The sequence below is a fragment of the Mus musculus genome, chromosome 19, assembly GCF_000001635.26.
Source record: "Mus musculus strain C57BL/6J chromosome 19, GRCm38.p6 C57BL/6J".
NCBI lineage: Eukaryota > Metazoa > Chordata > Mammalia > Rodentia > Muridae > Mus > Mus musculus.
In genome coordinates this window covers 38766363-38837358 of record NC_000085.6, presented here as the reverse complement: position 1 = coordinate 38837358, position 70996 = coordinate 38766363, and the positions used below count along the sequence as shown (strand labels likewise).

The window sequence follows — 70996 nt, the reverse complement described above, 5'->3', positions numbered from 1 at the left end:
ACGGCCCCGCTGAGGGCAGGAGGTCGCCGGCGCTCTGACGGCGGCTCACCTCGAACGTGTTCCGAGAGCCGAAGCGGGCGTCGGGGAGGCCGAGGCTGGGCTCCGCGCTCTCGACGGCCCTCCCGGCAGGGGTGGCGGCTGCGGGGTCCGGGTCGTCCGTGTCCCCGGCCGCCAGGCAGCAGCTCCGCAGCGGGTCCTCGAGCGGCGCGGCCCAGTCGTCCAGGCCACCCGCACCGTCCACGCCCTCGTCCGCGGGCTCCAGCAGGCAGGGACGGCCGCAGGTTCGGCGGCGACGTGCCTCCTCTGGGCCGCGACGGTCCTGGCGCAGCAAAAAGCCCGAGTCTCCGTTGGTCATGCCTGAGCCGCGCGCCGCGGGGACTGCTGCCGCCGCCGCCTCCTCCGCCTCCGCCTCCGCCCCGCCGAGCCCGGGCTTCAGCGGGCCCGCGGCCGCCGCGAGGTACCGCTGCAGGAGCTGCCGCGGCGGCGGCGCCTCCTCCTCTCCAGCCTCCTCCGGCGGCTCCGCGGCGACAGCGCCTCCGCTAAAGCCGCTGGTGGCCGGGACGGTCTTCCCGTCCTGACCCATGGGCCCCGGGACTGGGAGCAGCTCGGCGTTCCTTCCCGAGCAGGCTCCGGCATCCTCGGGACCCATCATCTGAGGCGGCGGAGGAGGACTGCCCTGCGTGCAGGGTTCGCGGCCACGGCCGCCGCGACGTCCCCGGACCCACCCCTCCCACCCGGCGGCCGGGGCAGTTGCCGGAGGCCGGGCACGCGCTGGGATCGCGCACGCGCACCAGCGGGGCCGGGCCTGCCCGCGACCCGGCGCGTCCCCGAACCATAGAGACGGCAGCTAGAGCGACCCGGGAGGACAATCTGAGATCCTCCACCCGGGTGACAGTGCTTAGCCTAAGGGAGGGCAAGGCTCACTTCGCATAAACCATATCACTTGACGGCGATTTGTTTGTGAGAGGAAACTAAGGAAGTTAGTTTAAGTGCTCCTGTCTTGACAGTTTTTACCTTCTCTAACAGCAGTGAAGAACTCCTGGAACCGTTCAGGGCTTCGTTGTCCACATGACAGCCCCTTACCTATCTTTTCCACTTAGTCTTCCATGTTTACCAAAGTCTGATCTCCTAACACTTTTTAACACGTTGGTTGTTGGTTGTCGTGTCACCTGGGTACGGAAATGAAATGGAGCCAGGGCGAGAAGGACTGTTTGGCTCAGTGGTTAAGATTGCCGACTGCTCTTTCAAAGGTCCTGAGTTCAAATCCCAGCAACCACATGCTGGCTCACAACCATCTGTAACGAAATCTGATGCTCTCTTCTAGAGTGTCTGAAGACAGCTACAGTGTACTTACATATAATAAATAAATATTAAAAAAAATAACTGCAGCAACCTGTGGTAATGGATTAAGATATAATGACCGTTTAGTGGAAATAAAATGTATTTAATGTGTGAATCGCAAGACATAATAACTAGCCACAGGAGTGATAGGAGAGCAGCCAGGAATAACAAGGCTATGAGATTGCTGTGGTGTGAAGAAACAGGAAACTGGATTGGGGAAAGACATTGGAATTAACTAACATAGTGAGAGTTATAAACTTGGGTTAAAGTTCTGGTTTGGTCGAAGGGGCCATTTATGTAAGCCACAAAGGGGGTCGGGGGATATCAAGTGACTCTACCTCCATAGAAGAATGAGCATAGGGCAGAGACCCAATAGTGTTGGTATTTCAGAAGAGATGAAGTTGTTGTAAAAGGCCCAAATAGACATTGTTGTAGTAGGATAATGCAGTAACTAGAGACCATTCATTCTACAAATGCCTCTGAAAGCAAGTATAGAAATAGAATGGAATACTTAGCAAAACAAAGCAGTAAAAGCGTTTATTATCAAGATCTTTTGAAAGGTGGAAGATAGCTCAGTTGGTCACGTTGTCATGCAAGCATGAGGACCTTTCCTGTATCGCAGCACTCACATAAAAAGCCACTTTGTAGAATGCCCTTGTACAGCTAACATTGGAGAGGCAGTCCCTGGGATGCTCTGGTAACCGGCCTGGCTAAGGCAGCTGGCCTTAGATCTTATTAAGAGGTCATGTCTCAGACAATAAGATGGGCAGTCCCAAAGGAGTAACAGCTGAGTTGAACTCTCTCCTCCCTAAATATGAGTGTATACTTACCTCATACATAGGAACACACACACCTGAACATACATACACAAAACATCTTTCAAAAGGAAAAACCAAAGAATGTGTATAAACCAGAAAGAGAGAGAGAGAGAGAGAGAGAGAGAGAGTAGATAGATCCTGTATTAGTTACAGGGACAGTACCCAGAATACATACAGAAATAAGCCAGTGTGGTAGAAAGCATCTGTAATTACAGAACTCTCTAGGGTGAAGCAAAAGAGAATCTCAAGTTCAAGACCAGCCTGGGCTACATAGCAAATCTGAGGATAGCATGAGCTACACAGCAAACTTTTATCTCAAGAAAAAAATTGTAATTCAATATTTTAAAAGACAACTTGACTAGGTGGTGGTAGTGCACGACTTTAATGTCAGCACTCAGGTGATATAGGCAGGTTTCTGATTTCAAGGCCAGCCTCATTTACACAATGAGTTCCAGGACAGCCAGGGCTACACAGAGAGACCCTGTCTCAAAAAACTAAAAACATCAGTTAATCAATCAATCAATCAAAAGACAAGGAGGCCAAGATAGGAGGCTTGGTTTTAACACATAGTGACTTCCAGTGAGTCATTCTGCTCAAAAACAGGGAAGGGAGAGTGTAAAAATTTCAATATATGTGTTTTTCTCGAGATGATATGTTAAATGGAATATCAATAAGCATATAAGTTATTTGGGAGTAACAAATCAAAACTATGAGATAGCACTTTTCACTCACTAATAAAAAAAAGAGAAAGGAAGGGAGGGAGATAGGAAGGGGGTGACAAATGTGTCAATTCCAGCACTCTGGAGGCTTCTGCAAAAGAATCAGAATTCCAGGCTGCTCTGGGCTACACAGCAAAACTCTGACTCAAAATAACTAAACTTAAAAAAACAAACAAACAAAAAAAAAAAAACAAAAAAACTTTCTGCCTTATCTGGTAAGTAACATTTTATAGAGTTTAACAAAGAAATGTCTCCTTATAAGATACATTATATCCTTTGTGCCTTTGTGTGGTCCCTCTTAACTGGATTATTTTGCTGTGCCTGCAGTCAAGAAGAGTATAAAGGCCTCAAAATCTTTACACCCTTCTTTAAAATGCATTGTTCTTGGTAGTGTTGTTAATTACTATTGTTTTGATGGTCTGTAATGAAGCTTGGACAGGTGGTGCTTTCTTTTACCTACTGGACCATTTTATGGACCCTTCATACATTTTCTTGATAGTTCTGGAGCTATACTGGATTTCAAAAGAGCATCTTAACTATGAGCATCTACAGGCCCTTAGAGCAATGTTTCTTAAACATTTAGGATTAAACACACACACACACACATACAGAGGGGGGGGAGGGGAGAGAGAGGCGGTGGCAGGGCAGGTCAACTAACTATGTAACTATCTTCGATGATGAATAAAACGAACGTGTCAGCATGTCTCTTTGGAAACTGATTGATAGCATGAACAATAAATTTAATATCAAAATTTAAAAGTAAGCTCTGTAATGTAGTAGAAATATATGATCTTGCAAAGCTATGCAATTGGACTTGCTACTAAAATCATCTTCAACTTCTGCAAATGATTTAAATTCCATACATTCCTGGTAAAACCCAATCTGGTATAAAGGGTGACTGGGATCAAGGCTGTGAATTATAACAAAACAATAACGATTTCAAAGATGTATATAGCAAATTGACTTAGCAGGGTGAGATATGAGTGGGAAATAAATAGTATAAAGATCATAGAGCAGCTGCCATTTGGTAAGCCACAATGGGACAAACCACAAACCAAGAGATAAAGGAAATGCTTTAAAAATACACAATGATCCTTTGATGGAGCAGTGCATGCCACATATTAGGAAGTATTGTAATCCTACCCCTGGGGGAATCTGTCATAAGGAAACCATTCCAAAGAAAAGATAACAGCTGTGCAGAGATGTTTACAGCTAAATGCTTTACAGCCAAAAATTCTAATTTACCTAAGAGAAATATGGAAAGTGCAGGCAAAGCTAGTTATATCAAAGACAAGTGGCAGAAATAAAAAAAAAAAAAAAAAACAGAGAAATCTAACAAACATATGCTAAATAAAAATAAGGAAATGTGCCAAGCATAGTGGTGCATGTCTTTAGTCCCAGAAATTGGGAGCAGAGGTGGGTAGATCTCTTGAGTTTGAGGCATACCTGGTGTACAAAGCAAGTTCCAGGACAGCTAGCACTACACAGAGAAACCGTGATTTAGAAAGATAATAATAATAAAGATGTGTAAATGCTACAATTACAATGATGTGTAAAATTATATATCTATAAAGATCAAGAAGGTTTTCCATGAAAAGAGAAAGGGTGGAAACTGATTTTATACTTTTTGTCACAGTATTTGGGGTTTTGTTTGTTTTTTGAGACAGAGTCTCCTGCAGCCCTGGCTGGCTTCAAACTCAATATAGCTGAGGGTGGCCATGAGGGTGGCCTTGAGGGTGGCCTCTTGTCTTCATCTTCCAAGGGTTGAGAATATAGATTCTAGGTATGCACTTCTATGCCCAGCTTATACTTCTTTCATAACATTTTTAAAGTATATTTTATTTCATATATATGTATGCCTGTGTGTATATATAAACACTATCTGCTTTCAAGATCCCTCTGTGGTCAGAAGAGGCTCAGTTTCCGAGAACTGGAGTTACAGATGGTTGTGAGCTGACATTTAAATGTTGGGAACCAAACCTGGATCCTCTATAAAACCAGTAAATGCTCCTAACCACTGAGCTATCTTTCCAGCCCCTAAATAATTTTACATTGATTAAATGTTAACTCTTTAATCCTGAAGTATGTTTCTAAATGTATGTTATAGCTACAGATTGTAAAGTAATTCAAATAAATTTTGTGTTGCAACAGGACATTAAGCTGCATTTGAAAAGAAAAGCAACTGTAAGGCTAAGTTTAAAAGCTATAGAGGGCTAGCACAATGGCTCAGCTGGTAAAGGGCTGATTGTTAGGCCAACCCTAACAATCAGAGCTTGTGGAAGAAGGGTACCAACTCCTGCAAATTGTTCTCTGACCTTCATATACAGGTACACACATAAGTAAATGTAATTTTCAAGTTACTCTGTGAATTTGAGGCCAGCCTGTTTCTACAAGGTAAAGCCCTGTCATAAATTCTTTTTAAAGTTTCTAAAAACAATGATAGGGGCTGGGTTTGTAACTCAGATTATAGAGTGCTAGGCTGGCTTATACAAAGTCCTAGGTTTGGTTCCCAGCACCATATAAACTAAGCATGGTGGTATAAGCATGTAATCCAAAGGTACAGGAGGTGATGCAAAGTTCAGGGTTACCTTCCATCATCTACTAGCAAGCTATTGCTAGCCTGGGCTACATGAGACTTATGGCTAGCCTGGGCTACATGAGACTTATGGCTAACCTGGGCTACATGAGACTTTTCTCCCAAATAAGCAAAACAAAATAAAATAAAATAGAATAAAATATAACAAATGAAAGTAGGAGATAGTTACCACTATCCAATGAAATTTTTTACATAAAAGTGTAAGAAGACTGGTTAAGTGTTTCTATTTTCAGTAACAGCTGGAGTCAGTTCCAGATTTCAGTCATTTTTTTTCAACGACACCTTTTAAAATCTACAGTTTAAAGCCAGGCGAGGTGGCCCATGTCTTACTCCTTGAACTCTGGGAGCATAAGTAGGCAGATCTCTTTTGAGTTCCAGGCCAGAAATATGGCTACACAGCAAGTCCCGGGCTCTTTTTAAAAAATTAATTACTGCAAAAGTCAGGATGTCCTCATTCTTAATAGCTGAGTAGTATTCCATTATGTAAATGAACCACATTTTCTGTATCCATTCTTCTGTCGTGGGACATCTAGGTTATTTCGAGCTTCTGTCTATAACAAATAAGGCCACTATGAACATAGTGGAACAGGTGCCCCTGTGGCATGGTGGGGCATCTTTTGGGTATATTTCCAAGAGTGGTAAATCTGGGTCTTCAGGTAGATCTATTTCCAATTTTCTGAGGAACCTCCAGACTGATTTCCAGAGTGGTTGTACCAGTTTGCAATCCCATCAGCAATGGAGGAGTGTTCCTCTTTCTCAACATCCTCTCCAACATGCGTTGTCACCTAAGGTTTTGATCTTAGCCATTCTGACTGGTGTAAGGTGGAATCTCAGGGTCGTTTTGATTTGTATTTCTCTGATCACTAAGAACTTTGAACATTTCTTTGGGTGTTTTCAGCCATTCAAGATTCCTCAGTTGTGAATTCTCGGTTTAGTTCTATACCCCATTTTTGATTGGGTTTTTTGGTGATTAGCTTCTTGAGTTCTTTATATATTTTGGGTGTTAGCCCTCTATCGGATGTGGGGTTAGTGAGGGTTCTTTACCAATCAGTAGGTTGCTGAGTTGTCTTAGCGGCTATGTCCTTTGCCTTGCAGACAGAAGCTTTCCATTTTTTCAGGTCCCATTTACCAATTCTTGATCTTAGAGCATAAGCCATTGGAGTGCTGTTTAGGAAATTTCTCTCCTGTGCCAATGAGTTCAAGGCTCTTTCCCACTTTTGCAGGCAAATGGATGGAACTAGAAAATATCATCCTGAGTGAGGTAACTCAAACCCAAAAGAACATGCGTGGTATGTACTCACTAATAAGTGGATATTAGCCAAAAGAAAAAAGAAAAAAAAAGAAAAGGAAAGGAAAGGAAAGGAAAGGAAAGGAAAGGAAAGGAAAGGAAAGGAAAGGAAAGGAAAGGAAAGGGAAAAAACCCATACAGAATACACAGGATACAGTCCACAAAATTCAAAAGACTCAACAAGCTGAAGTGCCTAAGTGAGGATGCCTCAGTCCCACTTGGGAGAGAGAAGAAAGCAATCACAAGTGGGGAGGGAGGGACTTGGGAGGGAATGTGGGGGAGGGTGGGCAGTGGGAGGTAGAGGGGAACCTGATCTGATATGGGGTGAGGGAAAAGGACTGAAGCCCTGAGGGCCAGCAGAAAGAATGTAAACAGGCAACCTCAGGAAATAGGAGGTTGGGGGACCCCCCAGAATGCACCAGAGACCTGGGAAGTGAGAGACTCCCAGGACTCATAGGGAGGGAGGGACCTTTGATGAAATGCCCAACAGTAGGGAGAGGGAACTTATAGAGCCCACCTCCAGCAGGAAGACAGGACATCAAGTGAGGGATAGAGTTGCCATCCCACAGTCACACCCCTGACCCATAATTGTTTCTGTCTGAAAAAAATTACAGGGATGGAAATGGAGAGGAGCCTGAGGAAAAGAAGGTCCAGTGACAGGTCCAAAGTGGGATCCAGCTCCAGGGGAGGTCCCAAGGCCTGACACTATTACTGAGGCTATGGAATGCTCACAAAAAGAGATGTATCATGACTGCCCTCTGAAAGACCCTACAAGCAGCAGAAAGAGTCACATGCAGTTATTTGCACCCAACCAATGGACAGAAGCAGCTGACCCCTGCTGTTAAATTAGGGAAGGCTGAAAGAAGCTGAGGAGAAGGGGATTCTGTAAGAGGACCAGCAGTCTTTATTAATCTGGACCCTGGAGATCTTTAAAAACACTGGACCACCAAACAGACAGCATACACCAGCTGATATGAGGCCCCTAACACACATACAATAGAGGACTTCCAGATCTGTGTTCATTCAGAGATGAAACTCCCAATGCTCAAGAGACTGGAGGGCCCAGGGAGTTTAGAGGTCAGGGGGGATGTGGGGGGTGGAGGTGTGGGACGTGGAGCAATCAGAGAGTGGATGGGGAGGGGCGGGGAATGGAATATGGAGTGTAAAAATGAATTACAATTAAAATTAAATTTAAAAATATTAATTACTTAAAGTAAAAATAAATAAATAAAACACATTTTTAATACAATAGAATGCTAAACAAAACAACCCACCAAGCCTCAAAACACAAATATAACTATAGTGCATTACTCAAAAATAGTTAATATTAATTATTAAGGTGAAATTATAGCTCATTGGTATGGCATATGCTTAGCAATTACAAGGCCCTGGTTTCAATCAACTTCTAGTCTCTCATAGTGACAGATCACGCTATGAAGTATTTGGAAATGTATAGGTTGAATGGGGAGATTGAGAAAGCATACAAAGTGTGGACTAAAAAGTAATTGTCTTAGTTAGGGTTGCTATTGCTGTGATAAAATCACCTTGGGTTTATTTCATCTTATAACTCAAACCACAGTCTACCACTGAGGGAAATCATGCCAGGGACCTGGAAGCAGGAACTGAAGCTGAGACCAAAGCAGTGCCCTCAGTGAGTCAGGATCCTCCCACATCCATTATCAAGAACATATTCTACAGGCTTGTCCAAAGCCAGTCTAGTGGAGGCATTTTCTTAACTGAGGTTTTTTCTTTTCAAATGACTCCAGCCTATGCTAAGTTGACACCGAACTAGCTAGCATTTGTATGTAGTGTTTTAAATGCTTAGGGGGAAGACTAACAAAACCTCCACTATAAAATGGTGATTATCTTTTTTTTTTTTTTAAAGATTTATTTATTATATGTAAGTACACTGTAGCTGTCTTCAGACACTCCAGAAGAGGGCGTCAGATCTCGTTACGGATGGTTGTGAGCCACCATGTGGTTGCTGGGATTTGAACTCCGGACCTTCGGAAGAGCAGTCGGGTGCTCTTACCCACTGAGCCATCTCACCAGCCCCGGTGATTATCTTTAAAATATAATTTTATAGTATCAATTCCTACAGGGGTTTGATCTACTGAGCCTCTTACACTGGTGGCTCTGTTTTGTTTTTTGTTTGTTTCATAAACAATGGAGAATGTAGGGACTGAGGATAAAAAGAGGGTAGCAGGCCAGAGGACAGTGGCTAAACTGAAAAAGAATATTAAATAGTACTTTGAACATAAAACACATAGTACATCTGTAGGAAATAGCTCTCCTTGGGATGAAAGTGGGCTAGACTAATATTCAGTAGTATAATTTTGAGATTCAAAACCTCACACTCAAAGGTCATTAAAGATGATAAAGCTGAGATGTTTCTGGAAAGAAGTATTTTCTAATTATTTACTTATTTTATGTATATGAGTACACTATCACTGTCTTCAGACATAGCAGAAGAGGGCTCTGGATCCCATTACAGAGGGTTGTGAGCCACCATGTGGTTGCTGGGAATTGAACTCAGGACCTCTGGAGGAGCATTAACCACTGAGCCATGGAATCATATTCTAAGACAGAAGAACCTGAACAAATACAGTCATATTCATAAGTGAGAAAGCCCAGTGTCATGAAGATGTGACTTCTTCACATAGTTATGTACAAGGAGAAAATTGTAAATGAAGTTCATTTAAACTCTTCATGGATTTTTATAAAGACATTTCAAAATGAATATTGAAGTATATATATCTAAGAATAGTTAAGTTAGTTTGTTTTTATTCTCACTATTTTAGTTATTCAAATCTATAAAGTGCAATTTGGTACATTTACACAGCATAAATTGATCAAAGAGATTAAGTGTTGTATAGATACATATGTGTTATTTTGTGTGTTTGTTTGTGTCTGTGTATAAAATAAACTATCATTCAACTGTGGAAAAAAAAGATGATAAACCTGGTGGATCGTAGACAACAGGAAATAGCACGGCTCATGAGGAAGTATAGAGTATAGTATATAACCCAATTAAAAACATTAAAAATCAGTTTCAAATGTTACAGGCATAAAAAAAAATTCTGCTGGCATAGTTTGACCCATGGTCCCCCAGTCTGTATCCCTGGGTCCTTTAAATTCTAGGGGAAAGAGCTGATCATGTAAAAAAAAAAAAGGGGGGGGGACACCTAGCAGGGCATGGCAGCATAGGCCTTCAATCCCAGCACTCCAGACACAGAGGCATGAGGATCTCTGTGAGTGTGTGGCCAGCCTGATCTACATCTGAGCACTAGGACAGCAGGCTGCAAAGACATCCAGCCCCAAAAGGGGAGGGGCAAAACAAAACTACTCGGAGCAGCCATAGTACTTGAAACCGACAAGAAATATTTATTAATTCTTTCTAGGTACTAAAGTCTGACCTATCTGTTGGGGATAATAAGTTACTATCTCTATACAGGTCCTATTAAACCTTATGAATGCACAGTCACATTGCGGTACAAAATAACTTGTTTCTCCTGCTGGGCTGAAAACCACTTTCTAACTTAGCCCATGATTTAAATTCCAGCCTCTTGTCCTTTTATTTTTAAAACTACGATAGCCCTATAATATCTTTATTCTAACACTGGAGCGAGAAGCCGTGGCAGGAAGGATCATCACAAGTTTAAGCCAGCCTGGTCTACAAAGCAAGGTACACTACATAACAAGAAACTGTTTTAAATGCACAAACATAAAAAGGCAGCTAGATGGATCAGCACTGCTGCCGAGCCTGATGTGTTTAGTCCCAGGAGCCCACATGGCAGAAAGAAAAAACCAACTCTCCCAAGTTGGTATCTGACCACCTCCATGTGCTAAAAAAATTAAAAAGTGATGTTTTTCCAATTTAAAAATTAAATTCACTCGTCTTCCTACACAAAACCTCTGTTTCTCGAGTGGGGTGTGGTGGTGTTCACCAGTATTTCTATCAGTTGGTCTGAGGTAGGAGTAATGTAAGCGCAAATCCTCCCCCATCTCCCCACAGAGTAGTCTGCAGTAAGGGACTCACTTCTGGCACTGAGAATGGCAAAACAATGACACCCACAGCAGGGTCTAAAAACTTGAATGCCTCCTCCTCCACCTCCTCCACCTCCTCCTCCTCCTCCTCCTCCTCTTCCTCTTCCTCCTCCTCTTCCCCTCCTGGACAAAGACAGCAGGAGAAGTCAGCTGCTCTGTCATGAAGACATTCAAAAGAGATTTCACTACAGCCATAAAAGTCAGAATGGTAGCTAATCTTTGTGCCCCGCTCACTAAAGTCTTCAAGTGACCACAGCTTTGAGAGTGATCTAGATTGTAATCTCTGTAACCAGAACAAGCCTGCTAAGCCACTCTTAAAGTTGGAACCTACAGAAACAGTGTGAAATACAAACATCTGCTAGTATTTTAAAGTGATGATTTAACACATAATTTACTTACCAGAACTGACACACTAAATCATTATGTGAATTTTAAGATGTAATTGTTTTGTGGGCTCTTATTTGTCTCTTTCCCTTCCTCCACTTCACAGATAAATAAAGCTTAAAGCTTTATTTATAGTTTATGTTTGTATGCATGTTTTGCCTGCATGTATGTATGTGTGCCACATGCATGCCTAGTGCCCATGGAAAACAGAAGAGACCAGATCCCCTGGAACAGGAGTTGGCTGTTTGTGGGTGCTGGAAACTGAACCTGGGTCCCCTGGAGAGTAACAAGTGCTCTTAGCCACTGAATCATCTCTCCAGCCTCCCACCTCTCATATTTTGCCTCTTCTCAAGACTGCCAAATCCCGTTTATTTCGATAGTTATGAAGTCTTAAATAGGTTCAAGATGGCTCAGTGGGAAAAAATGTGCTTGCTTCCAAGTCCAACAACCTGAGTTCAAATCTCTGGGAACCACATGGTAGAAGACTGATGACCACAAGTTGTGGTCTGAACTCCTCTACACACAGGTAACACACACACACACACACACACACACACACACACACACTTCTTCCTCCTCTTCCTCTTCTCCTATGGGTTAAAGGAACTCTCCAGCTGTATCTTCTCTTTCTGTTTGACATATTATAGAGATGTCTGTTTTATTTATGTGTCTATTTATTTGCTAGAGTGAATTTTAAATGCAATTAATAGCATAAGCTTAGAAAATGAAGGAAAACATTAAAACTGTGAATTCCAGCAAAGCTGATCTTCAGAATACCCTCTGCTAAGCGTGTGAGCAGACCAGTTTCCTAACTTGTAACCAGGGCAAGGACTTCTCTTTGATGATAGGTTTAGGAAAGAATGCATTAGAAGGAGCAGGGGTGGACTGTGGGATTTGTGAGAAAGATGCTGACACCTTAGATGTTAGTTTTACTCTATAGTGTCTTCCTGGATCAACTATACTTACCAGCAACATGAGAGTGAAGACTTGCTGACAATACATCCTTGTTTGAAAGACATTCTTTCACAGACAGTAACTACCAGAGTCTGGTGCAAAAGGGAGGGTAAAGAAGTTGTGACGTTGTGTTGCCCCAGGGTTGTTCAGAAACAGCTCATAACTTTGTGCGTGGAACAACCTTCTCTTCCCTAGGGATTTTGAAAACCAATGAAGAGAGAGCGGCTCTTAACTGCCCATGCAAGTATGTGATGAGGAAAGTCGAGGTTTAGTTTATCAACACAAATCTTAAATGAGAAGGAACAAATATCATGACCCTAGGAAAATCTCAACTTAATTTTTCCCTTGCCTACATTACTGCAGATTGAGAAAGATATCTGACCCCCTTTTGCTGAAAAAAACTACTCTCTCCAATGTGACTGGCACATTTCCCAGTGAATCTGTAATTCAGAATAATACCGAATGTCCCAAATCTTAACTAAAAATTAATTAGTGTGCTATGGTGACTCCTACCTAGAATTCCAGCACTCAAGAGACTAAGGAAGGAAAATTGTCACAGATTCAAGGCTAACCAGGGGGTACATAGAAAGATATCAATTCAGTGGAACTAATGTTTATCTCATAAGATTATTGACAATAAGAGAAAATAAATTACAGTTAGTTTGGAAACATTAAGTGCTTAAATAATTAAGTGGAAGTATGCAAGCTGTCTTAGGTTTGACTCTGAATTCAAATCTCACAGCTTGATATTCATTAACTCCTATTAGTTGTAGGTACCTACCCCATGACCAGCCCTATCAAGGAAAGGAGCGGGCTCACAGGGCCCTACCTTTTACTTCTACTTCAGAGCACATGGCTCTCAAAGATTCTGGAAGAGGTTAGATCATTGTTTTTCGTTGGCTACCCTTTGCTGAGCCCACCAGGTTCCAGCAGAGAGCTACAAACTTTTTTTTTTTCTTGAGACAGGGTTTCTCTGTGTAGCCCTGGCTGTCCTGGCACTCACTTTGTAGACCAGGCTGGCCTCGAACTTAGAAATCCGCCTGCCTCTGCCTCCCAAGTGCTGGTATTAAAGGCGTGCGCCACCACCGCTGGGCAAGCTACAAACTTTTGAGCACACAGATGGCCCAGGTTAATCTTGGTAGATCACAAAAGGAACAGACATGAATGTGAGAGACAGATCTGTGGGGAAAGTGAAGGGTTCAGGGATGGTGGGAAGGTCAGTATGCAAGGCAGATATATGAGAAATCATAAAAATGGTTTTAGTTATAGCATGAAATGTCCTCCCTCTCGCAGAGAGGACACAGCAGTTTACCGTCATCTGTAGTTTTTCCTCCCACTTCAGAGATGATATTCATATAATTTTTATGACAGCACATTGTTATACTTGTTCTAATATGTTATTAGTTATTCTGTTATTTTCCTTGTGTGCACAGCTAATAATCCTTATGTCTTCATAGGGAAAACCTACTTAGGGCTCAATAATATCTTTGATTTCTGGTTTTGAAATACATCCTCTGCAGATAAGGGGAGAATAACACTAGATGTTAACAATTCTAAATGGACGTACCTAAGAATGTAACCTTTCTTAGAAATAGGGCTTTGGCAGAGATAACCTATTTAATTTCAGGTCATTAGGTTGTGCCCTTAATCCAATTAAGTGTTATAAGGGAAGACAGCCATCTGAAGGCACAGAGACAAAGGGAAAATGTTAAATAAAGATGGAGGCAGAGCCTGGAGTATCCACAAGCCAAAAGCTGTCAAGGGTTGCTAACTGTTACAGAATGTCCGAAGTGTCAGAAATGAGAGAACAGAGGTCCTTAAGAAGGAACCGACTATGTCAATGCCTTGATTTTAGACTTGTAACCTAAGTAATGCTGGAAAGAATACAGCATTTGAGTGTAAATAATTTTTTTGAAGGTAAGTCCAGGAGCCACTAATTATTACAGGATATAAAAGTGAGACCAGAAAGAGAAGGACCCTGATAGTGTGATTGTGAGTGGGCTGCTTGTAGATTGAGCTCAATCGTTTCATGAACCTTCGTGCGATGAAGTATTGTCCTATCTCCAAGGGCATTGGCAGAAATATTAGCGTTATTAGTCTTCCTTGGCTGCTCTAACAAATTACCTCAAACTTGGTGACTTAAAGCAATAGAAAGTAATTCTCTCATAGTTTCAGAGACCAGAACTTTGTAACCAGCATCACTGAGGGGAGTTTTGGTTTCTGATTTCTGACCCCCTTGGTGGATGCTGGAATCTCTACCTTATTTTTACTAAGGTTCATGATTTGTACAAAATGATCAGCTTCATTCCGACATTTCACACATGGATACAGCACACTTTACACTACTTGCTCCTTTAGCCTTTCCATCCCTCCCAACTCATCTTAATTCTACTTTAATGCCTTAAAACTCAAGATTCTAAATATGTGAAAAAAAATGATATTTTTCTGAGCACACCCAATTTTAATATGATGATCTCCAGTTCCAACCATTTTACTGCAAATAATATAATTTCATTCCTTCAATTTTAAAAAATATTTCTTTTTATTTTATGTGTATGTGTCTTAGATCCCCTAAAACACGAGTTAGAGACAGACGGGAGCTCCCATGTAGGTGCTGAAAATTGAGCCCAGGTTCTCTGGAAGAACAGTCTGGGCTCTTATCTATTGAGCCATCTCTTCAGGCCCATAATTTCATTCCTCATACCTGAACATTGTTCCATATACATTTTGTTTTTTCCTTTTCTCTTTCTCTTTCTTTCTTCCTTCCTTCCTTTCTTCCTTCCTTTCTTTCTTTCTTTCTTTCTTTCTTTCTTTCTTTCTTTCTTTCTGTGGTGTGTGTGTATGTGTGTGTATGTATGTATGTATGTGTGATATTGAGTATTAAGCCTAGGGCCTTACATCTTACATGTGCTAGGAAAGGACTGTTCCACTAAGTTATATATCCAATACTCTTTTTACTTTAAGATTTTTTTTGAGACATGAGACTGGAGGATGGCTTTAGGGGTAAGAGTGCTTGTTGTTCTTCCATAGGGGCAGAATTCATTTCTCAGTACTCATGTCTGGTGACTCAAAATCAGCTGTAACTCCATCTCCAGGGAAATCTGACTCCTTCTTCTGGACCCCAGGGGCACCAACAGACATCAGGCATATACACATATGTACATACATTTAATAAACAAACCTTAAACAGAAATTTTGGAGAAGTTTCATAAAGTTATCAAGGCTGTCCTTGAACTTGTGACAATCTTGCCTGATCTTCTTGAGTAGGTGGGATAATAGATCTGTGCCACTAGTCTCAGTTACATCTTCTTTATCCATTCATTCAATGATCAGCTGGGCTGATTTCATAATTTGGCTATAATGAATAGTGCTGCAAAGAATACCTCCTACATTGAAGAAGCTTGAGAGAGAATAGAAGATCCTGAGGAAGAAATGGCTGGGAGAGCCAAGGGCATCCACATTCTAATGCAGAGAGGGGGTGTGGGGGGAGGGGAGAAAGAGAAGACAGAAGAAAAAGCAGCATCAAATGTAGCCAAGTAACACAGAGAGGCTAAAGATGGGAAACACTGGATACACTTAGGAGAAAACTACAATTTGGTTATCTTCCTATGACCAGCTTCAATGGACGATCACAGGAAGATTCAGATGGGTGAACCTATCTCCCCAAAGGACTCACTGGAATCTCTCAGTACAACTCTTTCAGTACTGTTTGGCATAGCCCATTGATCCCTGCTAACCTGTATTCAGAAAAGTTTAGAGTAAGCCAAGAAGACAAGCAAGCATAAATTAGGCTTAAGAGCTGGTTAGCTAAATTGATGATAAACTGCAGTGCACAGGATCAAGAAGCCAATTGCACTAAGTCAGCAGGGATCATGAAAGCTTCCACTTTCAAACTTGCTTTCAAACAAAAAGCTGTTGGATTTCAAGACAGGAGACTGTGTGTGGCAACAAGCTGTTTTAACATGACCCAAAGATTTGACTTGATTATAAATTTAAGTATAAAATGGGCAAAGAATAAGATGAAGTTCCTTTTTATTAAAAACAACAAAAACCTAGCATAGGGGGCTGGAGAAATAGCTCAGTGGTCTAGAGCAGAGACATAGGGTTCAATTCCCAGAAGCCATTTGGTTGCTCACGACCATCCCTAACTCCAGTTCTAAGGGATTTGACACCCTCTCCTGACCTGTACCAGGCGAACGTGGTGCACATGCATACAAGTAGGCAAACACTCATACATAAAAGGCTAGCGCAGGGTTGGTTATGACAGAGGAGAGGAAGTGGAAACACAATGATGATTTTTCCTTGGAAAGAGAAAGTCACAACAAGAATTAAAAGGAGAAAACATCACTAGAAAAAAATAGTGAAAAGCTCTACGGGGATAGGCTAACTGGGAAGGAAATGTTAGGGAAAGGCAGAGGGCAAGATGATTGACCAAAGAGCAAGAAACATGGGGTTAGTTTTGAATAGAAATGGGGATACCTCATCCTTGGAACAACCAGATGCAAGCTGAAGAAGTGGGAGTAACTGTTGATATGTTTGGGAAGGAATTCAGCCACAGGCTTGGTAAGAAAGAGCACAGGCTGATGTTTCCAATTAGTGTGATGAAGTAATCTAACAGTGAGACAGGCTCTGCTGTTTCCAAGACAGGGTGTGGAAGGAGAGAGAACAGGGAGAAAGTTAGAAGGGAGGTGGAAAGACGATGCCAGATAGAAGGCATTTTTCTCTGAGGTGAAAAGCAGAAAGGACTAGTCTTTGTAAGATTACCACTGTTCATGATCTCAGTGGCCCCTGGGTTTCTTCTGGCTTATCTCACCAGCTCAGAACTGTGAGGCCAACAATGTCAGGGCTGTGCTCAAGAACGATATACTTAACCCTGGGCATGGTGACTCTATAATTAGTACTTGGGAAACTGAGACAGGAGCATATTGAGTTGAGGGTCAGTCAAATAACAACGGCGTCTCTTTTTCTTTTTCTTTCTTCCTTTCTTTCTTTCTTTCTTTCTTTTTTTTTTTAAAAAACCTTTAATAGCCTCAAGTTCATCTTTGTGATTAACTTTTTATTTTTATTGTTTTTTATAATTTATTATTTTGTTTGTATATATGTGTGGGTGAGTGCCTGCCTGAGGAGGTCAGAAGAGGTCCTCAGAGATGGATGTGCTGGGAATAGAATCCGGGACTTTCTGGAGGAGCAGCAAGCACTCTTAAACACTGAACCACTTCTCCTGCCCAGTGTTTTATTCTGTTTTTTAATTTAGGAAAAGGTCTTTGGGAGACAAGTACTTAAAATACACATTCTTGCGATGCTTAAATCTTCCTGGAAGAGTTAACGATTCAGTCAGATAGTATCTTTACCAAAAAGGTAACAGAATCCTAATTCTGCAAGTCTCACCAATATAGTACTTTATCATATAATGGTTAAACCCAAAGAAAAAACGATTCCACAGTAAAACCATAGACTTTTTCTCTAGACAGGGACTACACTGGGTAGACTAGGCTCTGTAGACCGGGCCTCGAACTCACAGTGATCCACCTGCCTCTACCTCCCAGTGCTGGGATTAAAGACGTGCTCCACCACGCCTAAACTTAAGTGTGGACTTTCGGTTGGTGGAAGGTGGTGAGAGATCTTTCATCATTCGGTTCAAAGCCCCAGTGCCTGTGGAGGGATGGCTTCCAATAAAGAAGCTGCGGTTGCCCTCTAGAAGATCCAGAAGACGAAGTACCCGCAACAGGCGGAGCCACAAGACGCCGGCGATCAAAACCGCCAAGCCCTCGTCTTTTGTCTTCTCCAGGACTGAAAAGGAATCCGGGCGGGAACCTGCTTGAGTCCTTCAGCTGGGACGCCCACTCGCCCACTCTTCAGCCTCAGCGATTCTCACAAGGGTCAGTCCGTGAGAGACTGAGCCCGGGACCAGAGCCACCAGGGGGCGCACGCACCGCCGCCCGAAGAGGAAGTCCCGCCTCCCGTTTCCGGCGGCAGAAAGGGGGAGAGGCTGAAAGCGTCTTCCGGTTTGGGAAAGGTTGCGCTCAGTGCACGTGTGTCTTTTCCACCCGGCTCCTGCGTGTTCCTCTGTCCGAGTGATCTTGTCTGTGGTACTCCTCGCAGGCCTAAGGATGAAGGCGGTAAGTGCTGTCCGAACCCCGGCCCCCGGGAGTTGTGGCTGCTTGGGTTGACAGGGTCTCCCTCTGCCTGGCTTATCTTTCCCTTAGGTTTTGAGTCTGGTATAGGGGGCGGTGGCCTAACTTGGTGCTCCCTAGCCGATCTATGCTCCATCCACTTTGGGTCATTACTGGGGCTTTTGCTTCCTCGCCCACTACGCCCAAGCACGACCTCAGGCTGCAGATGCGAGGCCAGCACCGGGCCCTGCCACCGAATGGTGTCAGACTGAAGGGTTTTCCAAACTGTCTCTCGAATCTTATACACACGAGAAGCAAGTCTAAAGTTCCTTGAACCTGTTTTGTGAGACACTGAACCCGAAGAGAGCCTGTTTCCTCCTTAAAGTGTAAGGTGATAGGAAGGCTGGTGATTTTTCCCAGATGGAGAGGGAATTTAGAAGTAGCCTTGGGATTTGGATTACAAAGCACTTACCAGCGAGAGCGCTGGAATAACTTCTGTAACCTTCGCTTCTTTATGAATGACGTGAGGATTATTATTATTTAGGGTGTTGGGAAGTGTGAGTGCTTTGTAAATAATAAACCGACAAATGAATGTCAGTTGCTAAAGGCATCCATTATTTTGCTCTGAATGTGTTGCCGTACCAGTGTTAGACTAGCCTTGAATGACCGTTTGCCACAGAGAAGAGATTCATAATGTTTTGCTTTCAGATTGCACACGTGAGAGACTAGATTCAGATCACAGGGAAATCCCGTGTGGAGCAACTGATGCTCTAGTGCCATTCTGTAGGATTGCTTACTGCCGTGCATTGGTTTTTAGTTCTTACACAGGACCCGTGGTTGTGAGACAGTTTTGAAATTTGCTTTATTTAATCTATAAAGAGTTTTCCTTCACCTGATTTTAAAAATAATCAGAATTTCTTAGTTGTAGTGTCTCTTCTGTTGTTGTTTTCTAGAGAAGAAATAAAAAGCAGGTCCCAAGCTTTCGCAAGTTGATAAAAACTAGTAAAGTGAAACTTGAAAACAAATTGAAAAATAAGCAATTTAAACAACAAAGTACCATCAAGAAGTACCGAAAAGAGCAGAGGAAACTAAGGCAAGCTGTAAAAGATGCTGTGTCTAAAAAACCCATTCCGCTGGAGGACCCAAAGAGCAAACGGCCAGGTAACGAAAGTGTTCACTTACGCTGGAATGTTCTCCATGGAAGTGACTTGTTTTCTAGTGTCCACTTGTCCTGTGTTCAGATCCTTGTAGGTCTAGGTAAGGTCTTTTATGCTTTACCACAGTAAGTATGAGAAAACAATGCAAGACCATATGCCCTGTGAGAAAACTAGCTTCTCCTTTTCGTTGGCATAGACAGCAGATCTGAAAATGTACTTGGGGGATGCTCAGAGCAGCTGTGTAAATTTCGGGACACGCATCAGGGCTGCCGGCTTCCCATCCACTGAGAGTTAGCCGTGGTTAGCCTGCTTGGTTTTGCTCCATTCTTCACCATGCTGCCAGTAGGTATTTCCTTTTCTAAACTTGTGGTTTTCTTTCTCCTTGTACACTTGGGGTGAAGTTCAGCTGTAATAGTCTCGGTTGTTTTGTAGAACCATCTAAGGACCCCAGCTCCTCAAAACAGAAAAATATGATCATTTTAAAGTCAGGACAGTTCTCTAGCTGATGTAACTGTTCATTGTTCTATAGCCATCTCTCCTTCTCTTAACCTCCATGCAGTCTGACCCAAATGCAGCATTATCGTGATGGGTAGTGATCATTTGATTGGGAATCAGGAATAAAAAAATCTTCTCTTGGTTTTTGTTGCTAGCTATGTAGTCTTGGTTGGTCACTCAATCTCCAATCAAGGAACAATGAGTTAGCTGGTTAGATACTTTCAGAGATCTCTTCTAAGTTTTACAATCTGAAAGGTGTAATATGCTAATAGCTCCTTAATAAAAGAAAAGCAAAAGATTTCTTTATTTTTGCAACTTAGAATCTAAGTGAAGTTGCCAGAGAGGGAGGAATATAAGAAAAAGGCAGGTGCAAACGCTGTTGAATTTGATATGAAAATATTGAAGGACTTTTTTCTACTAAAGTGGGAGGCCAGGTCCTTGGATGACGGAGAAACGAGGCAGGTGAGGGAGTTAGAAGTGTGACGACAGAGAAAAAGGGGATTCAGTGGAAGAGGAAAAGCTGATCAACAAACACACCAAGTTTCTGGTTTGAGGAGTGGATTATTAGTTTAGATTAGGGGTTTTCTTCTATGCAGTGTTTATCAGTCTTAGTGCTACGAGGAAGGTGAGCTTTGTTAGGGAAGACAGTAAGAGTGTTTTGTTCACAGTTGACTCTTCTGCACTCAAAAGGGGTTGGGACACTTAGTTGTTACTGTTTTTTAATATATAATTATGTGTATTTATGTAAAAATAAAGAGTCGAGTTAAGAGGAACAGGAACAATGAGCGGATAGAGTTCGAATGACTCGAGTGAGGCTGGGGTTTTGATAGACATGAGTAACTTAAATGTAGAAGGAAAAGTTGCTGAGTGTGTTAGCAGGAGGGTGGGTGAGGTGTTACCATGCAGTCTGAGTGTGTTAGCAGGAGGGTGGGTGAGGTGTCACCATGCAGTCTGAGTGTGTTAGCAGGAGGCTGGGTGAGGTGTTACCATGCAGTCTGAGTGTGTTAGCAGGAGGGTGGGTGAGGTGTTACCATGCAGTGTAAGTGTGTTAGCAGGAGGCTGGGTGAGGTGTCACCCATGCAGTGTAAGTGTGTTAGCAGGAGGCTGGGTGAGGTGTTACCATGCAGTGTAAGTGTGCTAGCAGGAGGCTGGGCGAGGTGTTACCATACAGTGTAAGTGTGTTAGCAGGAGGCTGGGTGAGGTGTTACTGTGCAGTCTCAGTGTGTTAGCAGGAGGCTGGGTGAGGTGTTACCATGCAGTGTAAGTGTGTTAGCAGGAGGCTGGGTGAGGTGTTACCGTGCAGTCTAAGCAAGGGAGTAAAAGGAGAGCACTGGTGTATAGGACAGCAAGTGGTTGAAGGAATAAAGCTCTCTATCCGTAGTCAGTAAGACAGTGCCCTGGAATTAACTGAATGACACTGTGAGGACAGACGCTTGCAGTCAGAGTGAGCATCCAGGCTTGGACCTGGCCTTTGGAGATGACAGATGAAATGGAGCAAAAGTCACTGGAGGTGAGAAGGTGCCAGTGGACTCAGCCATTGGCTCTCAGATGCCCAGAGACAGTTCAGAATGCATGGAAACATTTACTTTTAGATTTCAGGAATCAGAGATACGAAGATGCTAGGTGCTTGTCACCCAGCCTTCATTGGGAGTACTGCGGGGAGAGCAGGTAATAGATAGAGTAGGAAAATGCACAGTTCTAATACTTGTGTTTTTCTTTTTGGTGGAGCAGTTAAAAGGATGGAGAGGGAGGAGGACGAGGAGGAAGAAGCCCTGCCTTTGGATATGATGGACGAGGATGACCTACAGCTGATGAAGGATTTAGGACAAAAGGCATCTTTTCTCACAAGAGATCTCTCTTCTAGGTAATAGTTCATCTGAGTTATGACTGAATTACAAAGTTGTAAGTGTGGTTCTGTTTTTGTTTTTGTTTTTTTCCTCGTGGTTTCTGAACATCACCCAGGCCCTAATACATACGAGACTCCTGTTCTCACTCTGGAGCCCAGTGTGTGTACTATGACTGATGGTCCTCCTGCCTCAGCCTTCAGCGTGCTGGGATTATATGCCTGGTTTACAGCAGACTTTCTAAATGATAGTTAAAGTAATCTGAAAGGAGAGAAGAGAAAATGTTTCATCAGATTGACTTACAGCAGTGATTCTTAGCCTTCCTCATGCGGCCCTGTAACACAGTTCCTCGTGCTGTGGTGTGGCCCCCATCCATAAAATCACGTCTGTTGTTACTTCACAACTAACTTTGCTACTGTTATAAATCATAATGTAAATACTTTTGGAGATTGAGGTTTGTCAAGAGGGCGAGCCTGTGGGACATTTTCTTGATTGAAATTTGATGTGGAAGAACCCAGCCCACGGTAGGCAGTGCCATCCCTTGGTCCGTGATCCCGGGCATTGTTAGAAAAACTGAGCAAGCTGGTAAGCACTGCTCTGCCATAGCTTCTGCTTCAGTTCCTTCCTTGAGTCCCTGCCCTTCGTGATGGACAATTGTAAGATGAAATAAACCCTCGGTTTCCGATGCTTATTACCGCAGTAGAGACCCAACTAGGACAGTACCCTTCAAAACTGAAACTGGGCTTTTTTTTTCTGCAGTGAACCAGTCCATATCAAGAAACGAAAGCATGAGAGTGTGATAGAGAAATATGAAAAAGTGCCAAGAACTCTGCAAACCGCACCGGAGAAGGAGTTGATTCACCTGCTCCCTATCAAGGACAAGAGTGGCATCATCCCTCAGGCTCGGGAGAAGCCGGGTGAGCCGCGTGCCTGGCTTCCTAGTTACACCGAGTTTTCACTAATAGAGCACGGTTACTTTTATTTATTTATTTATTCAAAGTTTAATTATATTTTAGCGGTTAGTCATACTTACAGAATAAGAGTAGCTGCCATTAGCATATAGCAGCCCGGCGATGCTGGCGGGGTCACAGTTCCTTCAGATACCTGTTGCATTAGGACTGCAACTAGAGCTACAAGGTTTGGGTGGCTATCTCTTCAAAGAGGGGAGGGCATGGGACAGAGGTAGAGAAAGAAGGAGAAAATGTTTTTGTGAAACAGAACAGAAAAGGGCAAAAATCAAAGACAAAGTTATAGGGATTTATAGCAAAGCAGGTACTCATGAAACTCCATCAAGGCAAAACCCAAAACCCGCCAGCCGCCTCGGAGCAGCTTTGTTGGTGCTTCCTCCCTCAGTCACTCACTGATAGGGCATCCTGAGATCTGTGGTAACCGCGGCTCAGCTCATGTCTCAGTTTTTGTTTTACCACGGAATGTTGTCATGGCTTTGATATGTAAATCTGTCCCATAGTCACTGACGTGCAGCAAGAAGAGGAGGCTGAGGAAGAGCTGGAAGATGAGGAAGGTAATGAGACGCGCCTCTGTCTGACAAATGGTTAGCTCGGATTGCTCTCGGCATGATGAGTGGAGGTAATGTTAGTTAGGCAGTGTACTGAGAGTGGGCACCGTAGAGCACTGCTCCACAGCCCGCTTCCTGTGTTTGAAAGGCTCACCTTGTGGAATATGATAGGCTTTTTTTAAATTAATGAATTAATTTATTTGCTTCACATTGATATACTTTTTATTGTGGAAAAATGTGAACAGTTTTTTCAGTGGTGAGGCAAACATGAAGACTTATAATTGTTACTGTTTGAATCCTTTTAATTATAAGAGAAGGACTTAAACTTTTTCTTTTTCTTTTTTTTTTTTGGTTTTTCGGGACAGGGTTTCTCTGTGTAGCCCTGGCTGTCCTGGAACTCACTCTGTAGACCAGGCTGGCCTCGAACTCAGAAATTCGCCTGCCTCTGCCTCCCAAGTGCTGGGACTAAAGGCGTGCGCCACCAAGCCCGGCTCTAAACTATTTCTTTTTAAGGTAGAAAAATTGAATTTTTTGATGCGAAATTTCTTTTTAAGTACAATTGTGCTAGTATATGTCTTTCTCAGATACTGAAATGTGGGTTTTTAATATTTAAAACTTTTTGCTGCTTTTTTAAGTCTTTAAAATGATATCTTTATTTATTGTGCAAGTGGTTGTGAGGTCAGAGTCTTGGCAGTGGGCTCCTCCTGCTCGCTGAGCCATCTCACTGTCGCTCAGGTTCACCTTTTTTCCTTCAGACTAGCTCTCATACTGTAGCTAGGTTCTCCTGGAACTTACTCCATAAACCAAGATGGCCTCAAACTCATGGCAGTCCTGAGTCAGCCTACCGAATGCTGGGATTACAGGCGTGAGCCACCATGTCCAGTAGAATAGTTTTAACTAATCAAAATGAACCTGAAAGTACACTTTACTTGAAACCATTAGTTTAGAATGTATGACAGCAAGCTGGTTAAATTTTACTTTTAACTTGGCAGACCCCATTAAAAGGCATATGAAATTACAGATCAACTGTTGTATTAGCTTGGTTTCAATACAGATTATACTTATACATTTATTACCTAGTTTCATTCTTAAGGTATCAAAGCACTACAGACTTGAAAACAAAAGAAAAGTGTTTTGTACTTTAAGGAAATGCTGAGTCAGAGCTGGGCTGTAGGGGCTATATTGACGCACACCTTTGATCCCAGCACTCAGGAGGGAGTCAGAGGCAGGCGGATCTCAGTTCGAGGCCAGCTCAGTGAACAGAGTGAGTTCCAGGACAGCCGCAGCTACACAGAGAAAGTGTCTTTAGCTATTGAAATGGTGGGCTCGTTAGCATAGTAGTTAGGAGTTTGAGCTTAGGCTTTGGATCCGTTTCTGTCAGATTTTGAAACTGAAGTTAGTCAAGCTCCTTTGTTTTCTTATCCATGAAATGACATGTGTGTACTAGTAAGAATGGTAGTACCTGCCCTACATGATGGTTGAGAGGCTGAGGCACCGCCATAAACACAGCTTCTCCATTATCTTCATTAGTGCTAATTATGAGTTTAGTATGCATTTATTAGCGCTCTGAGAATAAAGGAATATTTAAGGAGGAAAGCCCCATTTCTTTCAGAGGTCATTGAAGACCCCAGGAAGGAGCTGACCATAGAAGAGCATGTGATCGAGAGAAAGAAGAAACTGCAGGACAAGAAAATACAGATTGCAGCCTTAGCATCTGCTATTCTGTCAGATCCAGAAAGTCATGTGAGTGGTTTTAGTTACATGTAAACCACAGTGTGTTAAAGAGCTCTGGCTTCCTGTATGCACACACAACTGGAAAGAATGAGCTAAACACAGGCTTGAGTTGAGTGAAGAACAGATGGAATCTTAGTTTCACCCTGCGTCTCAGCCTAGTTTCTTTCATGAGCTTAGAGCTGCCATTTAGATGCTGAGGTTTATTTTCCTCATTTGTAAGCAAAGACACAGGGCTTGTCTTAGTAACTCTGAAGACAGTAAGTGTCTAAAACAGTACTGTGTTAGGGAAGAAGAATCTTCCTACAGATCTGCCTGCGCGGGTATGTATGTATGTATGTATGTATGTATGTATGTATGTAAATACGTATATGTATGTGTGCGCTGCGCCATTCTCCTGGGGGTGGGTGTTGCATATGACGATGAAACCCAGGGCCTCAAGCATGCTAGGATATTTGCCATATCACTCAGCTACTTTCCCAGCCCTATAGCTGATTGTTTGTGTCTGTCAGTCAGTCAGTCAGTCAGGGTCTTTCTAGACTGGCCGCAAACTACCCTGGGTTTTGGGATATTATGTGTGCATCATCATGCCTATCTGTGTAGTTTTTAATAAGGAATTTTCTATACAAAAGTCAGTGGAGTTAGTTCAGGAATGTGTGTAAATAGGAAGTACTGTACAAGCCTTAGCACTTGAGAAGCTGAGGCAGGAGGATTGCCAGTAGTTCAAACTCAGCCTGAAAGTAAGATCCTTTCTCAAAAACCAGAGAAGCAGAGGAGGAGGGAGAGAAGGAAGCAGGAGGGAATACGGGAGGATGGAGGAAAAGAGAACAAGAAGGAAGGCAGGAAATGCCGGAGTGAAGTAGAGTGAGAGCTGCAGAAGGCTGCCGTTGGGGCTCGGGGACAGTGGTGAACGGAAACGCAGCAAGCCTCACGTTCAGACTTGGCTTCCCCAGCTGCTGTGAGATGGGGTGAGCCATTTTATCCAAGGTCACTTATTCTTTAAAAAGAACCACGTTAAACACTTGGTTGTGAGGCTTAGATGAGAATAAATATTAAATGATGACGTCAGTCCTGTTGCTGACTTTTCCAGCATCTGAGTGTGACAGGTATTTATTTATTGAATGATAAATTAGATTTACATTAAACATTATTTACTATTGTGGGGGAAGGCATGTGTCACAGGAATGTGAGAACAACTCTGTGGAGTGGGTTCTCTTGTTTCGTCTTTACATGGATTTCAGGAATTAAACTCAGGTTTTCAGTCCTGCTCATGTGAGCCAAACTTTAAGTAGCACTTGTTACATGAGTCAGAATCAGAGTGGGGAAGTTAGTTAATTACCATAGAACCATAGAGGTATCATATTAATTTTTAAAAATATTTTCTTTTGAGAATTTCATAAATGTATATAGTGAAATATAATCATAACCACACACACCCCACACCCCGGCTGTTTTTGTTGTTTGTTTTGATAACCCACCAAGTCCATTTAGTGAATTAGTGCTGCCTAGATGTACCTGGGGGTAGGGTTTGTTTATTTCTTTTTTTTCTTTTTTTGTTTTTAGAAACAGGGTTTCTCTGTATAGCCCTGGCTGTTCTGGAACTCTCTCTGTAGACCAGGCTGGCCTCAAATTCACAGAGATCCACCTGCTTTTGCCTCCCAAGTGAGTGCTGAAATTGGATGTGTGTGCACCACTATGCCCAGCTTCTAACTTACTTTTAATAAAGTTTGTACTTGCCCACATAACAAACATATGGTTTCCATCTAACTCTTGTGATGTGTCCGTTGGAGTTGAATGCAACCTGGGTCTGAGTCACTAGGTGAATTTGGCTGTTGTCTTTTGCTCTGGAATGTTTTGCCACAATTTCTGTAATCTTACAAATGATTGCCTTAACAGATTAAAAAACTGAAAGAGTTGCGTTCCATGCTGATGGAGCAGGACCCTGATGTGGCTGTCACTGTCCGGAAGTTGGTTATCATCTCACTGATGGAGCTGTTTAAGGACATCACTCCCTCGTATAAAATCCGGCCTCTAACCGAAGCAGAAAAATCTACCAAGGTGATGCTAGAGAAAATTACTGCATAAAATAAGCCAAGAATTTTGGAGGGCTAGAGATGGGAAAGCAGGGGTCATTGCTGTTTGATCTGTGCTCCTGCCCCACCTTGCCCCACCTTGCCCCAAGTGTGAGGCGCTTGTTTTATTTCAGTTTTTGAATTTAATGCTCAGATACTTAAAATTATTTTGATCTTTCCAGATTCGTAAAGAAACCCAGAAGTTAAGAGAATTTGAAGAAGGCCTGGTTAGCCAATACAAATTTTATTTGGAAAATCTGGAGCAAATAGTTAAAGGTATATTAAACTTTTTTTTTTTTTTTTTTTTTTTTTAATGTAACCCTAGCTGTGTTGAAACTCAGTACCTAGACCAGGCTGGCCTCAAGTGCACAGAGATCTGCTTGCCTCTTCCTTCTGGGGGCTGGGTTTAAAAACTTGTACCATCATGCTCAACAATTAAGCGTATCTTAAAGGTACATACCTACCTAACCTTCTGCTTTCTGTGAGAGGCAGTCTAAAATCTGACTTCCTGGGGACCGGGCTGCAGTTCATTTGGAAGAGTTCTTACCAGGCCTTCACGATGCTTCCTGTCCCAGGTGCTGCATAAACCAGGTGTATGTGGTGGGGCACACCGATAATCTCAGCGAGGGCGGTGGAGGCAGCAATATCAGAAGTTCAGGGCCAGTCTCAGCTACACAGGGAGGTCAAGTCCACTGTATGCCAGAGAGGGGGCCCTGTCTCAAAGTGCAGAAAGACTTCCAGAGTTCAGCCTTTCTCCACCATTTACATAATAAATTATATGCCTATTTTCTATCAGTAAATTGTAATAATATCATTTAAATTGTATGATTTTTAAGAAGCAGTTGGATGTATGGACATGCAGTGTTTAGATAGTTTATCGACTGTAAATATTAGCCTCCTTGTTGCTGTAGTTCTTGGGTTTCCTTTTGTGGTGCTGGGGCTTGGCTTCAGGACCACATGCACACTAGGCAAGCACACTGCAACTGAGCTATGTACCCAGCACACTACAGTGCTTTATAGGTAGCCATGCATACGCTGAATCTATGAACAGTTGAGATCTCTTTTTTCTTTTTTAAAATTTTAAAACTCTAGAAAAAAGGTTGTACTTTGAAATAGATGTTCAAACCTTTAAAATAAACTTAAAAACTTAGGTAAGATGATAAACTCTTTCCATACATTTTGAGAAAATGGGAGTGTGGTGAAAACTTGGTGAATGGAGAAGATGCCTAGGTAAGATGCTTTCATCTCACTGGACTCCTTTCCTGAGGGCTAGGACCAAGGACAGCCTAGTTCCCGGCTGAGGCAGTGCTGCTGCGTGTCCTGCTGGCCCAAGTAGGACAGGGAAGTGGTAGAGTGGACATACACTAGAGGTGGATGCTGAAGCATTTGGATTTGATCTTCCCTGGCCATTGTCAAGCCCCAGGACAGGATCAGTCAGTAGAGACCTTGTCTCAACAAATAATGTGGACAGCCTGAGAGACAGCTCAGGAGACCTAAGTTTGGTTCCCAGGACTCAAGTCAGGCTGTTTACAACTGTCCTGGCCCGTGGGACAGTCGACCAGGGTCTGAGGAACCACCTGTGGAGAGAATGAGGGGCGAGAAACACAAGGACGGACAGCAAGTCTGATTGATCAAGCTGTCAAATTTTACTATTCCCAGGCAGGTTTTGTGCCCACAGAAGCAGGGTATGGGGAGGGGGATGACACAAAATCGCTTTGTTTCTGGGAGAACACACCTGTTCCCAAAAGCAGGATATTGGCTAGGTAAAAAGTTCAGCAGGAGGAACAGAGCAGAATGGGCTGCTAGGTACCTGTCCACAAGATCTATAGCTATTTGTTCTTAACTGGGGGTAGTACTTTCCCACAGAGGCCTCAACTTTTCCCACAGAGATCTCAACTAAGCTCGTACTTTTCCATAAGGCCAAGACTTTGTAAGTAAGCACTTATGGCGGACAAGGCAGTTAACATTCAAACAGGGTCGCTCCCAACATACAACTGCCTATAAAGCCAGGTCCAGTGACTCCAGTGCCTTTCTGGACTGTGTGGATATCTGCAGTCACATGTTCCCATGGACACATACACACACTTAAAAAATTAGTTGAAAGGTGACACACAAAGAGACATCTGGTTTTGACCCCTGGCTTTGGCATGGATATGGAAGTGGGCACAGAATTATACACAGTGCACACATATAAAAGAATATAATGTAACTATACTAAGAATGAAATTAAGCTTAATACCAAGTTACATATATGCACATTACTACATACATATAACATATATATAATATACACACACACATGTGAAATTTGTGGGTATACATGTGGGTGCACATGTGGCATAAGGGAATGCAGGTGTCTGGTGGGCAGTTCATAGGAGTCCGTTCTCTCCTTCCACCCTGTGGGTTCCAGGGGCTGAACTCAGCGGGTCCATTACTCACTAAGCCAGTCTACTGCCCCACATTACCATCTGGTCATGTGACTACTTTGAAAGATTAATAAGATGATTTATGTTTTTTCTCTCTTCTCTGGTCCCAGGATGAAACTCCAGTGATTAAAGTAACTGCATTTGTGTTTTAATTAGACTGGAAGCAAAGGAAGCTGAAGAAGAGCAATGTGGTGTCCTTAAAGGCCTACAAAGGGCTGGCTGAAGTGGCAGTGAAGAGCCTGTGTGAGCTGTTGGTGGCCCTGCCCCATTTTAACTTTCACAACAACATCATTGTACTGATTGTCCCTCTGATGAACGATGGGTCAAAACCGGTGGGTTGCTCTAAAACTGGTTTATAAGAACTGGTTTATTGCTCTGGTCTTTATGGAAAGATTACACACTGTATTCCATCTTACCCCTAAGTTCTCTATAAGCTGTTAGTGGTAACTTAGTATCAGTTTAGTATTCACTGTCTCTTAGAGAATTATTCGAGCATTAGTGGGCGCTTGCTTCTCCATGGAGGCTGTAACAGCTTAGGCTGCAGAGGGCAGCCTCCCAGCAGCCCCCCAGCAGCCCCCCAGCAGCCCCCCAGCAGCAGGGTCCAGTGTCAGCACTGCTTTATTGTAACGCTTTCTCCTCCAGGTATCTGAAATGTGTTGCGAAGCAGTAAAGAAACTCTTTAAACAAGATAAATTAGGCCAAGCTTCTCTGGGTGTCATTAAAGTCATCTCTGGTTTTGTAAAGGGCAGAAATTACGAAGTTAGGCCAGAGGTAAGCCTTTCTTTTTTTACTTTGATTTTTCTTTTTAATTACAAAGTGATTTTTATTGTTTCAAGAAATGTCTCTACAGATGTATTTATATAAGTTAAATGTACCCATTCACTGACTGAGTGTTGCTGACAGTCTGTTACAGTTTGTATAGCCCTCTAGGTGGACTTTTACAGAAATATATGCATTCTTGTTTCAAAACTTAAAAAATAGGCTTCTAGTAGGAATCCTTGTCTACAGGAGTGTGACAGGGTGTGTGGTAACCCTGAGCCTCCCACCCAGGCACATGCAGCCCTGTTGGTGAATAGTGAGTTGTCTCAAGAGCTTTTCTGATACAGTCAGTGTGGGGGAGAGAGGTTACTGTCTCTATTGTTTATTTTATATTGTGAGTATTTATGAATTAGGTTTCTTGGTATTATGATTATTATGATTTTTTGAGTAGAGTTAGTGGATCCAGTAGTAATTATTTAAAAATGGTCTTCTAACAATATTGTGTCATTCAGGTTGTCACTACTGACCTGACCAAGTAAGTGGTGGCCCAGTCCTCATCCCTGCTGTTTAATCTCTTGTTAGTTTCTGAGGTGGAAAGCTGCCCATTTGCACATCTTTTTTTTTTTTTTTTTAAATTTTGTGTGTGGTATTAGACTTGTGAACTTGGGGCTTGTGCTCAGATGTACATATGTGAATGTGGACGGTACAGTAGATTGAGTATATTCCTTGGTTGCTGTCCACTTTTATTTATTTATTTATTTATTTATTTATTTATTTATTTATTTATTTATTTATTTATTTATTTATTTTGAGACAGCCTCTCACTGAACTTTGTGATTTGGCTGGCTACTGAACTTTGAGATCCACCCCGTCCTCTCTCCCAGGCACAGTGCCATACCCAACTAACTAACTAACTTCCTTCCTTCCTTCCTTCCTTCCTTCCTTCCTTCCTTCCTTCCTTCCTTCGTTTGTTTGTTTGTTTGTTTGTTTTGAAATAGGGTTTCTCTGTGTAGCCCTGGCTGTCCTGGAACTCACTCTGTAGACCAGGCTGGCCTCAAACTCAGAAATCTGCCTGCCTCTGCCTCCCGAGTGCTGGGATTAAAGGCGTGCGCCACCACGCCCGGCCATACCCAATTCTCTATATTGGTACTGGGGATCTGAACTCAGGCACTTTACTGAGTGAGCCATTTTTACATCATGTTCACATATTAATACAGGTGGGGATCTGAACTCAGGCACTTTACTGAGTGAGCCATTTTTACATCATGTTCATGTATTAATACAGGTTTGCTTCTCTGTATGCTCTTTCAAAGTTGTTTCTCTATTAGAAAATTTAAATTTATGTAATGAGAACTAATGAAGGATGAAAGAAAAATAACCGAGAAGCAAAACTTTAAGCTAGGTGTTGCTATTTCATACTGTTTGCCTTCAGATCTCTTTCAATTCCTTTTTCCCTTTAAAAAGTGGTGATACTTAGTTGAACCACCAACATAAAAAATCACAGGTTTCTACTGCTGCCTCTGCTGCTGCTTCTCCTCCTTCTCCTCCTCCTCTTCTTCCTCCTTTTCTTTCTCTTCCTCCTCTCCTTCCTGTCCTTCCTTCCTTCCTTCCTTCCTTCCTTCCTTCCTTCCTTCCTTCCTTCCTTCCTTCCTCTCTCTCTCTTCCTCTCTCTTTCTCTCTCTGTCTCTCTCTCTCTCTTTTCTTTCTTTCTCTCTCTCTTTCTTTTTTCTTTTTTTTTTAAGACAGCTTTGCTGTCCTGGATCTCACTCTATCAACCAGGTTGGCCTCAAACTCAGATATGTACCTGCCTCTGTCTTCCGAGCACTGGGATTAAAAGTGTGGGCCATACTGCCAGCAATAACAGTCTTCCTAAGAGAAAAGATAATAATTTGATATGGCTTGAATATGAAACTCAGCTAAAGAGAGATCCTTTTAACTTTAGTGATGCTAGAATAAATGCTACATTCCCCAATCCCCTACAAACTATACCCTTTAATTTGGGGTTGTTTTTTCATTGGCTAGTAATATTTTATGAGCACACAGAATGCCTACAAAGTGTTTGAAATTTATCTTTCTAATACCGAGAATGACCTTAGGTTTATTTCACTTTATGCCGTTTGTTAATCACTTTTCTCCCATGCTTTCAGTCCTGTTACCTGAAATATCCACCTTCCCTTCTAGATGTGCATGTTGGGACACTGAAAGAGTCAGAACCTATGGTTGTCGAGAGTTTGCCCCATGTAAGCTGCTGTGACTGAGAGTCCAGTGAGGAGTGTCTTAAGAGGCAGTGCAGGGGCTCAGTCTTTGTACTGTGAGGACCATGAGTGCTGGCACTGTTAATTGCAAAACTGGGGAGAGTACAGATAGTTTAGTCTTGATTGGTCTTTTTCCATACCATTCCAAATTTCTTTCTGGCCATTTGCCCTGTGCCATCTTGTGTCCCATTATCAGACGAGGGTAGAACTCTGTATTGAAGTGGTAGACATCCTACAGACTTAGAGTAAGTTCTTCTCTACAGAGTCTTTGGGTGTAGTAAGCTGTGTGTGTGCTTTTTCTTCCCACTGTTAGATGTTAAAAACATTTTTATGCCTGCGGATCAAGGAGGTAGAAGTGAAAAAAGATACAGAGGACATTAACAAGCCCAAAAGGTTCATGACTTTCAAGGAGAAGAGAAAAACTCTATCAAGAATGCAAAGAAAGGTTTGGTTTATTTTCTTTTTCATTTTATTATATATTCTGCCTTGATGGATCTTGCATTATAATCAAAGTATAAGTAGATACGTCTTGTATATGTATTTAATGTATTCTGATTACCCTCTCCCACTGTTTTCTCGAATCTCCCTGCCATCTCTATCAGTCAGTCCCTCCACTCCCAAAGATACACACATCAGCCCACTGCAGTTTAAGCAAGGCTACCTGTGACTATTTGAAGTATCAGTTGGAGCCTGATGGGGTTAACTGTGGCTACAAAAATGGAAGGTCATTTCCCCTCTGCTGGGATTAAGGGGGTGGGCCACCACCCCTAGCCTTACAGGCACCCTATAATCCCTCAGTAGCAAATAGTTTGGCTGTTAGCACTAGGCCTGCCTGAGCTCTTCCTGCCACAGTGCCTGGCTGTTGTTGACAGGTCCATTCTTGACCGAGTACAGGCATCCATAGCAGTGATGAATTCGTGATTGCAGTGGTTGTGTCTTCTCAGAAGAGGACATTTCCTTGACTTCTCCCTATTTTCCCACTTACAGTCCTTCTCCCCTTTCCTGCAGTGTTCCCTGAGCCTTGGATAGGATGATGAACTGGTTTGTTCAGGCTGAGCACCCACTATCATTTATTCTTACATCATGGCATGCCGTTGTGAGTCTCTGGATTCACTACTGTTCACAGGAAAGAGGCTTGTATGATTAAGACTGAAAGTAGCATATATCTGTGGGTATATAAGCATAAATACCTAGAAGGCAGCTTAAAGCTATGTCAATTAGCTAATTAATGGTATTCAGTTCTCCTATGGCTTGTGATCTCTCCATCACGGATTTTTGACTATGTTTACAATACCAATATGTTTATAGTCTGTCCTCTGAAAACAAGTCTTAAATTCAGCAGAGAGCAGTTAGCTACCCCATAAAAGTAGGCTTCTGTTGCACAAGTGGGAGCATCTTGCTTGGCTGGTCTGTCAAGATCATAGCGTTCACAACTAGATAAGACCATTGCAGCTTTTTCTGCCCCAGCATCTGTATAGCACCTTTAGGGACTGTGAAAGTTAGCAGGGAGGACTGTTAGATAAATTCCAGCTTGATTTCTTTATATCGTGAATGCAGATATGTGGTCTCTTCAGTAATAGGGTCTTATTGTTTAGCTTTAGTGGGCTGCCAAGAGGAATGGCAAGAACCTATATTGGTTTAGGAGACTTCTGGGGCCTCTTTGACCCCACATAGTTCATGAGGAGCTGTCTACTCCCAGCACTGGGGCTTTGTTTAAAAACTGGAAGCTTCTGGAATCAGCCCTGCAGGTTGATCTCCCTTCAAACTTTTCCTTTAAAAAAAATCATTTTAAAATTTTGTTACAAGGTAGGCTTTTTCATATGGCTTTTTCATAGGCCTCAGGTTTGGTTATTTCTACCTTCCCACCATGTTTCCCCTGCTGAAATCTTTATAACCCCAATATCTCCCCTCTCTACTTTTGTATTATACATTCTGATACCCCTCCTTTCAGGCATCTTCCTCCCAACACCTTGAGCTTTCCTAGTCCCGGCTGTTCTGGAACTCACCATGTAGACCAGGCTGGCCTCAAACTCAGATCCTCCTGCCTCTGCCTCTGCTTCTGCCTCCTGTGTGCTGGGATTAAGTGGGTGGGCCACCACACCTGGCCTTACAGGCACCCTTGAAGGTACAGACTTTGAGTTTGGAAGCTAGAATCTTCTTATGAGGGTGAACATGTGACATTTTTCTGTCCCTAGTTCCATTACCTTATTCAGTATACTTCTCTGTACTTCCATCCAGTTGCCTACAAATTTTGTGATTTAATTTTCTTTAGAACAAAATAAAGTTGCATTGTGTATATGTTCTACATTTCTACTATCCATTCATTAGTTGATGGACGTCTAGGCTGTTTCAATTCCTAGCTGTTGGGAATAGAGCAGCAGTGAGCTTGGATGAGCAAGTGTCTCTATAGTAGAATCTATGTCCAGGAGTAGAATACCTGGGTCACATGGCAGTTCAGCCTCTGACTTTCTTAATCTCCACACTGATTTTCATAGTGTCTCTATCATTTTACACTCCCATCAAGAATGAGCAAGAGTTGTTCTTGACTCTCTTCCTCTTCACTATTTGTTAATGATTTTTGTTTTGGGTGTTGTTGTTGTTTTCAAGGCAGGGTTTCTCTGTGTAGTCCTGGGTGTCCTGGAACTCTGTAGACAGGGCTGGCCCTCAAACTCAGATCCACCTGCCTCTGTCTCCTGAGTCCTGCATGTGCCATTACCACCTGACTGAGGTTGTTGTATTCTTGATGTTTTGAAATTTGAATTTTTTTTCATTTTTAATTTTTTAATTAATTAATTTGTATCCATAACGCTGTTCCCCCCAGTTCCTCCACAGAGTCCTTCCCCCCACCTCCCTTCCCTTCTCCTCTGAGAGGGTGGGCCCCCCTGGGTATCCTCTACCCTGGTACATCAAATCTCAGCCGGGTTAGGCGCATCCTCTCCCACTGCAGCCAGACAAGGCAGTCCTATGTGTTGGGGACCAGTTCACCCTGTGTATGTTCTTTGGTTGGTTGCTTAGTGTCTAGGAGATGCCAAGGGTCCAGGTTAGTTGGCTCTGTTGGTCTTCCTGTGGAGGTCTCATCCCCTTCAGGGCCTTCAATCCTTCCCCCAACTTTTCTGTAAGAGTTTCCAAGCTCCATCCAATGTTTGGCTGTGGGTCTCTGCATCTGCTTCAGTCAGCTGCTGGGAAGAGCCTCTCCTAGGACAGCTATGCTAGCCTCCTGTCTGCAAGCATGATGGAGTATCATTAATAGTCAGGGATAGGTGCTTGCTCGTGGGCCGGTTATTGGTTGGCCATTCCCTGTCTCTGCTCCATTTTTGTCCCTGCATTGTTTTTAGATAGGACAAATTTTTGGTCAAGTTTTGTGGATGGGTTGGTGTCCTTATCCACTGGGGTTCCTGCCTGGCTTCATGCCCCCATTGTTAGACTTCTTGGCTAAGGTCACCTTCATTAACTCCTGGGAGCCTCTCCCATCCCAGGTCTCTGGAACTTCCTAGAGATTCCCCTCCGCCTTCCCACCCCTGGCAGCTGTAGGTTTCCATTCATTCTCCTGTCCCTCTGTCTCTCTCCTGTCTCTCCTCATACCTGATCCTGACTGCTCCCCCCATTCCCTTCCCACCTGGTTCCCTTCCTCCCTCTGCCTCTTTTGACTATAGGATGTGCCATCACCACCTTGCTAAAGTAGCTGTGTTCTTGATGTTTTGAATATTGATTCTTTATGTGTTCTAGATAACAGCTCTCTGCCGTACCTGGCAAAGATTCCTCCCATTCTGTGGGCTTCACACGACTTTGCTTGTCTGTACAGAGTTTTTCGTTTCACAAGGTCCCATTGGCTAGTTGTTGGCCTTATTTCTTGAGCAACCAAAGTTCTGTTTCTAACATCCTAGCCAGTGTCTGTGCTGTAGAGGGCTCTCTACCTTCTCTTCTAATAGTTGCAGGGTTCAGGTTTCACAGTGACCTTTGATCCATTTGGAGTTAGTTTTTATGCAGGGCAAGAAAGAGATGGGGGTCTAATTTCCTTCTCCTTGTTTACATCCCATCCGAATTTCCCAGCATTTGCCAATGATGCTGTCAAGAAAGGTCCTGCTATGTAACCTAGGCTAGCCTTGGAGTTTTCTGCCCTTAGCTCCAAAATGCTGGGGTTGTAGGCCTGTTTCACCATGCCCAGTTTTACATTAGAGTTAAATCAGAAAAATACTGAAATCTGCTGGGCGTGGTGGCGCACGCCTTTAATCCCAGCACTCAGGAGGCAGGCAGATTTCTGAGTTCGAGGCCAGCCTGGTCTACAGAGTGAGTTCCAGGACAGCCAGGGCTACACAGAGAAACCCTGTCTCCAAAAACCAAAAACCAAAAAAAAAAAAAAAAGAATTGAAATCTGGGCAGTGTGTATGTTTATATTTTTTTCTAGCTATTTAGGAGGTTGAGGTGGGATGATTGCTTGAGTCCAATTTGTGATTAGGATCTGGAAACTAACAAGATTTTTTTGCTTAAAAAAGGAAATAAATTAAGCAAGTTTAAAAATCTAAACTATTTAGAGAATTTTGTTTTTCCCACTTTTTATAAAAAAACACCTTTCTTAAATCAACTTGGACTGACAACTGTTAGCAGAGAGCAATAGGTGAATTTTCTTTCCTTTTTTCCCCACTAGGCAGACTTACCCTTAGGTTGGTTGGAGCTTTTTAAAAGTTTTTTAATTACTTTTTATATATGTGTACATTTGTGCACATGTGACTGTTGTGTGTGTTTAGGGGTCAAGAGACAGTGCTGAAGCTCTGTCCTACCCTGTGGGTTCTAGGGATGCTCTCAAGTCAGCAGGCTTGGCAGGAAGGCTGTCCCCACAGCCACCCCCTTCCAGCTTAAATAACTACATTTAGTTATTTTTCTGCACGTGTCTACGAAAAGTTGTTTGAGTCATGAAGTACAGATTTCCTTTTCTTGACAGTAAGGGTCAAGAAAAGTCATTTGAGTTTTTATTGTTTAGTTGTTTTATTGGTTAAAGTTCTTATCTCTTAGATGTGGGTTGAAATCAGTCACTTTTCATTTACTGGCATTTTTGAAGGTTAATTTAGAAGGGCACAGTATCTACCCTTAAGGGTCATTTTACAGTTTAGATGGGATGACGCATGTGCATAAACAGTAATTGTTACGTTAGCACCGTTACGTACGTTTCCATCCTTCCACCGTTTTCCAAGGGACGACCAGTGTGACTGAGTCAGTCGGCTTGCGGGTCTCACCCGTGCTCTTCTCCCTTTGCTCGTGTCACATTCACAGGCAGTATATGGCCTTACCGTGTTTTATAGTATTCACACTGCCTCTGTTATGCATGTGTGTCTGAGTGTGTATATGCGTCCTCATACTTGTATATGTATGTAAGTATGTATGTGTACACATATGTATATGTATATACATATATACATACACATACGAATAATGTTTTTCCTTTTTTCTCTTTTCAGTGGAAGAAAGCAGAAGAGAAACTAGAGCGGGAACTTCGGGAGGCCGAAGCTTCGGAAAGCACTGAGAAAAAGCTGAAACTGGTGGGCAGTTCCACTCTGTCATGTTTTGTTAAATGATTTTAATTATAAATTGTTTTGACTTAAAGGTATATCATTTTGATTTATTTGATGGGTTTTAGGTAGGTTTTTTTTTTTTTAACATATAAGGAAGTATGAGGTAATGCATGCCAGTTTATGAAATTACCAGGCCTTGATTCTATTTTGTTCCAAAATCTGCATTCTCAGGGGATGAGAGAGGGAAAAGAAGCTTTGGCTTTGCAAGTTGTGATTAGTCTAACTCGTGGAGAACAGCCAGCTAGCTCTAAGGCGCTCTCGTCTGCTTTCTCTGCCAGCACACCGAGACTCTGAATATTGTGTTTGTGACCTACTTCAGAATACTGAAGAAGGCCCAGAAGTCACCTCTTCTGCCAGCGGTTCTAGAAGGCCTTGCCAAGTAAGGGTTGTGTGGGCTGTAAATAGCGATGGGCATCACAACTGAGGCTCTCAGAGTGTCCCCTATGCTGTCCTAATGCTACACTTCTTGTGCTGTGCCTTTGGCTTTTCTTATTTTAAATCTTTTAAAATTGATTCTTTTTTCTTCTGCTTAATGTTTCTGGCATCCCTAAGAATCACCACTCAGTTCTTGATTCTGTTCTGTTTTGTGTGTATGGGTGTTTTGCCTTTGTGTATGTCTGTACACCATGTGTGTGCATGGTGCCCTCAGAGGGCAGAAATGGGCATTGGATTCCTGGGGTTGGAGTTAACAGATTGTTGTAAGCTGCTATGTGGGTGCTGATGTCACCTTCCTCTGGAGGAACACATGCCCTTAACCATAGGGCCATCTTTCCAGCCCAAATTCTTGACTCCTTTTTGTACTATGCTGTTGGTGTTCTGCCAGCCGTTTGTGGGCATCAGACACACATGATTCTTCAGTCTGTTTTATTAACCCAGCTTGCAGATCCTCTTCTAGTTCACTACATCTGTTCCTGCTAAAATAGATCTTGTGTGTGCTGTCAGCACTGATGATCTTAGGGAATGTTAGCTCAAAGTAATAGTTATTAACTCTGAGGTGGTACCTTGTACTCATTGCTATCCTGTACGATACAATGCACACCACTGGTACAATTGGAAACTTTCTGCTAGCCTCATTAGGTAGCAGAGATTTAGAAACAGACTTGCAAATGCAGCTCCGGCTGGAAGATAGGAGTTCTGTTCTTTCAGAGTCTCACTGGTGACTGGAGCTCACAGGGCTGTGCCTCCTTACGAAAGATTACATCCTTGTCATTAGAAACCTCCAGAAAAGTCAGAGCGAAGGAAGGGTTATGAAACCTGCTATTTTGGTTTTGTTTTGCTTTGTTTTGACATGGGGTCTTCTCTGTACTCCAGGGTAGCCTAGAAGTCACTGTATAGTTCAGACTGGCCTTTAATTTGTGGCTTCCAGGTGTGAATCAGCATTTCTAGTACCCAACATCTTTTATTTATTTTTGTTTTATGGTTAACTCTCTCTATAAAAAATAGGCTCCTTTTTTTCTTCTTTTTCAAGTAATATATGCACATTTTATAAGTCCAGAGAATAAGAAATGTAAATGTGCCTTCTCCATTGTGTTTGTGTGTCTGCTTGTCCTTTTCTGACAATTAAATGGAAGAATATGTGTGCAGTGTCTTTTAAGTCCCCTTAAGTCACTCAAGGATCTTCCCATGGTAGCACATAGAGAGCATTTCTTTCTTCTTCTCCTTTTTAATATTTTATTTTTATTTTTAGGGATTTTTGAAGAAAGGTCTTATGCAGCCCACACTAGCCTCAAACTTGTATAGCCAGGGATGACAGATTTCTGATCGTTCTCCTCCACTCCCCAGGTGTTGGGATTATAGGCACGCACCTCTTACTTATATCTTCATGAACCTGAGCACATGTGTTCTCAGATGAAAGAAAGGCCATTCACATTTTAAATTCTGGTTAATAATGCCACATTGTATAGAGCGTGGTGGCTCATTCCTTTAATTCCAGGAGGCAGAGGCAGGCAGATCTCTTTTGAGTTCTAGGCCAAGCCAGGGCTATACAGAGAACCCTTTCTTGAAACTGCCCCCACCTCCAATAGTGCCACATTACTTCCCATGAAATTGGTAGGCGCGCAGGGGGCACCTCTCACTTTGTTCAGAGGTCTAGCAGATGCTTGGACTTGTTTTGTAGTGTACAGAATATTCTCACATCCAGTAGCTTAAGATTCCTGAACTCTGCTGTCTCATTCGTTTCAAGAAAGAGGCCTCGGGCAGTCACGTGATTCCATGAAGTATCACACACGTCATTAGGAGCAGAGCTTCAGTCGCCCGCCCAGTAATTATATGTTTTATTTTCAAGCGTATCATAGTGTCCGTATTCCCAGGTTAAGTGCCAAGGATTGAGAGCTTCTGTGTGTTCCACCTGGCAGCAGCTCCTCTAACTCCCAAAGTCCAGGCTCTTATAAGAGATTGGTTGGTTGATTGATTTATGAGTGCTCTATTTATATATATCCCTCCAAAGAGGGCATCAGATCCCATTACAGATGGTTGTGAGCCACCGTGTGGTTGCTGGGAATTGAGTTCAGGACCTCTAGAAGAGCAGCCATCTGAGCCAGCAGCCGCTGAGCCATCTCTCCAGCCCCCCCCAACCCCATGTTCTTATGAATGGCAGAGTCCTTTCCGTTTACTGCTCCCTGTCTGCTGGGAAGCTTGCTCTGGCTTCTGTTGCCTTCTTTATGACTTGTCGGTGCCCAGTGCATTTAGTCAGGGTATGTGTTCACTTGTTTGTCGGGACAGAGTATTTTTGTCTGGTGCCTCATATTCCTACCAAGTATACTGCCCAGTAGTGCGAGAATTGTGTAAAAAGTCAGTTTGAGTTAAGTGAAAGCTATCAGTGATCTCTTACTTCCATTTCAACTAACAATTAGAAATAAGTAATATTTACAGTGTTATTTTAAAGTCAAGCTGTACCATATTTTTGGCTATTTTATTGGGTTCTTTTACCTGTCACTCTTTTCCACCCTAGTCTCTCCCAACCCCCTGTCTGACTAGGGGCCTAGAGTTCCTTGGGGGCAAGTCCAGTCTTCCTCAGCAGGATATCCAGTGTTTTCTTTTCTCTTTGCTCACATGACCACTTGACAGACTGCAACAGCAGCAACCAGCAGCAGCCTCTGCAGCCTTGTGGGGCTCTGGCGCTTTTATATCCTCTCAAGAGTCCCCAGGATTTCAAGTGTAAGCTATCTGCAGCTGGCAGAATCACGCCCCTGCCAGAGCACCAGGCAAACTGTTCTTAGCTGCTGTGGACAACCTGAAGCAGTCCCATAGCCCACACCTGGGATTAACAACAACAGAGTCACATAATATAACTCTTTATTTTTAAAAAACTCAAATTCTCACTACATCTATTTTTACTTTTTTTTTTTTTTTGCTTGCTTTATTTCTGCTTTTGGATTATTTAGTAATTAAGTTTCATTTGATTCTAGGTTTGCACATCTTATAAATGTGGAGTTTTTTGATGATTTATTAGTGGTTCTTCATACCCTCATTGAGTCTGGGGTGAGTAACTTTTATCAGTGATTACATTTTAAAGATATAAATGGCAGAAATCACTCTCATTTGTTTTGTTTCTGTTCCGTTTTGTTTCTGTAAAGGAGCTAAGTTATCAAGAAAGTCTCCACTGTGTTCAAACTGCTTTTCATATTCTTTCTGGACAAGGTGAGTTAGTACGTTAGGCTTCCTTTCCTTTGTCCCTGAAGACTAACTTAACCTAACTTGAGTTTGTTGTCATCTCAAAGGTGATGTTTTAAATATTGACCCGATGAAATTCTATACACATCTCTACAAGACACTGTTCACATTACATGCAGGTATGTTTTCTGAAGATGCTTGCTTGGTACATATGTGTAGTCTGAGAGCCTGTTTGATCATAATTGTAGCCGATGAGAAACAGGATCTGCTGGGCAAGGCTGGCTGGCCCTTGCTGTGCAGCTGTACTTAATGCTGCACAAGATCCGGGTGAAAGGACTTCTGGCACTGACTGACTGGAAATGCAGTAAGAGTGGCCCAGCGCATCTCTAAGGCTCTCTGGGCTAGGAGGATGGTTTGCAGCGGGCATGACAGTTCATCATGGGGCCCCTGAGTTCAGGAAGTGGCATAATGAAAGCATAACGAGAGTGACCCTGAAGGACGTCTGTTTTAGGTGCCACCAACGACGGCATTGAGATTGTGCTCCACTGCCTCGATGTCATGCTAAGCAAGCGCAGAAAGCAGGTTTCTCATCAGCGAGCTCTTGCCTTCATCAAACGCCTTTGTACACTTGCTCTGCAGGTTCTTCCAAATTCAAGCATTGGCCTTTTAGCAACTACCAGGATATTGATGCATGTAAGTAAGAGCATAAAGAGGCAGAGCTTAGGTCTCACGGTGTCCTGGTACTGTGCTTGTTTGTATGCATCTCTTTCCCTTGAATGTTTCCTTTTTATTATAAAGTAATTCCTAGCCAGATGCAGTGGATCATGCCTGTAGTTACATAGGATACTGATGCTGAAAGACTGCTCAAGCCCACAAGTTTCAGGCCACCCTGAGCAGCAGATACATGTGAGTTTGAGACAAGGCTGGTCTGCGTAGTTCATTCCTGGCCAGCCAGTGCTACACAGTGACACCCTGACTCAAAAGACACTGCTGGTAGACTGTAAAAACAGAGCAGCAGGTGTGCTCTCGTTACTGCCCTGCCTGCTTCCCTTATGCAGGGTGCTCTTTAAACTACAGTGGATTTAAGAAATGGGTAGCACTAGGATTTGCACTCACACAGCTTGACATAGACATTGCTGTTATAAATGATGTTCTGACCAATGTTGGTACATTCAGTGTTTATCTGTAAGAGAGGTCCCGTAAAGTGAGATTGGAAGATGTGACAAATATGCCACCTTTGCAGATGGAGTAAATCTCTATAAACCAAGACATTCTGTCATGATACACATGTAAACTGTTTCTTGTTAAAGCTAGGTTTAAAGATGTTAAAATTGTAGCTCTTACTGTAACTGCAAATTTAAATACAACTATAGGACAGTCACATTCCTTAAGATACCTTAGTTAATTCTTTTTTATGTGATGTTTTTGCAGACTTTTCCCAGAACAGATCTCTTGCTTGATAACGAGTCTCAGGGCAGCGGGGTGTTTCTACCTGAGCTGGAGGAGCCAGAGTACTGTAATGCACAGAACACCGCACTGTGGGAGCTGCACACGCTTCGGGTAAGGGCCGTCCTTTCTTCCTCCTCCACTCCCCTCTCCTCACTTACCCCCCCCCCCCCAACCTGGTTTATGAGTGAACAGTATGTTTTCACCTTTTCCTCAAGTAGCTATTGCCAGAATGCACATGCGTGTTTTCTGGAATGCCTTCTGTGGGAGCGTTACTTAAATACCGTCCTCCTGAGGCTGCTGTGTACATTTCTAAAAAAGCAGAACGTGATGGAGTTGTGTAATGAGCATATGGAGATTTAATGAAGTCTTTCCCCAACACTGTTCAGAAAAGAGGATTTGTCATCAGGCACATTTATAGGACCATGTATTGGGTTCTATCCAAGGAGACTGTGGTAGACTCCATTATGAAGTAGTTTTACCTACAGTGCCAAGATCCGACAGTGAGTCCAGCGTTAGAGTGAGCCTAGAAACAGTGGTAACTTACTTCTCACTATGAAACAGAAACTGCCTTTTATTATTTCCTTTTATATTGTTAACTTGGTAATTTAACAGGTGTATATTTTAATCCCGAGAACAAAGGGTTTGTGTTTTGAGATAGAGTCTCTCTATGTAGTGCTGGCTGTCCTGGAACTCAGAGATCTGTGGAGACCTGGTATTAAGGACATGCTCCACCACACCTGGCTTGTAATATGTTCTTTTAAAAATTTGAAAGTTTTACTAAAAATTAAAATAAAATCATATTATTTTCTCCCTTCCCCCTCATGTCCATCTCCTCTCATGTCCATTTGCCCCAGCTCCCTCTCAAGTTCATGGCCTTTTTTCCTTTATTTGCTAACATATATATTATATGTATATATACAGATTATAAGCACATCAACACATACATATGCATAAATACATAAATACAACTTTCAGAGTCTGTCTAATGTTGCTCTATGACTTCAGGCTGACTTCTCGTGTTGGCTAGGGGCTCAACCCTGGGAAAGACTAACTTCCCACTTTATATCTGCAGTCCTGAGTTTTACCTTTGTTTAGTGCTTTGCTTAGGAGTAGGGCCCTTGTCAGCGTTCTTCTTTCACATTAGCATGTCTCACACACGTGGGATGCTGTGCTTGTTCAGATCATGTTTAGGCAGCCATGTTGCTGAGGTAGCATGGGTGAAAGCTTTGCTATCATTTCAGGGAGACAAACTCTCATGACAGATTTTCTGGGTCAAAGGTTTGAAATGATCTATATTCATGTTTTTGTTTGTTTGTTTTTTTTTTTTTAGGTTGGACTTTAAAAAAGCTGTGGCTTGTGTTTTTAAATAATGAATAATGTTTGTGAAATAGTGAATAATGTTTCTTTTCCTCTTCAGAGACATTACCATCCCATTGTGCGAAGGTTTGCAGCACATCTGCTTGCTGGGGCACCATCCGAAGGCTCTGAGGCCCTCAAGCCCGAGCTGAGCCGAAGGTAGCGTTTGCCACTGCATTGCTTTATGTGCCCGCCTTGAGACTCGCTGTGTAGCCCAGGCTGTCCTGGAACTCCCTGTATAGACCAGGCTGCCCTGGAACTCAGAGGTCCTCTTGATTCTGCCTCCTGAGCACTGTTACTAATGATGTGTGTCACCTGGCCTGTTTAGGGTTTATTTTTTTGTGCTTGGGATCAAACCTAAAACACCAACTTAGTCTAAGACTCAAAGACTCTGACCTGGCCCTTATCCTTTTATTTGTGTGCATGTGTTTGTGTGGGCCCACGTGTGTGTGTGTGTGTGTGTTTATACATGTGTGTATAGGTGTGTGTATTTATGTGCATGTGTTTGTGTGGGCCCACGTGTGTGTGTGTGTGTGTGTGTGTGTGTGTGTTTATACATGTGTGTATAGGTGTGTGTGTGTATGTGCGCGCGTGTGCGCGCGCGCGCTTGTGGAGACTAGCGGTCAGATTGTGTGTTGTTCTTCAGAAGTCATCCACTTTTATTTTTTGTTTCAGGATCTAGACTGAACCCCAGTGATCTTGTTTCTCAGTCTTTCCATGTTGTGACTACAAATAACTGTGCCTGGCTTTTTTTTTTTTTAAACTTCGGTGGCTAGGCTTGAACTCAGGTCCTCAAGCTTGCATGATAAGCACTTTAGCAAATTAGTTATTTGCCTAGCCCCAGGCTTTTCTTTTTTGTTTTCTTTTCTTTTTTCTTCTTGTAAGCGCATAGATTTCTTTAATTTAGATATTATAGATGAATTGTAGGCTAGACTGACTTTATACTGTCTTTAGAGTGTGAGCAAAAATGGAAGAAATTTGTATTTTTGTTTGATTGTTTTAGACAGGGTCCCATGTATCATTCAGGTTCTGCATTCCCATCCATAGCAGAGCGATCAGCCCTCCTTCACAGCCACTGGATCTTGAGTCGGGGTGCAGGGCTGAACAGTGTGTGTGTGTGTGTGTGTGTGTGTGTGTGTGTGTGTGTGTGTGTTTCACAAGTGCAGACTCTTGGGAGACATGCTTCAGTTTCATTTAATTGGGGGTGCGAGTAGGGGCTTTAGGGTGAGTGTACATCATTGGCCAGGTCCAGGGTGCTGGGGATGCCTCATTAGTGTAAGGAGGAATTCCAGGTGCTGCTGGACAGGACCTTATAAGGGGAAAGGGAGTTTTAACCTGGCTGCTGGGCTATGTAACCTCTTCCAGTGGGGCAAAGGTGTGTGTATGTGTGTATGTGTGTGTGGTGGGGTTACAGGGCTACGTGCACAGGGACACACAGGCCTGGGACAGGGGCCAAGCCATCCTACTACTGCCAGTTTCCAGGGTTTGGACATGTCTTGACTCTAATCTTGCTGCAGGCCTGCTTCCCCTGGTCCCATAGCTCCCTGGCCTCATACCCATGTGGTCTATGATGGGCACAAACTTAACCACATAAGAATTTATATGTGATGATCTTACAGTCTTGATCCCTTTCCCTGTACTCCCAAGGACTGGGATTATAGGTGTGCCCCACTATGCCTGGCTAGTTGTTTCCTTTTAAGATTGGAAAACTTCACTTAAAATTGACTTCCTGCTTGTCTTGAAATACTACATTTAGTTATTTCATATGGAAGATTTTGTTTAGATTTAATTATGTGTGTGTTTGGTATACATATATGTTTGTGCACCATGTGCGTGCTGCGTGCTTATGGCCCCCTGAAACTGGAGTTAGGAATGTTTGTAAGCCACCTTGTGGGTGCTGGAACGTGAACCTGGGTCCTCTGCAAGAGCAACAAATGCTCTTAACCTCTGAGCCAGCTCTTCAACCCCTATTTTGTATTTTAAATTGCCAATATAGTAAGTAAGTCTCTCCAAATAAGACTCAACTCTGCCATTTGCTATAAACCCTTTGTGGTAGATAGAGATGATGTTTGCCCATACTAAATGCAGCTGTTGCTTTTTCTTTTTTAACAGTTACCTGTGTCTCCCTCCCGCCTTGTTCCTTTTCTTTCTTTTGCAATGCAAGGAGCATAATTAGCACAGACCTGGCGTGGGCTGGGCAAGTACCATTCATCAAGTCTCAGCCCCACCTGACTTGTGTTGTGTTGTTGTGTTTTGTTTTTCCAAACAGGGTTTCTCTGTGTAGCCCTGGCTTTTCTGGAACTTACTCTGTAGACCAGGCTGTCCTCTAACTTGATTGTCTGCCTCTGCCTCCCTAGTGCTGGATCAAAGGCATGCACCACCACTGCCTGGTTCTAGTTTGTATCTTTAATGAATGAGTTGATTGAATGTTCTTAAAGTCACACAGATAATGATAGTATTTCTGCATATCTTATATTTTTATTATAGATCTGCAGTTGAACTTTTTGAGACTTACAGCATGGCAGCAATGACATTCAATCCGCCTGTTGAATCTTCACACTCCAAAAGGAAGGTATGTGATACGTTTTTTTTTTTTTTTTTTTTTTTTTACAAAGAGAGAGTAAACATTAAACCAATGTGTCTGTTAGCAATTCAACTCTATTTTGCCAGTTTTGTTTTCTTTTTTGAGACAGGGCATTGCTTTGTAGTCCAGGCTAACCTTGAACTTACTGACTTGCCTTAGCTTCCCATTAATTAGGCCTATAGGTGTTGACCACAAAGGCCAGGCTCTAGGAGTTGAGATTGGGGTAGATTCATGGTGCTAGAATTCTACAGAGATGGTTGATGAGACTTATTCAGTCTAGTGTCGATCAAAGACCTGACCAAGGATCTCTCTTTACTTGTTTCTTTTCTTGTTGTTGTTTGTTTGTTTTGAGACAGTTTCACTATGAGCTCTAGCTGTTCTAGAACTCACTGTGTGGGCCAGGCTGGCCTTGAACTCACAGGATGTACCCATCTGTACCTTCTGTATTGTCACTGCATGCAGCCCCATAGACTCTGTTCCCGTGGTTGGTGTTCACTGGCAATGGTTTTGGCTTTGCTCAGATTGGTTATTACTTACAATGTGTGTGGCTTTAACTATTAATTTTAACTTTTTTTCAGGATAAATTTTTACCAGGAGACTCATTTTTGAATGAAGATTTAAATCAACTAATCAAAAGATACTGTAATGAAGCTGCTCCTGAGACACCGCTGGATTTCGCCAAGTGTTTGGAAAGCTCATCCCGGCAGTACAGAGTGAATGGACTGTCTTAGATATCTGCATGTGCATGGCAGAGACACAAGGATATGTGAGGGCCTGTTTCTGTTTGTACAAGGAAGACTTCCTAAGAATGATTATTTGAGAACTGGAGCAGGGCCACAGAAGACCCTGCTCATTGGCTTGCTTTTCATGCCTTGCTCGGCCTGCCTTTTTATACAGTCCACACCAACTTGTCCAGGAATGGCACTGCCCATCAGTCATGAAATCTACAAATGCCCTGCAGACGTGCCATAGTCTAGTCTGTGGAGGCAGTCCTTCAGTTGAGATTTCCTCTGCTCAGGTTACTCCAGTTAAGTAGACAAAACCTAAACAAGACAGCTATTAAATTCTCTTTATAACTAAAAAAATATTGTTATTGCAGCACCATAGTTGAAAGCAAATAAAATATTTTGTGGGTTTTTTTTTAACCTTCATGGTTTTTTTTTTTTATTTGATTTAATTTGATTTGAATTTTTTATGAATTTATTTACTTATTCACTTTACATCCCCATCGTAGATCCCTTTCCTTCCAGTCCCCCTCCCCCCATGACTCCTCCCTCCCACCCCCTCCCTGTCATTTCTAAAGGAATGAAGGTTCCCCCCTGGGTATCTACCCACCCTGGCACCTCAAGTCACTACAGGACTAGGTACATCCTCTTTTAGTGAGTTCAGACAAGACAGCCCAGGTAGGAGAACAGGGTCCACGGGCAGGCAACAGAGTCAGGGTAGGACCAGCTCCGGTTGTTGGGGGATCCGATGAAGACCAGCCTGTACATCTGCTACATATGGGGGGAGGGCTAGGTTCAGCCCTCTGTGCTCTTTGGTTGGTGGTTCAGTCTCTGGGAGCCCCCAATTTTGTGAATTTTTTGATAAATAAGTTAAAGTTATACTCTTGTTCATTGGCTCTTGTTGAATGACACAAGGAATGACCAAATCTGACCTTTAAGGAGGAATGAGTGCTCTCATTGCTAGTGTGAGAGAGAGTATGAGTCAGAATCTAGAGTCTTTGAAGTTGGGTTAACTTATTACCTGAGAGTGATAGGGGAAAATTGCTCAGTAAGATGAAAGGTCCAAGATTTCCATTGTGCCATAGGAATATCGGTTCCTGTCCAACCAGGAAAGTGTTTTTCTCTTAAATTCTTTGTTGTTGTTGTTTTGTTTTGTTTTCTTTTTTGAGACAGGGTTTTGTAGACCAGGCTGACCTTGAACTCAGAAATCCACCTGCCTCTGCCTCCCAAGTGCTGGGATTAAAGACGTGCGCCACCACCGCCCACCTTAAATTCTTACAGATAAAAACTGTATATGTTTATAAATAGTTATAAAGAACTATTTTATATAATAGCTATTATCATTGTAGAAATGACTTACAAATACAAAATGTGTATGTAAATACTTTCTGCTATTAACTGAATAAAGTAGCTTCGATTTTTACTTCCTAGTCTTACGAGGTTTTGTTTGTTTTTTATTTTAGTGAAAAGCAGCTCAGCTAAATAGACTTAGTTCAGTGCCATAGAAACCAGTCATTCTGGGACTCAAGAGTTCTTTCCTCATAAAAATGTGAAAGCAGAAAATCCCTCCACCCAGAAGCGTCAGGGATGGTGACATTTTTTTCGTAATTAAGTTGGGCACGTGGTATGTGGGCAGAGAAGAGCCGCACAGTTACTGGAGGAGAGAGCAGTGGGGGAACAGTTACCAGCTGGATTTGAATTTGAGGGGATTCTTATGTGTGAGTTCTGGAAGTAAGTCTTTTTCTCTCCTTTTTTTTCTTTCTGAGACAGAGGCTCACTATAGACTCTGGGCTGCTCTGGAACTCAGATCTGCCTACCAGGGATTAAAGCCATGCCCAGCCTAAAAATATTTCTGAAGGCCTATTTTTAAGGCTTTATTGTTTTTTGTTTTGAAACAGGGTCTCTCCCTATAATCCTAGCAGTCCTGGAACTCCCTATGTAGACCAGACTGGTCTTGAACTCCCAGAGAGGCTCTTGACTCTGCCTCCTCCTACACCCAGTTAAGGTTTGATTATTGATGATGAGAAAACGTATGGTTCAGCATATACATACTTTCTTTAACCCCACTATTTGAATAAGAAATTCTAAGAATGTTAGAAATATTTGCATATACAACCAAAAGATCTGTCCATATGTTGGAAATCAATTATTTTCTAACACCGATGCATTCATATTTTACTTCATCAGCATCAATTGTATATAAGTGAAAAGTCAGTGAAAATAGCTAATTGACAGGATATTTCATTACTGTACTAAACCTTGTCACATTTGGACCATAAATCTATACAGTTAGCATTTCAATAATGTGAATATGTTGAACATTACTTTTCTTATATAGCCTTATATTAATGTTTTCTTTGTGGAGCAAGTATTATAGTTGTTAATAATCAAAAGCATATATATATGTATATATATATATATGTGTGTGTGTGTGTGTGTATCTCTATATATAGGTATATATAGGTATGTATAGAGATACACACACACACACACACACACACACACCCCTTGAGGGTTATATTAAGCTACAGCCTTAATTTTTTGAAGACAGATCTTGTGTACCTATTATACGACGCACTTAAAAGTGAAGTTTGATAGTAGGAGTAAAACAGCCTTGGTGCTTCATGGTCTTTGATGCTAAGTCAGGTAATTCACGCTACTTAAAAAGTGAGGCATTACCCAGTTCAGTGTCAGAATGAATTATTTCCAAGATCAGAGGCTGTAATCCGAAATTAAGCACAGAACGAGTTCAGTCAAAGAGGTGTCAAGTATCTTGGTAATGGAGGTTCAGCCATTTGTTTATCATACTCTCGAGTTAGAAGTCTCTGGTTTGTGGTTCCTTTTAGGAAGAGATCCCAGAGCACATGGGAGGGGTAAGAAAGGTCCAGACTTTGTCTAAGACGTTGCTGTCTGATCACTTGGGACCTGTGCGTTCGCCTTTTCTGGCCTTTTGTGAGAGAAGCGTCTGTAAAGGGGTTAAAAGTGCATCTGTGATCTCTTACCCAGGGGCTGTGTCTTACACTGCCAAATATAAGATTAAAAAAAAAAATCTCCAAAACCTTGTTCTTTATTGGCAGGGAAGCTTTAAATGTGGTTTAGAGTTAATTCTATTTTACTGCAACAAAGCTAACCCTTACTCCTTTCAGAACCCAGTCTTGGGCATCTGCAGGTATACTGGGAGGGGACAGAGAGAGAGGAAGATAAGTTTTAAAGAGAAACTTGGAGATGGGAAGCCATTATGAAAACAGGTTTTGAGTCCAGATTCCATTTTGATCACCCGGACACTCTTAACTCATGCTTGTGCTGTGGATGACATGTGAAGGTCTTACCTCAGGAGGGCATTACCATCCGATAGCATCCTTACTGCCCCCAGATTTGCCCCCAGTACCCCCATTCCCAGACACTCCTTAGTATTCTAACCAATTAATGAGTTGTAAGTGGACAGCTGACTGAGAAGAACAGAGTGTCTTCACCTTCCTCCTGAGTATCATGCTGGCTTCTTTAATCCTTTATTGCCAGGTAATTTTTGTTTACAAGTTGAGCTGCCAACTTTGACATGGGTTCACATGTAGAAGGTGCAAAGTCCTTGTGCACGCAGGGAAACCAAGAAAGTTAAACATGCAGGCTTGTCTCTTCAAAGGAAAGGAGAAGTGTACCTGTGTTCTACCCAGAATTCTGGGAATGGGTGTTATTTACAACCTGGTAATATTTTGTTTTAGTTTCTGGGTTTTTTGTTTTTGTTTTTAATTTGAGACAGGGTTTCTCTGTGTAGCTCTGGCTATCATAGAGACCAGGCTGGCCTTGAACTCACCTGCTTCTGCCTCCCAAGTGCTGGGATTAAAGGCATGCTCCATCACTGCCCTGCAAAACCTGGAAACCTTTTGCTATCTCTAGGGCCAGGCTCCCCGAGACTATTAAGTTTGTTAATTCCCAGACTCTCCCACCCTAGAACTTGAACATTGTTTCTCAGTCAATAAAACCCATCCTCATGAGAGGTGTCACTTGTATTTTACAACAGCCGAAGTAGTGAAGTAGGGCCAAGCCTATATCTTGACTCCCATAGGCTATTATGTTTATCTCAGTCATTCTCCCTAGACTTTTATCTAGAAGCATTGTTTCTAAGTCTTTACGGAAGGAGCCATATGTACTTTGTAAAGAGTTTCAATGTAAACATGTCTTAAATGTTGTATACACAGGATTGAATTAGTTATCATCTAGAAACCTTCCCCCCGCCCCCCCCCCCGAAATTGTGTTGTGCTTAAATATGGCTAAAATGAATGGAAGTTTGAACAAGCCCAGCTAATTAAGTTGTGTTGAGCCAGATTATCTTCTTGCCTCACGGGGATCTATAAACAATACAATAGAACCAGCTTGCATATTTAAGTTCTTTTTTATACCAATTTTACTGATTAAGTTTTTTTTGTTGTTGTTTTTTGTTTTTGTTCTTTTTTTGGTTTAAGATTTTTGTTATCCAGATTTCTTGTATTCTAAAAAGTATAAAATGGTGGTGGGCGCAATTCTAGTGGCCCTGCTAATTTATTATGAATAGGGTTATTTCTTTCATTTGATAAACCAGTTACATCCCATAATTCAGATAAGCCTTCAGTCAAAACATCACCATATTATGCTAAGGAGTTGTAATGCAGTCATGTACCTTACAGTGGTGCTCTGATCATGGATAAACTGCTGTGTGGGGTGCTATGGAACAGAACCGTGACCCCATAATGTATAATAAAGCCAAAAAGCTCCTTGTTCCGTGACACAGTAGCCATCTTAGCTTGTGTAGGTATATTCTGACATTCATACAACATGAAGTTCCCTACCAATGCATTTCTTAAAATACGTCCTCATTAAGTAACACATTCCTGTGACAAGCTGTTAATACTTTAAATTTTTTATTTCATTTATTATTATTTTTGTATGTGTATGCTATATGATGTGGGGGCACCTGTGGAGACAGAGGATAGATAATTTTATGGAATCAGTTTTCTCCTTTTACTTTTCCATTGGTTCCGGTATCAAACTGAGGTCATCAAAGCGTGGGTGGCAAGGGCCACCTCTGGGTCATCTCGATGGCCCTCTTTGCATATGTTTAGTAATCTCTTCTGCTTAAAGTCTTGGAGACTCAATTTTAGTAGAGTATGTCCTTTAACCTAAACTGGGATGCACACCAGCATTTGAATATGGGGTCTATTTCAGTTCTGTATCAAATCTCCATCTATTATAAGGAGGACCACAAGGGTAGGGTAAACCAGCCTGGCTCGGTATCTTATTACCTGCAGGTTTTGTTTGGCTCTGGCTGGTTAGACCAGTAATTTGATTTTCAACCCAAGGTAACCCAAAGTATTTGGCCTCTTTAATTTACAGAAAATTGATAAAATGGCTCCAGAATATGTTTTAAAACCGAAGCAGCGCTGTGCGCTTGGTACAGACCTAGTATTTAATATAAAGGGAACCTGTTAGTGCTGTGTAACTGCCAAATGAGAATAGTCTGAGTTCTCTTGGCAAGAGAAAGACAGTGCAGCCAGAGTCTTCCAGTGATAGGGAAGCTGTGTGGTGTATTTTTGACATGTCTCTTTTTAGAATGTGCAAAGAAGGGGTTGTTTATTCCTTCTGTAATTGGTAAAGGAAAGTCTCGAAAGCAAAAGTCAGGATTTTTAGTGGGTTTTCTAACTTGAAGAAGAATATCTTCAAGCGGAACAGGGACAATTGAAAGATGAAATATAGGCTTGACTCTGGACGAACACGTACTTCAGTCTGATGAGTCACCATTTGCCTCACCCCGAGGATGAGAAGAGTCCATTGCACTCTGCTGATTGTTTTGTGAAGTAGGTTTTAACATGACTTAGATCACATGGCCAGTGAGACTCGGAGCCACGGCTCCTCAGGGAATCTGAAATGAAGATCACACTATGGCTCTGCATCTCTACCCGAGTCTCATGCTCATATGATTTATTTTTTAGGATGTCTTGAAACAGATCGAACCACTAATGCTTGTCACCCATAGCAATATCAAGAAAGGTAATATCTAATAAATACACAAGTGTCAGTATAAACATTGGAAAATAAATAAATCTACCTTAAACGCCAACCCAGTCTACTTTTGCTTCTTAGAAATGATTTAGGCTTCTTCTGAAGACAACACAACTCCATAGACACTGAATTGTACATCATTCTAGATTCACTTGGTGAGAACTGAAAACAGAACAGTCTGTGGACGTATGAACGGGAGCTTTTGGAAAAAAAAATTTTTTTCTGTTTGAGGAAAGTCAGCCCAAAGAGCGAACCTGGGTACACAATATAGGAACTAATTTGAATAATTGTTAATAAATCTTACAGGACATATTTACATTTCCAATGCCCCCAGACTTCCACTTCTCATTAAACCCATGGCCAATTTTTGAGGTTTCCTAACCTCTATATACCTTTGGTTCCCAGTTCTCCCAAGTTGGGGTCAGCAAGCTGGTCCTTGAGCCAAATTCATGTGTTTTTGTGTGACCCTTGAACTAAGAAAATATTTTTACAATTTTAAGTGATTGAAACACTTGAAGGATGCGTGACCCGTGAAAACTCTCTGAGGTTCCAATGTAAGTGTCCACAAATAAAGCTTTATTGTCCAGTCATGTTCATTCTTGTACCTGTTGTCAGCAGCTGCATTTGCACTCAGCGGCTGAGGTAACTCAGTGCCACAGAGGCCATGGGGCCCCAACCCTAAAATGTTTACCGTCTCTGGTCCTTTACAGGTGAAGCTCGTTGCCTGAAGCCTGGGGGTGGCCTCTCCACCTGTAATGCTCCGGGCAATGGCCTGGGTGTCCCTGCTTTACCCTTCAGGACGTTGGTTGGCAGACCTGTGCCTTTGCTTTTTGCTTGTCCTCTCCACGAACCTCACATCCATCAGGTGTGAAGAGGGTTGCAGTTGAGAAATCATCCATTTCCAGTTTAAATGTGATGGAGGTGAAGTATTTTTCTTCCCCCCACGTTCGTTCTTGATAGCTCTTCGTCAAGGACCTCCCCCTGTAACGTCATCCACATAGGCTAATTAGTGTATCAAAGCAGAAATGTGTGCAGCCTCACCAGGTTACAAGTTGTTCAACCACAGCACCCTAGAGCTCTAGTGGCTCACTCTGGAAAGGAGTTACTTCCTAGTACAGTGATGCCCTCGGGAGGTAGAACACTTCTTTCTGTCCTGGGAACGGCAAATTCTTTAGGAGAAATAACAAGCACCCTTCTTATTACATCAAGTAAATGTTCCTCAACTTTAGACAAAGGGGAAGTGTTACCAACTGTTACCACTTCAGGTGGGCCTGAGGTGAACATTTGCTTCTTTAGAAATTCTTAGGTTGTGGTTATTGGAACTAGTTGTTACCATTTTTAGAACAAATACTATAGCAGCCAGAAAGGCTAAAACATCCGTACTTGTTTACTGATGAGAACATACAGAGAGAACTAGTTTTTTTTAAAAAATGTATTCATTCTTGGAACTACCGTGATGCAGGAGGTCATAAGTGGACATAGTCGTGCCTATGGCTATTTTTAAAGAGAAGCACGAATGTTTAGCAAAGCTCTGAAGTCAGTTCAGTCCTTATAAAGATTACTTGCCAAAGAAAATGGGATCCAGGGCTGGAGAGATGGATCAGTGGTTAAGAGCACTGACTGCCCTTCCAAAGGTCCTGAGTTCAAATCCCAGCAACCACATGGTGGCTCACAACCATCTGTAAAGTGATCTGACACCCTCTTCTGGAGTGTCTGAAGACAGCTAAAGTGTACTTACATATACTAAATAAATAAATTAAAAAAAAAAAAAGAAGAAAATGGGATCCAAAGGCAAGCATCTAAATCACTGTCCCCCAACAAGGCCACACCTCCCAATCCTTCACCACCAACAAATACATGAGCCACTAGAAGCCACTCACATTTAAACCACCAACACAGTCTCAAAAACTAACCAAAGAACCCATGAAAAGGAGGCTCTTAGCTTTTATTCCCCTGCACTCTTTTCATATTGTAGCTCACCCATCTGCTAAGACTGACTTTGTATCGAGTATCCATCTGGATGTGGGGTCTCACCATGTTCCCTAAATTGGTCTGGAACTCATTATGTAACCCAGGCTGACCTTGAATTTGTAATCCTCCTGCCTCAGCTTCCAAATGCTGAGATTACAGGCATGTGCCACCATGCCTGGCATACTTTAATTTTTTTAAGAGTTAAGAAGAGACGAGGTTGTTGGGTCTAAATGAAACAGTTTTGACTGAACTACTAGCAATCCAAATGAATAAACACTGAACAATCTGTATAGCCTTTGAAGAATGTTCATTTATATTATTAATTAAGGCAGTCCTATGTGTGATAATTTAAGTCTGTGTGACACTTTGGGGCCCTTGGTTATCTACAAAATAAGAAAGTATAAATTGTGTGTGTGTGTGTGTGTGTGTGTGTGTGTATACTAGCACGTGCAAATACAAGAGTGTGTACATGCCACAGTATGCATGTGGAGGTCAAAGGACAACTTGTGGGAATCATTTCTCTGCTTCTACCAAGTGAACCCTACAGATTCAATTTAGGTCATTAGGCTTGCAGCAAACATCTTTAACCCACGAGCCACCTCTCTAGCTCAGGAAGTCTAAAATCTTAAAAGCTTACATAAAAGCAACTTCAGCACCCTGGTGCTGTTTTGAGGTCCCATCCCCACCTGTCTTCAGAGGACAAGCCTCTTGAAAGGGCACAAGGCACCACCCTGTGAGAAGACTATTTCAGAATGCTACAGTACCTTCATATCCCTGGAACAAATATGCCGCACTTGCTCACTGCTGGTAACCCACTGTGTCACTAGAGGACAAGGCACCCACAGGTTTCTCCTCCTTGCTTTGAACACTTTCTGAGGCCACAAGCTGAGGAGGTGATGGGAGCCCTCGAGACTGCTTAGTGGACTTAGTGAGCTTCTTGAGTTCACTTGCAAAGGAGATACCCCTCCTTTTGTCTTCTCGGGATGCCTGTGTAGAAAAAAAAAGACCCTTCTTTGATGGACTGGTAAATCCAGGTTTCTGATTTTCCCATGTCATACTTAGAGGTAGTATGCACTCCTTTGTATTTCTCTCTGGTAAGTAAGTTTTGAGTAGATGAGCCAAGGCCTCTATCCCAGGATCTCTCTCTCTCTCTCTCTCTCTCTCTCTCTCTCTCTCTCTCTCTCTCTCTCTCTAAGGTTTTGAGATAAGGTTTCTCTGTGTAGCCCTAACTGTCCTGGACCTTACTCTGTAAACCAGGCTGGCCTCAAACTCAGAGATCCATCTGCCTCTGCCTCCCCAGTACTAGGATAAAAGGCATGTGGCCACCACCACTCCCACTCCCCACCCACCCCCACCACCAGGCTATCCGGGATCTTTTAACCACACAGGACAGCATGCCGTTTTGTCTCCCCACCTCCTTCCCCCCAGCACACTGAAAACAAAATAACTGCTTTCCAAGACCCGCTGACTAGGAACTTTCTTGATTCAGTAGCTCCCAAATTAATTATGATGTGACTGACTCTCAAGGACCTATGAAGACAGCAATGTGGGATCCACGTTACCTGCACCTGCTCCTTTAGCTTAAGTATGAACTTTCCCGCACCCTTCCACTTGCTTTGCGCTTGAAACACACATTCTTGGTCCAAGAGGATCCTCTGCGAGGACTTTGGGGTAGAAGACTTCTTATTAGCTGCATCTTTCAGCACCTCTTCCAAAAGCACATAGTCACATGGGTTGGGGTTGTTCAGGATGCTGTAGGAATATTTGGCTTTGCATAAGGTCTGAAAGATAAGTTAGGGTCAGCTGAACCAAATGTCTGCCACCTTTGCATCCACCATGAATGAAGATTTAAGGTGGAGAAATGGCTCTGCCTTTCAGAGGTGGAGAGGATCTTCCAAACCAGGTCACCCTGCCTCATTTTCATTTGAGTAGCTGTAGTTTATAGCACACATTCTCCGGTTACCTCTTAGCTTCCAAATGGCCTGGCTTGGGTGCAGAAGCTTATGCTTGTAAAAATCAAAGCAGATTCCAGAAGAGGAGGCTTAAACTCAGCAGTGGTCAAGCAGAATCCAGAGCAAGTCTTGCTAATAACATACCTAAGAAGGCTAAACCCAGATCCCCTACCACCAACCACAGCATAGAGACATGAAGGTTAGGCAGCCAATGGGAAATGAAATCTCGCCCTAGGCTCTCTCTGTTCCACCAGGCTGCTTCTATCACACCTTTGGGTGCTGAAGGATTTTAGAAGTCACATGTTTTCCTTACAATTCCTAGAAGACCATCTTTCATTTGTCCATTTATTCATTGTATGTATAGTCATGACCTGTTATATCCAGTACTGTGCTGTACTCTGGGGAAACAAAGCTGAGCAAAAGAAAGGAGAATCTGAAATTCAAAGGTAATTAAGGAGACTGCAAATAACTAGCCAGGTTATCATACAACAGGAATAAGAAATCACACTCAAATATGTGCCAAGCACTGTATGAAGCACCCCACATGCGTTACTACTGCCTTTGTTGCAACAGCTGTGTGTGGGAGGTACCATTGTACTATCTCCATGTTATTAAACCAACTGGAAACTTGCCACACAGTGAGTGGTGCCAGAGCCAAATGGAATGGGATGGGGAAGTCAGACACGGGAGGAGGATTTATCCAACAGAAATGAGTCAGAACCCCTTGCTCCCCACAAAAGAAGTTAGTCAAAACACAGTATAACTCAGACACAGATCTCAGTGAGACTGAGGGATCTTGCTGGACATCTCTGAGTGAGGGACAGAGCTGGGTTTGAACCCTCAGCCATGTGATCAGGGGTTTGTGTGTTGTTTACTGTGCTACATCACTTCTCAAGAAGGAGTTCAATGACTGCACATGCCGTGTGTAACCGTTCCTTGAAATCAAGTTAAAACAAAACAAAACAAAAACAGCAGTTTGACATAGACGAAAGGACCAACAGTCAGAGTTGGCTTCCTGCTTGTGTTCTATGGCATCCTTCAGAGATGGTCATTCAGTATTTACTCAGGTGTTTGGGGGAAATTTCTGCAGTGCCACCTCCTTAAACACATCATCAGCAAAGATCTAAACTCATCATAGATGCTAGCTAAGGATCCGATGCAGGAGTGAAAAAATATTTCCTATCCTTAAGAGATGTATTCCGCTGTGCAGTGGTGGTGCACGCCTTTAATCCCAGCCCTTGGGAGGCAGAGGCAGGTGGATTTCTGAGTTCAAGGCCAGCCTGGTCTACAAAGTAAGTTCCAGGACAGCCAGGGCTACACAGAGAAACCCTGTCTTAAAAAAACCAACCAACCAACCAACCAACCAACCAACCAACCAACCAACCAAGAGATGTATTCCCCCTGCCTCCAACCCCATTCTAGAACTTCATTCATTAATGAGCTATTATCAATGCACATATATCTGACTTGTCCCAATCATTTATATCAAGGAGTCATGGGGTGAGGAAAGGGGAGATTCTCATGGTGCTGGGAGCCCTGTGCCTGCTGGGCAGGCAGTGACCCACAAGGAAGTATTCACCTGCTGAATTACATCCTGTGCAGTGCTGACACGTGGGGCTTTGATGACAGTTCGAGGTTGCTCTGGAGAGACATCATGCACTTGCACAAAGAAACTCTCCTCCTCTGAGCTCAAGATCACCTCTTTGTCGTCGAAGACAATGCTTTTCTCTTCTAGAGTCTGCATTTTTAAAGTGAAAATATGTACATGAGGAACTGCTGAGACAATTCAGAAAACAGAAAAAATTCTAGTAAAAATTTGAGTTGTATTTTGGCAATATGGGAAACATCACCTTAATTTATAGTTAATACATTGATCTTTTGCATGCACCCTGCTGAAAAGATAAACCTGCTTCTGAGGGGAAGAAAGGCTCAATTTCCAGTGATGTTGACTCACACATAGGTCTTAGAATAAACCAGTTTATAGGTGCCTACTAGTTATGGATTTTGAGAGAAGAAACCAGCTACAAACTTTTAAAAAGAAAATATACTGTTTTGCTTGTTATTGAAAATACAGTACAAACACAGCTATATTGACGAGAAGTTCCTTCCCCAAATACTGTTAATATTTAAGGAATATTAGACATTGAAGCTGATGAGATGGCTTAGTGGATAAAGTGTTTGACCTGCAAGCCTGATGATGTGTTCAATCCTTAGGCTGCATGCAAATGTGGAAGGAGAGAGTCCATGGCCAAGTAGTCCTCCTCCCTCTCCCCTTTCCCCTCTCCCCCTCCCCTCTCCCTTCCTTTCTCCCCTCTCCCCTCTCTCTCCCCTCTCCCCTCTCCCCTCCGTCCCTCCCTCTCCCTCCCTCCCCCTCCCCTTCCTCCTCTCCCCTCTCCCTCTTCCCTCTCCCTCTTCCCTCTTCTTCCCTCTCTCCCTCTCTTCCTCCCTCCCTCCCCCTCCCTCTCCCTCCTTCTCCCTCCCTCCCCCTCCTCCTCCCCCTCCTCCTCCCTCTCTCCCCCTCTCTCCCTTTCTTCCTCTCCCTTTCCCTCTCCTCCCTCTCCCATTCCTCCCTCTCCTCCCTCTCCCTCTCCTCCCTCTCTGTCACACACACACACACACACACACACACACACACACACACGCACACACACACTCTTTAAAGTTACAAAAGAGAAATTTTAGGCAATGAGATTTGAACATGGAGTACTCATCCAGGTGGAATGAGAAAAGCCCACAGGGAAAAGGCTAAATCAGTAGCTGCAGTGAACATTGATAGACTTCGCAATAATGTGGGAATTATTATCTGACTAATTGGATTTGAGTAAACTCTAGTGAAATCTAATTTCCCTCTCTCTTATATGTAACATCTTTTCAGAAGGTTTGTTTCTTTATGTATATATGTGTGTGCAGCAACCTTTGGAGGTCAGAAGAGGATGTTAGATCCCCTGGCACTGGAGTTACAGGTGGTTATAAACCACTATGTATGTCGAGGGAACTGAACTTGCATCTTCTTCAAGAATAGTGTAGGTTTTTAACTGCTGAGCCATCTCTCCAGCCTTCATTTTTATTTTATTAAAAACTTCAAATGGGCTGGAAAGATAGCAGCTAAAGGGTACGGGCTACTCTTCTAGAGGACCCGGGTTTGATTCCCAGCACCCACATGATAGCTCGAGGCTGCTGTAGCTCCATGTCTAGGAGATATGATGATGTCTTCTGGCTTTCATAGGCACCAGGCATGTGTTTGGTATACAGACACATATAGGCAAAACAACCATATGCATACAGAATAAAGTTTTTCCCCTAGTCAAGAAAATGATAAGATCCATTTCCTATTCTCACCTTTCCCTTCTATATCACCTCATTCTCATAAACAAACAAATGAGCAAACAGGTCTGTAAACAAAATCCCACCGTTCTTAGGTGATCTGCCTTTGTGTACTTATGCCAATGATACATTAGTGTATTTCCCAGTACGTGAACAGATACACACAAAATCTTGGCTCTGTGTGAATATGGTTGTAATTGTTTTTTTTAACCTGGCTTCTGTCCACTTACTTAGCCCTGTTTTCAAATGACAGTAGCTTAACATTATCTTCTCCAAGAGAGTGACATGGGAAAAGAGATGAAGGAAGTGGTAGGTGACCCTATCAGATGTCAAGACTTCACATGGAATATTCTATTCCTGGCATTCTTTTAACCTGATCTCCACACACAGGCTGTTGAAACAATGCTAAGTAACCAGAAGAATTCAGGGTTTGTGGCCAATGGCCTGGACATTTCAACAGGTCCCACAACCTAGGGTTGTTCCCATTGATGCTTAAGTCAGCACTGGAAACTGCCACCAGGTGGTGCCATATTGTAACCAAGACTGGAAAGGATCCTCCCCGGCCTTTTCAAAAATCAGGGAGTCACAACCCTACAGTTTACTGGTGTTTACAGTGACTGGCATATCCAACTTTACTCAAACAATGGAGGAGTAGGAGTGGAGGTATTGTTTATCTATTACGTAAAACGTGATTGTTTCCCGCCATTCTACAACTTGTTTTTCTCCCCACTTACAGTTCTAGTTCCATAATGTTACATGTGTAACATTCATCGTTACATATTCCAACAATCCAAAAGTGGTGTCGGGGGTAGTTCACATGACAGAACTTATGGCCTAGCATTCTTCAGAGCAGGAAGAGAGGAACGTGTGGCTGAGGGGACAGCAGAGTGCTTGCTGAAGAGCATGAGGACGAAGGTAGAGAAGAAGCCAGCCAGATGTGGGATCACCTGCTTGTAATCACAGCACCAGGAGGCAGAGACAGGCTGACGCTCGGGTTTGCTGTGTTGTCAGTATAGCCTACCTAGTGAGATCTAAGTCTAGTGACACACCCTGTCTCAAAGAAATCAGGGTAGATGTCTCCTGTACAGAACTTGTGGTGGTTCTCTGGCTTCCACATGCACAGGCACACATGTATACAAGTATATGTGAACACACACACACACACACACACACACACACATACAAAGAGAGGAAATTCTATGTTGCTTCAAAAAATTAGCAAGAATACATATTTTGCTACATACATATGGTAGTGCACACATTTAGTCCCAGCACTAGGGAGGCAGAGGCAAGTAGATCTCTGTGAGTTCAAGGCAAGCCTGGTCTACATAGCTAATAAGGGCTACAGAGTGAGATGCTGACTGCCCCCTGATGCCATCTACAGTGCAACCTTGGGTGTGGATAATCCTCAGTGGCTAGTACCAGGATTTCTACCGTGGCCGCAGAGGTTAGCAAAAGACATCAAATTTATTTTCATGTCTCTGAAACTTAGTTTTCTAATGCATAAAACAATTTCTGTTACATCACGAGGAAATTGAAAATAATGGGTGTCTGAGCCAGTTCAACTCTCTGTGATTTTGAAGTGTTTACTTGTTTACTAAGAGGACGGTCCCTTAGGAGCTACTTTTTTGCAGATAGCTAAGTAATGAAGCGAGACATCTATACACAGGGAAAACTTAGGGAGCTATTAAAGATGGCTTCAGACGTCTACCCGAACTCCTGATGTTTTCCCATAAGGCATTGTGAGCTTATTCTTTACCCTTACACACCTGAAAGAAAAGGCGAGAACAGTGACAATGTTTCTTTGCTCAAAGTATGGCCTTTTATGGTCTGAGGCAAGAGTAGAGAAGGAAGATGTAGCTCTGGATCCTGGAAGAGAGGCTGGTGTTCTGTCTGGCTTGTAGACTATGCTTACAGTGACTAACTAGAATAGACAAAGGAAGGCCTGGTAAGAAAAACTAGCTCACCTTCCCAGGATGAATGTGCTACTAATGGACATCAGACTAACTACACCTCTACTACATAGTAAAGAGACTCGACCAGGGGCCCAGGACATATTGGGTGCTTAATAAATATATGTTGGATTAAATGGCTGAATCGATTCAACTGTTAATCACTTGATTTGTCACGCATCCTGATGATATATGTTGGAGCAATGGCTTTATATCCCACATTACAAAGGGACAGTAAAGGAGTGGGCCCTTGCTAGATTGTTCTGCAAAGCAAACTACTCCACAGACAAATTCAAAACAAAAGCCAATGGATATTGAGTTGTTTCTTACTTTCCTTTCAAGGGGACAACCATGCAGTATCAGCATACATAAATGTTTAATAATTCTTATTAAATCTGAGAGATTATCTTTAGTTTGTGTGAAACTGTAGAATATTTTCAAAGACACACTGTTGCTAATGTATAACTCAGAACCTTTTACATGTTGATTATCCCCTATCTGAAGTGCCTCGGACCCGACGTGCTTCAGATTTTTCTGACTTTTGGATTTGGGAATCTTTACATAGACTGTAAAAGCTGGATAACTCCAGCTAAGCCAAAGCTTTATGAGACACCCAGAAGAGAGTCAACAGGTTCAGTGTTAGGCAGGGTGGCAGCTCCCTCATCTGAGCCTTTGTTTTGGTTTGAAAATATGAAGTGGAAAATGCCACAAATAAATAATTCATAAGTTTTAAATTCTATGAGTAGAATAATAATATTTCTTGCTATTCTGTTCTATTCTGGGGCAGTGGCGGGGGGAGGGGGAGGGTAGACATGGTCATAAATCATCCTTTGTCCAGCATATCTCTATCAGACTATATACCCATCAGTCTTTGCTGTCTCAGTGATCAAGTCAACTGCCATGAGATCAGAATGCCTGGATACCAGCGATTGTTTCTATATGAGGTTTCAGGCCATTCCCATAGGGCTGCTAGTCTAAGATGACTCTTACAGAAACAGCTTCACACATACAAATACAGCACTGGACCTACAGCTGAGGCACACAGGAATCCTTTAAGTTCCTGCTTCCTTTGTGTTTTTTACAAGGATGGTGTTTTTAGGCAGAGTTTCTTTAGTTAACCATCTGAACACGTGCAGGAAAATTAAACCATTTCTCCATATTCACTTTGAGAAAAATCATCTAAACCATGTTGCAATAACAATTCAGGACTCAAAGAAGGTGTTCAGTGGTGAGGTGGCTGATGACATACTGAGCAGCCACCAACCAGGCTTGGTCCAGGATATACTTACTTCCTGTTGGGGCTTTAAGACAATCCTGCCTACGTAGCCTTCTTCTGGGAACCAACTGTTTAAAATCTGCACAATATCTTCTTCTGGACCCACAGCTCTCTGGAATGGTTGTTTCCTGCATTCATTCTTTTCCTTAGATATAAAATGCTTCTCTTCCATCAAAAAATAGTCTGTGGCAGTACATTTGGTGTCTTGGTCAACTGCCAAAACCTAAAGAAAAGAGCAAAGAGAGCGTGAGGCACATCCCTGAAGAGTGGCACAAACTGAACACTAGTCTGCTTTCACGGCGTTCTGACGGACTTGCTGTGTAATTTACAAGTGAAAATTATAAATTAACTACTACACAGGAGTGTTGCATAATTCTTTCTAGAGCTGTAATAATTCTTATATGCCCCAAAAAAGATTGTTTATGTTCACTCTGGGCAATGACGCAATTTATTCATAATCCCCAGACAGCATAACTATTTTTCCCACTGCTGGAATGAGAGATCCTATTGAATTAAAATTTTAGGCTTCTCACTCCATGGATTTGGTTCTTTGAAATCTTGCAAGGAAGGACTGAGGCAAAGGACCCAGCGCAGTTTGCAAATAACATCTCTGTTTCTGACCAGGGAAATAACTATCTTCTCACGGAAAGCTCACAGGGCTAAGTTCTCGTCTGGGAATTCTCCTTTCAGTAGATTCCTGACACTGTGCCTAAAGAGTTTGTTTTTTTTTCTTTGTTGACTCTGGACTCTGCACGATCAAATGGTTAAGATGGAGCTTTGGAGTCAGTTAGACCTAAGTCTGAGATTCCTTTTATGACTTATTTGTTTTGAGTTAAGGATATATCAGTGGTAGAACACTGGCTTAGCATGCATGAGGCTGTAAAGACTTATACTGCCTTTGGAACACTGGAAGAAGAATTGGTGTTTCCATCTATAAAATGGGAATGCTATTAGAGTCTTACTGATGTTTTCTTTTTCAGTCCCTTCATATAGATTTCTGTTGCAGTGTCAGTGATAGTGAAGACATCATTTTTTGTCCTTGCTTTTTTAAAGATATATTTATGTATATGAATATACCATTGCTCTCTTCAGACATACCAGAAGAGGGCATTAGACTCCATTACAAATGGTTGTGAGCCACCATGTGGTTGCAGAGAATTGAACTCAGGACCTCTGGAAGAGCAGTCGGTGCTCTTAACCACTGAGCCATCTCTCCAGCTCAAAGACATCTTCTTTATTTCCTTCTCCTGAGAGGTGGTTGTGTGATGGGACCCAACTGCTACCACCTAGCTTGGATTAGCAAACACCCATCTCCCATGATCCTGACAAAGATGCAATGGCCACGGTTAACATTTCTCACTTGGAGGGGAAGCAGAGTTTAAGGTGGTAAGGATGGTAGGAGTAGAAAAATTCTCACAACTCTGATCCCTTGGTCTAAAGTAGACAGCAATTACTACTAGGAATTCTAGTAATTCCACAGGGGCTAAGGCAAACTGTTCAGACTATGCACATACTTGCTACTATAAGAATTATTCAAGATGAGAAGTTTTCAGGGGTTCTGTTGGTACTGTTATCTTCTCAAGAGACTCAACACTACTTTTTCTCAGCACTGAGGGCTCACTTGTTTATTTGTATGGGGAGACAATATGGTGTTGCTTTCACTAGTGGCTATGGGAAGTTTCCCTGATTTTATAAAATCGTAATAGTGATTCCACACTAAAGATTCTGGACTGATTGACTAAAAGCAATCAAGGAATAGAAAACCACCCCAAACTTTAAGCAGTGGCTTTTGTTTGATTATATATATATATATATATATATATATATATATATATATATATATATATATATATGAGATTCGGACTTTAAGCAGTTTCCTGTGATGCTACTTAAGTCAGTTATAAAATGTTGCACAAACATTGCACTATTCATAGAGATGTGACCTTAAATGAGAGAAGTAACTACTATTAATGTTATTAATATAACAAGATCAATGGTTATGCATGGCTGCTGGATTGGTTTTTAGTTCTGCCATGCATCCTATCGTTCTTGCTACCTTTCATCATATGCACTAACTCCGGAGGAAGACCCAGGGCATACCTCTTGATCTACTCTCGAAGAGAAGCAGTTCTAAAATGGGTTAAGGATGAACCAGTGTGTGCAGATGTAAGGCCAGTGAATCAATAGAAATTCTTCTCTAGGGGTAAGCTAGCTTGTCTAGTGGAACCGAGAACCCTTACACTATCCTTAGGATTTCAAACAATCAAAAGACAGGAGAATTAGAAATTTAAGGTCATCTTGGGAGAATCTTGTCTCATAATAAAAATAAAAGATCTGTGGTTGTGATTAAGTGGTAGAGCACTTGCCTAGCACGCACAAAGCTATATGTTCAAGCCCTGACACGTAAAGATAAACAAACTATAGATAAGTGAATAAAAGATGTATCATCCATGTGGACCTTTATGGATTTATGTGAATGTGTATACAAACACACATATTTATACACACATGTACATCCATACATTTTGGAGGCTGACTTTCTTTAACCATGGATTCCGTGGACTTGCCTGTTGGAGAAGCTGCTTTGCCTTGGTGCCTTCGTTTATAGTGAAAACAGCAAAGGGCTCTGGACCTGGGACACCATGCACTGTGACTTTGTGAGTCTGAGAACATTTCCTCTCTTCAGTATTAAACATCTGTCAATGAAGACCACACGGCTTCGCATGAATTCCATATAACACAGTAGTTTTAGGCTCCATTCAACACAAAATCTCTAGGACCCACTTGTAACTTGATGCCAAGCTGATGTGCTGGAAAAGTCAATGCTATATCTTCCTCCACAGTCAAGAGGAAATTCCGCCACCAGAGTGTCAACTTACTGAAATTACAGTGCTTCTTTCCAGCAAGTGCAGGGATGGGTATGGTATGAAATGTGTGTCAGCTTTCACTTTTAAAAGTTCCTCAGGTGACATAGATGTGAAGCCAAGGATTCTATAGAATGATACAGGGAAAGGGAGGGAGGAAGAAGGAGACCCAAGAAAATAAGGGCTGAGGGCACACAGCATGAGATCAGCAGAGGTGAGGGAAGGGAGGCCAGGGAAGAAGGCAGGGCTATTTGAGGTGGTGATAAAAGTGGTCAGAGAAAGTGCCTGTCCAGAGGGAGTCTGGACACACTGTCACATATGTTTTTAATTTATAGAGGAAGAATAATATAATTAACCAGTAAATTGGAGCAGTGATCCTTGTTTAGATGGGTGAGCCCTGGTCCAGTCATTATCAAAAATCACTGGCCGTGGGGTCTTAACCAGTAAGTTACTGCATAGCTAAATGCCAAAGAGTCAGCCATTTTTGTTGTTGCCATTTCCATAGCTACCTAATCAGTGGCTCACTGGCCACTCTCATGTACCCCAGGAGAGGCCACCTTCGATGTAGCAGTCCTGCAGGTATGCTGACTGAAATAAGAACTTAATTACCAACGAGGCTGGCATGGAACTGCCAGAGGGGTTTTCTTCCATCCTTCTGCTGTTTATGAATAAGCTAGAGATTTCCAAGATTTCATTGTGGAGGTTCCGCAGCTGAAGATGTCGATATCCTGGAAGGATGCAGAATCGAGGAAAGCCTGTTAACAATGCACGACTGAGAGCTGCAAAGATCTCCACGGTGGTCAGTACACCCCCAAAGGAGCAGTGGATAGCAGCAGGCACGCCAGTAGAAACCTCTCACTGTAAGAGAGCTGTCCTTCAAGGCTGGACTGTCCATGACTAATCAGTGTGTCCAATACTCTTTCTAACTTAGATTCAAATGAATAATCATTAAATTAAAAAACAACAGCAACAAATAGAGAAACCTGGTGATTTAGCTACCAAGGCAGCTACTATCTCTGTTTTACCAAAGGTCAATATTGGTTTTCATAAAACATTCATCATTAAATACTTTTTTTCATTTTTTTATTACATATTCACTTTACATCCTGCTCACTGCCCACCTCCTGGTCACACCCTCCCACAATCCTTCCACCATTCCCCCTCCTCTTCTTGTCTGAGAGGGTGGGACCCCCCCTGGGTATCCTCTAACTCTGGTGCATCAAGTCTCTGTGGGGCTAGGCACATCCTCTCCCACTGAGGCCAGACAAGGCAGCCCAGCTAGAAGAACATATCCCACATACAGGCAACAGCTTTTGGGATAGATCCCGCTTTGGTTGTTTGGGGCCCACATGAAGATCAAGTAGCACATTTGCTACACATGTGCAGGAAGGCTTTTTTTTTTTCCACTTTAAAAATTACTTCACTAAATATTTTTAATAGCAAGATATTTTATATAAATATAAAATACAATACTATGCAGACTCTGGAAGTGCTGTATGGTCATTAATATAGGAAGTTTCTCACCATACACATTAGAAATGGAAAACCAGGAAGTCATAAAACATAAGGATTAGGAAGAAGTCTTGTTGGGTATGTATCTCATTGTTATATACATAGGCAGAGAAATAAAGCCTGGGACAGATGTGTGTCTAAAGAGGATAGAGTGGGGAATGGCAGGATACTCTTGAAACAACCGATTTATTCTTTGTCTTTTCTCACACTTTTCTAGTAACTATAATGACCTGAATTATGACCCCCCTTATTGATACGTAAAGATCCAAGCCCCCTAGTACCTGAAAATGTGACCACAGAGGTGGTGCCTTTAATGTCTAGTGAGGTTAAAGTGCTGCTCTGAGGGTGGGTCCTAATTCAATAAGACCAATGACCCCAGAAGAAGAGGAAATTAAGGGACATCTCAGTGGGTAGGCATATCTGGCCAAGCCTGACAACCCGAGTTTGATCCCCAGGGCCCACGTGATAGAAGGAGAGAATTAACTCCTTCAAGCTGACCTCTGACCTTCACAGGCGTCCATTCACATATGCACATGGAATAAATAAATGCAACCATTTTCAAAGATAGAAGCACTAGACATGCATACACAAATGAGGATTATGTGACTATACTTTAGAAAGCCAAACCAAGGAGAGAGGTCTTAGAGGAGATGAAACCTTCTGACATCTTGGTTTGGGCTTTCTAGCCTTCAAGACTGTGAGAAAATGGATTTGGTTGTAGCATATTATTCTGAACACTACCAAACACAGATAGTGACCAGGGGCTGCTTGCACAGGAAAAAGAGACAGGCAGTGAGCGAAAAGTGGGAGAGTATAACATGTTTGCAGAACCCAGAGGATGCCAGCTTGAGTATGGATGTGGGGAGCACATATGTGTAACTTGATATCAGAGTAGAAGAGCAATCAGCATCCCCAGAAGGACTTCAAAGGCAGACTCTTGGACTGTACTCGAGACCTACTGAATCAGAGTCTATACATTATTACCAAGAGCTCCAGAAGGGTCTTATACACATTACAATTTGTGAGGCAACACAAGGAACTGAAATTCCTGAGGACCACAGCCAAGTCAACCCACAAGCCAGGGATGCATGCCTTTGCCTTTCACCTAACACACACCTTCCCAATACTGCTAGGCTTCCCATTCGGCTATGGCTCACTTGGCTACTACTGCACCCCGGCTCTCCTTCCCTTCCTTTTCTATCTCCTTACTTCATTTTCTGCTTTAAAACACCCCGCCCTGGCACTGTAGACACCGTTGGGACTTTTATTCTACCTCGTTTCAAAGCTCTGAGTGGAATGATTCTCTGAGCCGTTATCGCCGAACTGTTGTTTTCCACGACTGCAAAACGAAGAAATACAAGATCTTCAAAGTGAACCCGGAAGAGAAACTGCTCATTCCACATGGGGTTTAGAGTGTTTCGATGGATGGGTTTTGTGCGGAAATGGCAGCTGTCCAGGGGCATGCCCAAGACGTCGACTTCAATGCATGGACTTCCGGTGCTGTTACTAGGGCACACATTCTGGCCAGAGATGATCTGAAGGGGAAGACAAATGATCAAGGTCACAGACGATGAAAGAGAAACAAAGAAACTGGTTCTCTTAGCTTCTGTCCACAGAGAATGCTACAATGGATGAGGTGGGTGGTTAATAAAACCCTTATGCAAACCCTAGGGGTTGTACTCGGGTAATCACGTAGCTACTACTCGGGTAACTACTCGGGTAATCACGTAGCTAGAACCACTTGAAAACCCTATTTTGCTTATAGCATTCACTTGAACTGAACCTCTCAATGGTCAAAATTTGAAATATTATAAAAAGGAAGCACTGGAACAAAACTGCATTTCTTACAGATCACAAGAGATCCTACTCGGCATCAACATGAGTTTGCTATCTACAATCTATTCTAAGTGCCACAGGATTATATTTTACAACTACAAAATCTCCTTCAATTGTTTTGGAGGAAGCCATGGAACACTGTTAGCAGAAATTGATTCATAGCTCAAGGAAAAACATAGATGAAATGAGGATATGACACTCCTAGGTATGGGTCGAGGAGAATGTTTATTGTAGGCACGAGGGAAGGTACAGCCAGAGACATCTGGCATGGGCCAGACTGAACATGGCTGGCAGACTGAACCAGGTAGGGCAAAGGGGAGAGCCAGAAGCCAAGAGGTCATGAGAACTGGAACTGAGAGCTGCAGCCAAGAGGCAAAATAGGGCAAAAGGACCTTGCAGACAAAATGGCTGGGTAATATAAGAATCAGAGAAGCTGGAGGGAGGGAAGTGAAGCTCTGGGCTGGACAG

General features: G+C 42.6%; 3 protein-coding genes across 11 annotated transcripts in view; 1 reads left to right on the top strand and 2 right to left on the bottom strand.

Annotated features, from left to right (window-relative positions):
• Positions 1 to 780, bottom strand: part of Tbc1d12 (TBC1D12: TBC1 domain family, member 12) — an 83092-nt gene extending 82312 nt beyond the window's left edge. For 2 of the 3 annotated variants that reach the window (NM_145952.4, NM_001362424.1), the window contains exon 1: positions 1 to 780. This exon is cut by the window's left edge and continues 88 nt beyond it. In NM_145952.4, coding sequence (NP_666064.3) covers positions 1 to 652 — 652 coding nt within the window. In that variant the 5' untranslated portion in view covers positions 653 to 780. The other variant, XM_006526847.2, reaches the window with a different exon arrangement.
• A 16268-nt stretch (positions 781 to 17048) lies between these two features.
• On the top strand, positions 17049 to 49238 carry Noc3l (NOC3 like DNA replication regulator). Of its 2 annotated transcripts, none has more exons than XR_386499.4 (21): positions 17049 to 18266; positions 19214 to 19421; positions 21644 to 21776; positions 22516 to 22673; positions 23225 to 23278; positions 24885 to 25015; positions 26900 to 27061; positions 27258 to 27351; positions 29658 to 29833; positions 30144 to 30272; positions 32829 to 32960; positions 37969 to 38049; positions 38361 to 38461; positions 41490 to 41562; positions 41658 to 41721; positions 41802 to 41873; positions 42334 to 42387; positions 43126 to 43254; positions 44561 to 44658; positions 46987 to 47071; positions 47662 to 49238. XR_386499.4 is itself a non-coding variant. In NM_021315.2 (21 exons), exons 1-21 carry the CDS (start codon positions 18258 to 18260, stop codon positions 47812 to 47814), a joined length of 2424 nt encoding a protein of 807 aa, NP_067290.2. In that variant the 5' UTR covers positions 18122 to 18257; the 3' UTR covers positions 47815 to 49231. The 2 variants fall into 2 exon arrangements, 1 of the variants encoding a protein (NP_067290.2); NM_021315.2 differs by having other exon boundaries at positions 18122 to 18266; positions 42206 to 42387; positions 47662 to 49231.
• Positions 49239 to 52253: 3015 nt separating this feature from the next.
• Plce1 (phospholipase C, epsilon 1) overlaps positions 52254 to 70996 on the bottom strand; it is a 304072-nt gene continuing 285329 nt past the window's right edge. For 3 of the 6 annotated variants that reach the window (XM_006527394.3, XM_011247380.2, XM_006527395.4), the window contains 8 exons: positions 69966 to 70227; positions 67790 to 67908; positions 66884 to 67012; positions 64330 to 64539; positions 59344 to 59502; positions 57375 to 57593; positions 56577 to 56799; positions 53726 to 54822 (listed from right to left, as the gene is read on the bottom strand). In XM_006527394.3, coding sequence (XP_006527457.1) covers positions 56611 to 56799; positions 57375 to 57593; positions 59344 to 59502; positions 64330 to 64539; positions 66884 to 67012; positions 67790 to 67908; positions 69966 to 70227 — 1287 coding nt within the window. In that variant the 3' untranslated portion in view covers positions 53726 to 54822; positions 56577 to 56610. Of the gene's footprint in view, positions 54823 to 56576; positions 56800 to 57374; positions 57594 to 59343; positions 59503 to 64329; positions 64540 to 66883; positions 67013 to 67789; positions 67909 to 69965; positions 70228 to 70996 lie in introns of all 6 variants that reach the window. The other 3 variants (XM_011247379.2, XM_011247378.2, NM_019588.2) reach the window with 2 other exon arrangements.

Bases quoted from the DNA above. Each gene is read 5' to 3' on its own strand.
- Noc3l (NM_021315.2), top strand. The intron at 22,674-23,224 runs GTGAGCCGCGTG...TCTGTCCCATAG, and splicing joins TCAGGCTCGGGAGAAGCCGG to TCACTGACGTGCAGCAAGAA. The intron at 42,388-43,125 runs GTAAGTAAGAGC...ATGTTTTTGCAG, and splicing joins CTACCAGGATATTGATGCAT to ACTTTTCCCAGAACAGATCT.